At 48.3% G+C, this 72,089-nt stretch overlaps 1 protein-coding gene across 1 annotated transcript; it reads left to right on the plus strand.

The window, feature by feature from the left end:
* Positions 1-11,052: 11,052 nt before the first annotated feature.
* Positions 11,053-59,414, plus strand: LOC147093048 (NACHT, LRR and PYD domains-containing protein 3-like). The gene is made up of 6 exons (XM_085976374.1): positions 11,053-11,116; positions 15,258-15,424; positions 21,691-21,862; positions 21,968-22,033; positions 54,408-54,680; positions 57,937-59,414. The coding sequence occupies exons 1-6, from the start codon at positions 11,053-11,055 to the stop codon at positions 59,412-59,414; spliced, it is 2,220 nt and encodes a 739-aa protein (XP_085832500.1).
* Positions 59,415-72,089: the final 12,675 nt, after the last annotated feature.

Consider the following 72,089-nt stretch of genomic DNA (forward strand, 5'->3'; position numbering starts at 1 on the left):
TGTGGTGTGGGCCTGGTTCAGTGAAGGTTGGGCCTGGATCAGAGGAGTGTGAGGCTTGGTCAGTGGGGTGTGCTGCTGGGTCATTGGGGTATGGGGTTGGGTCAGAGGGGTGTGGAGCTTGGTCAGTGGGGTGTGGGGCTGGGTCAGTGGGGTGTGGGATTGGGTCAGTGGGGTGCAGGGCTGGGTCAGTGTGGTATGGGGCTGGGTCAGTGTGGTGCAGGGCTGGGTCAGTGGAGTGTGGGGCTGGGTCAGTGGGGTGTGGGACTGGGTCAGTGGGGTGTGGGGCTGGGCCAGTGGGGTGTGGGACTGGGTCAGTGGGGTGCGGGGCTGTGTCAGTTTGTTGCGGGCCTGGGCCAGTGGGGTGCGGGACTCGGTTAGTGTGGTGTGGGGCTGGGCCAGTGGGGTGCGGGGCTGGGTCAGTGGGGTGAGGAACTGGGTCAGTTGGGTGCGGGGCTGGGTCAGTGGGGTGCGGATCTGGGTCAGTGTGGGGTGGGGTTGAGTCAGTGGTGTGTGGAGCTGAGTCAGTGGGTTGTGGCGATGGGTCAGTGGGTTGTGAGGCCGGGTCAGTGGGTTGTGCGGCTGGGTCACTGGGGAGTGGAGCTGGGTCAGTGGGGTGCGGGGCTTTGTCAGTGGGTTGCATGGTGTGTCAGTCGAGTATGGGGCTGTGTTAGTGGGGTGCGGAACTGTGTCAAGTGGGGGTGTGAGTCTGGGTCGCTGGCGTGTGTGGCTGGGCTACTGGATTGTGGGGCTGGGTCAGTGAGGTATGGGGCTGTGTCAAGTGGGGTGTGGTGCTGGGTCAGTGGGGTGTGACATAGAACATAGGAGCAGGAGTAGGCCATCCGGCCCATCGAACCTTTTAATGAGATCATGGCTGATCATCCAAATTTGGTACCCGGTTCCTGCTTTCTCCCCATATCCCTTGATCCCTTTAGCCTCAAGAAATATATCTAACTTCTTGTTTAATGTATTTAATGAATTGGCCTCACCTGCCCTCTGTGGTAGAGAATTCCACAGGTTCACCACTGTCTGGGTGAAGAAATTCCTCCTCATTGCTGTCATAAAAGGCCTACCTCTTATCCTTAGACTGGGTCAGTGGGGTTCGGGGTTGTGTCAGTTCGGTGTGGCTGGGTCAGTGGGGTTTGAGACTCGGTCGGTTGGTTGTGGGGCTCGGTCAGTGGGGTGCGGGGCTGGCTCCTTGGAGTGTGGTGCTGTGCCAGTGGGGTATTGTGCCAGGTCAGTGTGGTGCGGGACTGGGTCAGCGGGGTGTGGGGCTTTGTCAGTAGGGTGTGTGAGGCTGGGTCAGTGGGTGCGGGGCTGTGTCAGTGGGGTGTGGGCCTGTGTCAGTAGGGTGTAGGGCTGGGTCAGTGGGTGCGAGGCTGTGTCAGTTCCGTGTGGGGCTGTGTCAGTGGGGTGTGGGGCTGGGTCATTGGCGTGTGGGGCTGGGGCAGTGGGGTGTGTGGCTGGGTCAGTGGCGTGTGGGGCTGGGTCAGTGGCATGTGGGGCTGGGTCAGTGGCGTGTGGGGCTGGGTCAGTGGCGTGTGGGGCTGGGTCTGTGGGTGCGGGGCTGTGTCAGTGGGGTGTGCAGCTGTGTCAGTGGTGTGTGGGGCTGGGTCATTGGCGTGTGCGGCTGCGTCAGTGGGGGTAGTGGGGCTGTGTCAGTGGTTTGTGTGTCTGTGTCCGTGGGGTGTCTGTGTCAGGCTGGACCAACGGGGTGTTTGCTGGGTCAGTGGGGTGCGGGGCTGCGTCTGTGTTCTGTGGGTCTGAGTCAGTGGGGTGTCTGTGTCAGGCTGGGTCAGCGGGGTGTTTGCTGGGTCAGTGGGGTATGGGACTCGGTCAATGGGTTGTGGGGCTCGGTCAGTGGTGTGTGGTGCTGGTTCATTTGGGTGTGGTGCTCTGTCAGTGATGTATTGTGCTGGGTCAGTGTGGTGTGGGGCTGGGTCATTGGCGTGTGGGGCTGGGTCAGTGGGATGTGTGGCTGGGTCAGTGGGGGTGGTGGGGCTGGGTCAGTGGTTTGCGTGTCTGGGTCAGTGGGTGTTGGGGCTGGGTCAGTGGGGTGTGGGGCTGTGTCTGTGGAGTGTGGAAGTCAGTAAGTAATTTGCAGGGCTGGGCCAGTGGTGTGGGTTGTTCTGCTGTGTTAGTTTATTTTGGGACAGTGTCTCTGGGGTGTGGAGATGATTAGTGGAGTGTCTGCGTTGTGCTGAATCAATGGGGTGTGGGGCTGGGTCAGTGGGGTTGGGACAGTGGCGTGCAGGTCTGGGTCAGTGCGGCGTGAGGCTGTGTCAGTGGGGTGTTGGACTCTGTCATTGTAGTGTGGGGCTGTGTCAGTGCGGTGTGGGGCTGTGTCAGTGTGGTGCGGGTCTGGTCAGTGTGGTGCGGGTCTGGGTCAGTGGGGTGTGGGTCTGGGTCAGTGGGGTGCAGGGCTGGGTCAGTGGTTTGCTGGGCTGGGTCAGTAGCTGCTGGGGCTGGGTCAGTGGGGTGTGGGGCTGTGTCAATGGAGTGTGGGTCTCAGTTAGCATTTTGCGGGGATTGGCCGTTTATGTGGGGTGATGTGCTGTGTTAGTTTGTTTTGGGCAGTGTCCCTGGGGTGCAGAGATGATTTAGTGGCGTTCTGTGTTGGGCTGAATCAATGGGGTGTGGATCTGCATCAGTGGTGTGTGGGGCTGGGTGAGTGGGGTGTGGGGCTGGGAGAGTGTGGTGTGGGGCTGGGACAGTGGTGTGTGGGGCTGGGAAAGTGGGGTGAGCGGCTGGGTCAGTGGGTTGCAGGGCTGGGTCAGTGGGTGATGGGGCTGGGTCAGTGGGTGCTGGGCCTGAGTCAGTGGGTTGAGTGGCTGTGTCAGTGGAGTGCGGCACTCGGTCTGTATGTTGCGGGGCTGGGTCAGTGGTGTGGGGTGTTGTGCTTTATTAGTGTGTTTTGGGACAGCGTCTGTAGGGTATGGAGATGAATTAGTGGCGTGTCTGTGATGGTCTGAATCAATGGGGTGTGGGGCTGTGTCAGTGGGGTGTGGGGCTGGGTCAGTGGTGTGTGGGGTTGGGACAGTGAGGTGCGGGGCTGGGTAAGTCCAGCGTGGGGCTGTGTCAGTGGGGTGTTGGGCTTTGTCATTGTAGTGTGGGGCTGGTTCAGTAGTTTGCTGGGCTGGGTCAGTAGGTGTTGGGGCTGGGTCAGTGGGGTGTGGAGCTGGGAGAGTGGGGTGTGGAGCTGGGTCAGTGTGGTGTGGGGCTGGGTCAGTGGGGTGTGTGGCTGGGACAGTGGGTATCGGGGCTGGCTCAGTGGGTTGTGGATCTGTGTCAGTGGGGTGAGGGGCTGGGTCAGTGTGGTTTGGTGCTGTGTCAGTGGGGCATGGTGTTGGGTGAGGGTGATGTGGGGCTATGTCAGTGTGGTGTGGGATGTGCCAGTGGAGTGTGGGGATGTGTCAGTAGGGTGCCGGCCTTGGTCCGTGGGGTTCGGGGCTGTGTCAGTGGGTTGCGGGTCTGGGTCAGTGGGGTGTGCGGCTGTGTCAGTGTAGTGTGGCAATCGGTCAGTATATTGTGGGGCTGGGTCAGTTGTGTGGGGTGTTGTGCTGTGTTAGTGTGTTTTGGGAAAGCGTCTGTGAAATAGAGAATAGATTTGCGTTTCTAATCTAGGCTTTATTAACTTAAAAATCCTGTAGCACATCTTCAACACCCAGTCCCAACTAAAGGCTGGAAAGAACTGAATTTAAGATGGCCACCACAAATCACATGACATCAAGTACCAATGAGATTACAGCATATATCCCAAGGCAGGAAACAAACAACCAATCACAATACTTCTTACTAAACATAAAGAATAATCACCACATTCACCCCTCCTTTTAAAATATACTCCAATCTAAATAACCTTTACAATTTACAATTATTTACAACTAAAACTATGCACAGACAAAATAAAACTATTCAACATGACACAATACTAAGTGAGCAACAACAAATAGTAACATTGCCCAGAAGTAATAAGTATCTCTCAACTAAAACAATATAATATAATATAATATAATTTTAAAACATTACTATCAATTTAAATGTCCATTTTCAATCGGTCGACCGGATATCTTGTTTGTGTCGACCTTCTTAACCTTGGTGAAATTCCTTGCCCTCCCACACCAGGAGACAGAGAAGTATCTTCTGCAGGAAGGCTATCCATATCCCGATTTTCAACGGTTTCCGGATTAGAAATCCCATCAGGAGGTAAACTGGGATGGTCATGAAATTCCATCAAGGGCTGACTAATAGAAGTATAATTATCTGCAGTCGGATTGGAAATATTCGTAGTATCTGTAACAGCATCCACATTACCTGAATCATGACTATTGTTAATATCCTCAGAAGAGGGCAGGCCACCACAAGAAGCCAAGTCTTTAATTGAAACGGTACTTTCTTTCCCATCTTGGAATCGAATATGAGCATATTGGGAATTTGCCTCCAACAGCTCCACCTCCTCCACTAAAGGATCATATTTTGACAATCTAACATGGCGTGGAAGCAGCACAGGTCCCTGCATAGTAAGCCATGAAGGTACCGAATATCCCGTAGTAGATCTCCGTGGATAGTTAAAGAGCCTTTCATGGGGGGTCACATTAGTAGCCGTTGAAAGCAATGATCTAATGGAATGCAGGGCATCAGGCAGTATCATTTCCCACTGTGTATTCTTAAGGTTCCGGGATGTCAAAGCCAACATAACTGCCTTCCAGATCACCCCATTGTATCATTCGCACTGTCCATTACACTGGGGATTATACGGGGTAGTTCTGCTAGCAGAAATTCCCCGACTCTGAAGGTATTCCTTCAACTGGGAAGACATAAAAGAACTTCCCTGATCCGAATGGATATACGCAGGCATCCCAAAGATGACAAAAAGTTGAGTCCGACATTTGATAACTGTAGCAGCTGATACATCTGTGCAAGGAAAAGCAAAAGGGAACCTTGAAAACTCATCCACAACAGTAAGTATATATCGGTTTTGAGTCGTTGAAGGAAGAGGCCCCTTAAAATCGACGCTCAAACGTTCAAAAGGAGAAGTAGCCTTTATAAGATGAGCTCGTTGAGGCTTAAAGAAATTCGGTTTACACCGAGCACAGATAGAACATGATGAAGTCATTCGCTTGACTTCTTCAACTGAAAAGGGCAAATTCTTACTGCGTACGAAGTGTATCTACCTCGTAACCCCAGGATGGCATAAGGCATTGTGAAGATTAATAAGCGTATCTCCGTGAATAACAGAACAATAAGCCCTCGACAGCGCATCAGCAGCAACATTATCCTTCACGGACGATAAACTATATCAAAATGGTAACATGCCAACTCAATCCTCCACCTCATTATTTTATCATTCTTAATCTTTCCAAAATGTTTGACATCAAACATAAAGGACACAGACTTTTGATCAGTTACCAACGTAAAATGTCGCCCCGATAAATAATGTCTCCATTTACGCAGTGCTTCTACTATTGCATATGCCTCTTTCTCTATTGAAGAATGCCTTTTTTCACTATTGTTCAAGGTACGTGAGAAAAAGGCCACAGGTCTTCCATTTTGGTTCAGAGTAGCCCCAATTGCATAATCAGAAGCGTCCGTCTCAATCACAAAAGGAACCTGCTCATCAATAGAATGCACAACTGCTCCAAGGATATCCTTTTTAAAATTATCAAAACACGTTCTGGCCTCCCATGATAGAGGATATGTCGTAACCCAAATAAGAAGCCGGATCTTCTGTGAAAAATTTGCAATCCAATTAGAATAGTAAGAAAACAGTCCAACAACTCGTTGCAAAGCCTTAGAATTAGTAGGACAAGGTAAATCAATCAATGGTCGCAGACGTTCTGGGTCTGGTTTAATCTTGTTTCCCGAGATAATGTACCCCAGTAGATTTACCTCAGTGGTCGAAAAGGTACACTTCTCTTTATTGAAAGTTAAACCAACTTTTTCTGCAGCTTGAAGGAATCATTCTAAATTAGAATCATGCTCCACCCTTGATTTGCCACACACCGTGATGTCATCTAAGTATGAAAAGGTATCAGAGAGAGAGTTATCACTTATAAAAGCATCCATTGCCCGTTGAAAACAAGCAACATCATTAGTAACACCAAATGGTATTCGGCAAAACTGATATAGCTTTCCACCAGCCTCAAAGGCCGTATATGGTTGATCCTTCTTAACAATAGGAATCTGATGATAAGCACTCTTTAGGTCAATAGTGCTATAAACCTTATACTGAGATACTTTATTGATAAGCTCATCAGTCTTAAGCAAATGGTACGCATCTAATTGAGTATACCTGTTAATAGTTTGGGAATAGTCTATCACCATTCGTTTCTTATGTCTCTCATTAGTCGTGACAACTACCTGTGCCCACCAAGGCGAACAACTACGTTCAATGATTCCTTCCAATAAGAGACGTTGAACTTCAGAATTAATAAATTATCTATCCTGACTGCTATACCTTCTTGACTTGGTAGCAATTGGCTTACAATCCGGCATCAAATTGGAAAAAAGTGATAATGGAGAAATGGATAAAGAGGTTAATCCACAGATAGATAAAGGTGGCTTAATCCCTCCAAATGAAAGACTGAGAGACTCGTGTAACTGAAGCACATCATGATCAATCAAAATATCCACACAGAGATTAGGCAAAACAGATAGGCGTATATCAGTATACGTATTACCAAAAGAATCAATTTCACAAGGCAACAACCAGCTACTTGTGAAGTGAGAGTCGTCTGAGCCATACACACCTGATAGGAAACAGGCGAAATTTTCAAATGCTTCTCCTTTGCAAACTGAAGACTTATAAAACTCTGGGTACTGCCCGTATCTATAAGGGCCTTCACTTCCAACCCATTAACTTGGGCTGTAAATATAGCTTTGTTTAGGCCATGAGCAAATGCAGCAGAAATTGATGCAATAAATGCCCTATCTAAAGGCTGAATAGTCACAGAGGAGGTAATTGAACCTGATGATTTACACACACGTGCTTAATGACCTCTCTTGCCGCATTTACTACACACAGCCTCCCGAGCAGGACACTTCAGACGAGGGTGCCGGACGTTCCCACAAAAATAACACTTCTGAATCCTAGAGGCAACAGCCGCTGAAGTAGAAACTATTTCAGAATCTAGTAAACCACTCCTATTAAGCCCACATAATTCCTTTTCATCCAGAACTGCCGAAACCTCAGTCACAGGCCGATTAAAAAGAGCATAAGAATCCGAACTTCTCTGAGCCACATCCAATGTAGAAGCTTGCTCAAAAGCACTCTTAAGATCCAAAGTCTTATTTTCTAACAACCGCTGAGGAATTGATCTAGACAGTAATCTATTAATAAAAGCATCCCGTACCGATTCTTCCTTATATTCTTCAGCCGTCACGGCCTTATAATTACAGTTAACACTAAGGCACCGAAGTGCTTGTAAATAAGTATCCAAAGATTCTCCCACCTGCTGCCTACGGGCAGATAGAAGGTGACGTGCAAATACCTCATTCTTTGGTTTAACAAAAATCTTTTCCAATGTAGAAATAGCCACTTCGTAAGTTTTACAGTCCAAAATATACTTATACACATCCGGAGCAATGTAGTTGATCAGCATATTCAGCTTATTTAGAGACTCCTGATCCAACACGCCCAAAAAGTTTTTAAATGTACAATACCAGTGTTTCCATTTATCATCCACTCCTGCAGAATTAGGGTCAGCATTGAATCGTTCTGGTTGTAGATATCGCTCCATTCTGACATAAAGTTAATAAATTGAAATAAAGAATAGATTTGCCTTTCTAATCTAGGTTTTATTAACTTAAAAATCCTGCAGCACTTCTTCAACACCCAGTCCCAACTAAAGGCTGGAAAGAACTGAATTTAAGATGGCCACCACAAATCACATGACATCAACTACCAATGAGATTACAGCATATATCCCAAGGCAGGAAACAAACAACCAATCACAATACTTCTTACTAAACATAAAGAATAATCACCACAGTCTGTCGGGTGTGGAGATGAATTAGTGGCATGTCTGTGTTGGTCTGAATCAATGGGGTGTGGATCTGCGTCAGTGGGGTGTGGGGCTGGGTCACTGGGGTGTGCGGCTGGGTCAGTAGGATGTGGGGCTGGGACAGTGGGGCGTTGGGGTGGGTCAGTTGAGTGTGGGGCTGGGATAGTGGGATTTGCGACTAGGTCAGTGGGGTGTGGTGCTGGTTTAGAGTGGTGTGGAGATGGCGCAGTGATGTGTGGAGCTGGGTCAATGTTGTGCGGAGCTGGGTCAATGTTGTGCGGTGCTGGTTCAGTGGGGTTCGTGGCTGCGTCATTGTGTTCAGTGCTGGGTCTGTAGGGATCGGGGCTGGGTCAGTGTGGTGTGGGGCTGTGTCAGTGGGGTGTGGGGCTGTGTCAGTGGGGTGTGGGGCTTGGTCAGTGGTGTGTGGGGCTGGGTCAGTGGTGTATGGGGCTGGGTCAGTGAGGTGCGGGGCTGGGTCAGTGGGGTGTGGGGCTGGGTCAGTGGTGTGTGGGGCTGGGTCACTGTGTTGCGGGGCTGGGTCAGTGGGGTGTGGGGCTGGGTCAGTCATGTGTGGAGCTTGGTCTGTGTCAGTGTGTTGCGGGGCTGGGTCAGTGGGCTTCGAGGCTCGGTCAGTGGGGTTCTGGGCTGGGTCTGTGGGGATCAGGGCTGCGACAGTGTGGTGTGGGGCTTGGTCAGTGGGGTGCGGGGCTCTGTCAATGGTTGGGCGCAGCTGGCTCACTGTGGTGTGTTTCTGGGTCAGTTGGGTGAGGGGCTGGGACACTGGGGTGTGTGGCTAGGTCAATGTGGTGCGGGGCTAGTTCAATTTTGTGTGGGGTTTGGTCAGGTGGGTGCGTGGTTGCGTCAGCGAGGTGCGGTTCTGGGTCAGTGTGGTGTGCGGCTGTGTCAGTGGGGTTTTGGGCTGTGTCTGTGTGGTGCGGGGCTGGGTCAGTGGGGTGCGGGGCTGGATCATTGGTGTGCAATGCTGGGTCTGCGGGCTGCAGGACTGGGTCAGTGGGGTGCGGGGCTGTGTCAGAAGGGTGTGTGACTGGGTCAGTGGGTTGTGGGTCTGTGTCATTGGGGTGTGGGCCTGCGTCAGTGGGGTGTTGAGCTGGGTCTGTGTGTTGCCAGGATGGGTCAGTGGGATGTGGGGCTGGGTCACTGGGGTGTGGGACTTGGGCAGCGGTGTGTGGGACTGCATCAGTGTTGTGCGGGGCTGGCTCAGTGGGGATCGGGGCTGGGTCAGTGGGGTTCGGGGCTGGGTCGGTGGGGTTTCGGGGCAGGGTCAGTAGGGTTTCAGGGCTGGGTCTGTGGGGTTCGGTGCTGGGTCAGTGGGGTGTGCGTCTGTGTCAGTTTGGTGTGGGGCTGTGTCAGTGGGGTATGGGGCTGGGTCAGTGGGGTATGGGGCTCGGTCAGTGAGGTGCGGAGTTGGCTCAGTGGTGTTCCTGGCTGGGTCTGTTGTGTGGGTGGCTGCGACTGCGGTGTGAAAAAAAGCATCAAAACTCTGCTCACAGATCCCCCCTGTCCTTGCGAACTTGCAATGGCTCGTGGATCCCCAGCACATGCAAATTAAAACAGACAACATCGTTTAAATTCCGTCATGGTCTTCTCCCTCCCTGTCTCTGTATTCTCCTCCAGCCCTACAATCCAGCACCACCAAGATCGCTCTATTCCTGCGGCTCTGGCCTCTTGTGACATTTCGCCCACTCCTCCCCATGTCTATGGCGGCTGTACCTTCCGTTATCCCAGCTCAATGCTCATCAATTCCCCACGTAGACCTCTCCAGCTCCCTCCTCCTTTAGAACCCCCCGAAACTCACTGCTGTGACCAACATTCTGACCACGCCTCCTTCTACCTCCTTTAGTCTGAGCCCATCTTTTGTCATGCTTGGCTTCTGTGAAGCACCTTGTGATGTGTTTCGATGGAAATGTAAGTTGTTGTTGCTGTGTGTTTATTGTGCCAGTGGCAGCGTGAGTGACACAGCAGATAACTGAATCTTACAAGATCTCAAACTTGGTTATAATTTAATGCGGGAGAATAACTTCAATTACATTTTGGAGGTATTACTGATCCGAGACTGAATCACTTTTACATTTCCCCAGTGGGGAAAGGAAAGGTCACTGATTGAGAATTTGATTGAACGCACGTACGTGGACACACATACAGCGAGACACGCGTACAATTGCAGAATTGTGTTTGTTAAACAGCAGGCAAATCCACCACTTATATATACATGGCCAATTTTGAGATTGCAAGACCCCTAAAGATAATCCACAAATCAATGTTGAGCAGCATCTTAACATTTAAAGTTACATGATGCACTTCATTATACATTGGTGTTAATATTAGTGGAACAGCGGTAAATGCCCTACAGTGATCAATAGTCGGTGCTGACACCATGAGAGATATGCTGAATATATTCAAATAGAAACACCAACCAGGACACGTCTGCATGAAAACACGGACAATGTCACTGCCCATAGAGACCAGAGCGATCACACCCAGCTATATATTGTATATGTGGATAGATGTCATATTCATAAAGCACCAGAATTTAATATCAAAACTCAATCTTGTCATTCAACACAAATCTGTGCTTAAAAATAATCCAATTCCACCAGACTGCGAAAACCTACTGGTGGATTATTCAATTCATCAATGATCGCCCCACTCCATATTTCCCTGCAGAATATTCTCTACCTCAGGAATAAGGCTGGTTTTCGCCTGCACTGTGTGAGTAAATCTCACCAATAGGCGCTCCCAGTGCGGAGTCTTGGCCGATGCGAACCCGTCAGGAACTGGGTTGTGGAGATCAGCGGAACTCACTGGATTTCACTGGGCAGCTGTCTGTGTCACACCTGATGTGGAGAGTTGATCATAACACTCGGGAAATGCTCGATCCCGGAGCTAACAGCTGTTGTACTGATGGGGGAGGAGGGATTGATATCATGTTTAACAAGGCAATATTCTCCATCTCATTTTATTATTTCCATCTATCCCTCCTAATATTACATTTATTACAGGGAATAAGAATCTGGGAACGCCTGTCACCACAATGGCTGAAGGTCCAACCAGGGGAGAAGATCGAATAACTTCAAGAAGAATGAGAATGGACACAGGTTGGTTCACAAAATTCCTTAGAGTTTTATGTTCGTCCTGACAAAAGGTCCAGATCTCCAGCAAGAACCAACAACTCACACCGGGTGAGGGAATAGGACAGGAGCTGAGTAAAAAGAGGGCAGTGACTGATTTTCCACTGGGGCATCACAGTCACAGTTGTAGGGAGCCCCTGAGTACTGGAACTGTCCAATATGTACTTGGTATTGGAGCTTATAAGGTGGATAGAGACAGTGATTCAGAGGAGTGTTTTCCTGAGCAACAGTTTGACACCAGGGAGCAGGAAACCACCCCAAGTTTGGCTGAGGTGAGGGGCAGGTTGCGAACATGTATAGCAGAGCGATAGTGACGGGAGATTTTACAGTCAGGGGGATACACGTACTCTACTGAAGCCCTGACCAGGTCGCGAATGGTAAGTTTCCTCCATGGTGCCAGAGGGAAGAACCTACTGGAACGGGTTTGACCATCTCTGGAAAGGAAAGGAGAGCAGAATTTATCCATGGTAGGAACCGATAACTTAAGTTTATGAAGGGAATTTTAAGACTTCTGCACTAGACTACAAACAAGCTCTCAGTACAAGAACACATTCGTAATCTTGCAGATGGGACAGTTAAGTGGGAAATGAAATTTAAAATAGATAAAACTGTGGTGATGCACTTTGGTAGGAAAAATAGAAACATCACCTACACCTTAGAAAATACAAAGTGAATGAGATAGAATGGAAAGATAACTAGGAATACAGGTAAACAACTCCTTAAAACAGTTTCAGAGGTCAGAAAAACATTTAGATACCCCAACAAACACTGGGTTTATTTCTGGGGGTTTAGCGTTCAATATTAATGAAGTTATTTTAAACTTGTAAAGAAACCTGGTCAGGCAGTACTTCGAGTACAGTGCACAGTGCTGGTATCCAGAATATACAAAATAACATTCAAGCACTGAAGAAAGTGCAGAAAAAATTATAAGGATGGTACTAGAACTGAGGGGTTACAGCTGTCGGGAAATATTGAACAGATCAGGACTTTTCCTTAGAAAAAGATCTTAGATGCGACCTGATAGAGTTCTTCAATATTTTGAATTGTTTGGACAGTGTAGATGTGGAATGAATGTATCCATTTGTGGGAAAATCCAAAACTAGGGTCCATAAGTACAAGACAGTTAATAATAAATCCAATAAGGAACTAAGCAGAACTTTCTTCCCTCAAAGAGTGGTTAAAGTGCGGAATTTGCTATCGCATGAAGTGATTGAAGTAAATAGCTTAGATGCTTTCAAAAGGAAACTAGATGAGTACGTGATAGAAAAAAGAAGATTGTAAAGAGGGGCTGAAAGGCTGAGGTGACGTAGATAGAATTGAAGGGGAATCATGTGGTGTGTAAGCACCAGCACAGACTAAAATAGCCAAATGAGCTGTTTCTATGTTGTACATTCAGTGTAATTCAAGGTGGTGATCTACAGATTGTTTTACACTGTTTCGCTTCAGTAGTGCAACATGGGGCAGTTCAATGTGCGGCGGCAGGGCTGGAGCAGAAGGGAAGTGTTCACGTTCTTGGGACACTAGAGTGAGTTCAGGTAGAATGGAATGGATGGCCATGATCTGAACCGATAGCCAACAATGGTTTTGCATAAAAATGAATGGAGCAGTGAGAAGCTGATAGGAATGGAAGTTGGGAAATTTCAGGATCTGAGACTAGAGAGAGGAATTATTAAAACTGTTAGAGATGGAACACAAGATTATGAAATAGTGAAAAGCCATTACCAGGAAAGAAGGAAAATATTTTCAAGTAGTGAGCGATAAAGTCACTTGCTATTAAATGAAAAATGAAAACGGGTAAATATTCAAAGGAAATGGAATTTGGATTGAGTGCTTTGCCGGTAATATGTGCAAATCACTCCAAACACATATGGATCTTAAGAGGCATGTGAGCTGTGATTTGGTATCTATAAGACAGTTTTTTTTTAAATTCATTGATGGGATTGGGCGTCGCTGGCTAGGCCTGCATTTAGTGCCCATCCCTATTTGCCCTTGAGAAGATGGTGGTGAGCCGTCTTCTTGAACCGCTGCAGTCCATATGGTATAGGTACACCCACAATGCTGTTAGGAAGGGAATTCCAGGATTTTGTCCCAGCGACAGTGAAGGAACGGCGATACAGGTCCAAGTCAGGATGGTGTGTGGCTTGGAGGGGAACTTGTAGGTGGTGATGTTCCCATGCGTCTGCTGCCCTTGTCCTTCTAAGTGGTAGAGGTCGCGGGTTTGGAAGGTGCTGTTGAAGGATCTTTGGCGAGTTGCTGCAGTGCATCTTGTAGATGGTACACACTGCAGCCACAGTGCGTCGGTGGTGGAGGGAGTGAATGTTGAAGGTGGTGGATGGAGTGCCAATGAAGTGGGCTGCTTTATCGTGAATGGTGTCGAGCTTCTTGAGTGTTGTTGGAGCTGCACTCATCCATGCAAGTGGAGAGTATTCCATCACACTCCTGACTTGTGCCTTGTAGATGGTGGAAAGGCTTTTGGGCGTCAGGAGGTGAGGCACTCGCCACAGAATTCCCAGCCTCTGGCCTGCTCTTGTAGCCACAGTATTTATATGGCTCGACCAGTTCAGTTTCTGATCAATGGTAAGACCCAGGATGTTGATAGCGGGGGATTCAGCGATGGTAATGCCATTGAATGTCGAGGGCAGATGGTTTGAGTCTCGCTTGTTGGAGATGGTCATTGCCTGGCACTTGTGTGGTGCGAATGTTACTTGCCACTTGTCAGCCCAAGTCTGAATGTTGTCCAGGTCTTTCTGCATATGGACACGGGCTGCGTCAGTATCTGACGAGTCTCGAATGGTGCTGAACAGTGTGCAATCATCAGCGAACATCCCCACTTCTGATCTTATGATGGAGGGAAGGTCATTGATGAAACAGCTGAAGATGGTTGGGCCTAGGACACTGCCCTGAGGAACTCCTGCAGTGATGCCATGTGATTGAGATGAATGACCTCCAACAACCACAGCCAACTTCCTTTGTGCTAGGTATGATTCCAACCAATGGAGAGTTTCCCCCTTGATTCCCATTGACTTCAGTTTTGCTAGGGCTCCTTGATGCAACACTCGATCAAATGCTGCCATGATGTCAAAGGCAGTCACTCTCACCTCACCTCTTGAGTTCAGCTCTTTTGTCCATGTTTGGACCAAGGCTGTAATGAGGTCAGGAGCTGAGTGGCCCTGGCGGAACACAAACTGGGCGTCAGTTAGCAGGTAATTACTGAGTAAGTGCCGCTTGATAGCACTGTCGACGACACCTCCCATCACTTTGCTGATGATTGAGAGTAGACTGATGGGACGGTAATTGGCCGGGTCGGATTTGTCCTGCTTTTTGTAGACAGGACATACTTGGGCAATTTTCCACATTGCTGTGTAGATGCCAGTGTTGTAGCTGTACTGGAACAGCTTGGCTAGGGGCGCAGCTAGTTCTGGAGCAGAAGTCTTCAGTACTATTGCCGGAATATTGTCAGGGCCCATAGCCTTTGCAGTATCCAGTGTCTTCAGCCATTTCTTGACATCACGTGGAGTGAATTGAATGGGCTGAAGACTGGCATCTGTGAAGCTGGGGACCTCAGGAGGAGGCCGAGATGGATCATCCACTCGGCACTCCTGGCTGAAGATAGTTGCAAATGCTTCAGCCTTGTCTTTTGCATTCATTTGCCTGGATTTTCACAGAATTCTAGAAAAATATTCCGGTCATAATGTTTTGAGAGGAGAAAGAAACAACCGTGGATGCCACTATTAAGAAAGGGTTCCCTGATGGCACCAGAAAAGAAGGGTGTGTCGGGAGTTTTGTTAAGATAAAATCCTTATGTACGGACGTAGTTGAGGAATAGGAAGGGAAATATCACAATTCTCGGTGGGCATTGCTGGCCGTGCAGCAGAGATGAGATAGAGGGGAAGATTCACAGACACTGCAGGGACCCGTACAAGAACAACAGGACTTTAATACTGGCAGTCGCAACTGTCCCAAAATATAACCTGCGGTGTATGTGCGTTATCAGAAGCTGTTTGATAATGTGGCTCACAGGAGCTTTCAATCGTTTGATATTAGAGGGAATATAGCCACCCGGATAGAAAGTGTTAAAGTATTTAGTTTTCTCCATTTGTGTTCACAGATCCGAACACTACAATCACTTGGTTCTTGACGAAGTGTGACGATTACCAGCTGTTCCAGTTGACGAAATTCTACCGGGACAGTCTAGAACAGGCGATCGAAGAAGGTGTGGAGGGACTCGGTCTCTGGTTAACAGGAGAGGACCATTTCAATTCACAAGAATATCACGTAAGTGAGAGAGACGCAGATTGAGTTTAGTTTATTCTATCATCACAGAACTAACAAAATATCAAATTTTAGAATTATAGAATGTTATGGAATTGAAACCGGCAAATGGGGGAATAGAGGATAAAACTGCAAATATTGTGAATCTGAAACCATGATACGAAAAGGTGACAACTGAGTGCAAAAGAGGAAATCCTCTGGCCCTGTGCTCTTGGTGGGGAATGTCAGTCCCCAGAAGGGAATATGAGATTGAGCTCATTCCGTGTGTCATTTCCTGGTCCTGTGCTCTTGGTGGGAATTGGCACTTCCCAGCAGAAAGAGGAGACTGAGCTCATTCAGTCTGTCATTTCCTGGTCCTGTGCTCTTAGTGGGGAATGTAAGTCCCCAGAATGGATATGAGATTGAGCTCATTCAGTCTGTCATTTCCTGGTCCTGTGTTCTTGGTGGGGAATGTCACTCCCCAGGAATAATATGAGATTGAGCTCATTCAGTCTGCCATTTCCTGGTCCTGTGCTCTTGTTGGTCAATGTCACTTCATTGAGTCTGTCCCACACAATTGTGATACCTTGTGTATCACAACATATAGGCCTAGAAATTCAGTGGTGTTAGCGCCCACTTAGCGCCTAAAGAGGTCTTTTGCGCCGGCGCTGTTGGTAGCCTGGAATTCAGTGTAGCGCAAATGGTGGCGTTAGCCGGTAGCGCTGCGCCGGCAGCGATGATGTCATCGGTGTGCGCAATGCCCCAGTTCCAACGCGATGCCGGCCCGACACCCAAATTCAGTTGCCGCCACCTCTCCCGTAGCGGGCGCAAAGAGCGTTTGTAAAACGGGGCCTTGCAGCTCCGAGAGGCCGGGGCATAAAGGTGGAGGTGCGGCCGGCCGCTTTCCCGGCGGCCGCTTGGCCGCACCTTCCTCCCCGGACTCCCACACCAACCCCCCCCGCGGCATTGGTCTCTGACCCCCGCGAGCCCGGCACTTCTCCGTGGTGCCGGGCTCATTTGCCGGGGGAATCCAGCGGCGATCTCACGGCTGCAGGCAGCTCCTCCTTAAGAGAAGGAGGAGGCCTGCAGTACCCCAGCCTGCCGCACCGCATCGGGTGGCGCTGCGGCAGCTGGACGCCTGAAATTGACTTTCGGCGCCCCAAGCGGAGGCGGCCAAACACTGCAATAGCGCCCGCCTCCGTCTTGGGGCGCTGCAACTGAATTTCAGGCGGGCGCTACGGGAATCCGGGCGTGCGCTAACTTTCGGGCGCTAAAGACCTGGCGCGGCGATAGCGAATTTCTAGGCCATACACTCCTCCCCACCCCAACCGAAACCATGTGATCTCCTGGGAGAGGCAAAAATACAGGTAAAATTCCAGGTCAATTTGGGGGAAAAAATCTGGGAACTTCCTTTCCGACCCATCTGGGCGATCGAAAAAAGTCCAGGAGATCACTCTGACCCAGAATTCCCTGCAGTACCTACCTTCTGTAGGAGGTGATCTCCACCCCATCAGAAACAAAAAAAAGGGTATCAGGATGCCAAAAGGAAACAGACACTGTGGATAGAGGATCACTTCCGCAACAACTCGGACACCCGGCGCATGTGGCAAGGCATCCAGTCCATCACTGACTATAAGGGCAAAAACACCAGCCCCCCGGCTAGCGATGCCTCCCTTCCGGAGGAGCTTAACAACTTCTACGCTCGCTTCGACAGGGACAACAGGGAGCCGGCTACCACAGCCTTGCCTCCCCCGGAAGACCAGGTGCTCACTCTGTCGACATCCGACGTAAGGGGTGTTCTATGCGGAGTGAACACACGAAAGGCTGCTGGACCGGATAGCATCCCTGGACGGGTACACAAGGAATGTGCTGATCAGCTGGCTGATGTCTTCACAGCCATCTTCAATCTGTCATTGGCCCAGGCAGTTGTCCCTACATGCTTCAAGACCGCTACCATTATTCCTGTGCCAAAACAAACGGCTGTGACGTGCCTGAACGACTATCGACCTGTCGCACTCACACCCATCATAATGAAGTGTTTCGAGAGACTGGTCTTAGCCCACATCAAAGCCAGTGTTCCTGCCTCTCGTGCAAACAGATCAACGGAGGATGCAATCACAACTGCTCTACACTCGGCACTGAATCACCTAGATGGTAAGGAGACCTACATCAGAATGCTGTTCATAGACTACAGCTCAGCATTCAATACTATCGTCCCCAACAAGCTGGCCAGCAAACTCCAAACTCTTGGCCTGAACACTTCCCTCTGCAACTGGACCCTGGACTTCCTAACAAACAGACCCCAGTCTGTCAAATTAGGTAACCACACCTCCACGCCCTAACCCTGAACACGGGGGCCCCACAAGGATGTGTGCTGAGCCCCCTCCTCTACTCCCTCTGCACCCACGACTGTGTGACTGTTAATGGTTCCAACACCATCAAGTTTGCAGATGACATCACGGTAGTAGGCCAGATCACCAACAACGATGAGTCAGCCTACAGGGAGGAGGTCCAGCATCTCGTGAAGTGGTGCGCCGATAACAACCTGGCCCTTAACATCAAGAAAACCAAAGAAATCATTGTGGACTTCAGGAAGTCCAAAGGCGGAAGTCACACCCCCATCCACATCAATGGGGCTGTGGTGGAAAGGGTGGACAGCTTTAAGTTCCTCGGAGTCCACATCACGGAAGACCTCTCCTGGTCCCTCAATACCTCCTCTCTGGTGAAGAAGGCCCAGCAGCGCCTATATTTCCTAAAGAGGCTGAAGGGATGTAACCTGTCACCCCTGATCCTCTCTAACGTTTATCGCTGCACTATGGAGAGCATCCTGACAAACTGTATCACAGTATGGTATGGCAGCTGTAGCTACTATGATCGGAAGGCCCTGCAGCGGGTAGTCAAAATTGCCCAACGCATTACCGGCACCCGGCTACTGACCATAGAGCACATATACCAGAAACGCTGTCTACGGAGGTCACAGTCCATCATCAAAGACCCTACCCACCCCAGCCACAGTCTGTTCGCCCTCCTGCCATCTGGGAGACGCTACAGATGCATTCGCACCCGTACGACCAGATTTAGGAACAGCTTCTTTCCCAGGGCTGTCATCCTACTGAACTCCACAAATAAACTCTAAAGCCTGCACATCTGCCAATGCACTTTATTATGATTATGTTTATGTTAATATACTACAAGCCAAATGTATGTTGAATGTTTAAATGTCTTAATCCAAATGTACACTCTCGGGAGCCGTAAGCCTACATTTCGTTGTACTGCACTTGTGCACTAACAATGACAATAAAAGTCGATTTGATTTGATTTGAACAGGTCCAGCCTGTTCCAGACATCCACTGTTCTCTGGGAAAGAACTACCTCCTGACATCTAACTTAAATCTAGCCTTATACATCTTAACTTTGTGACCCTAGGGAACAGCAGTAAATTGAGCTCATTCATTCTGTAATTTATTGTCGGTTAACTTTAATTTGGTGGTAGTTTGATTATGGAGATAGTGACTGAGAGATTGGTAGCTAAGTCTTTTTATATTCTTGCACTGGTTAGCATCTGTATATTTCTTTAGATCATGCCGTTTATTTAGTTTGATTGATTTCCAGTTAAATATTGGGAAGACTGAATCATCATCTAATATCAATCCCACAAACTCTGTCTTCTCACCGCTTGATTACATTCCCCTCCCCGGCAACTCTCTGGTGCTAAACCTAAATGTTCACAACCTCGGCATCCTATATTCTCTAGAAATAAGCTTTCGACCCCACATCCTCTCCATCTCAAATACCACATCTTCACCTTCATAACATTGTCCACCTCCACTCCTACCTCAGCCCATCTCCTGCTGATACCTCAGCCGTGCATTTGTCACCTTTATCCTTCATCATAATAATGCTCCCCTGGCCGACCGAACTTCCTGAGCCCTCCGTGAACGTCAGCTCATCCAAATCTTTGCTTGTACCCTGTCCTGCCGCAAACCCCGTTAACCAACGCTCATGTGCTCTTTCCCGGTCCTCGAATGCCTTCTGTCCATCTTCCAATATAAATTCCTTCACCACCTCGCCCTCTCCTATCTCTGTATCCAGCTCCAGTGCAGAAACCTTCTGCAGGCCTAGGATTGCCTGTTCCACGATCTCTGGCCTCTTGTGCACCCCTCGACCTTCTGCTTACCAGTGGTGGTACAGCATGCATTTGCCTTAGGATCTACGCTCTGGAATTCACTCACTAGATCGCTCCACCTTTCCAGCTTCATTTCCTCCTTAAAACTAAACACATACTTTCTGCTTTCTCTCAACCCTACTCGGTAAAATGCTGCATTGATGTCAAGGACAATCACTCTACCTTCACCTCTGGAATTTAACTCTTTTGTTCATGTTTGGACCAAGGCTCTGATGAGGTCTGGATCCAATTGGTCCTGGTAAAAACTAAATTAAGCACCGGTGAGCTGATTAATGGTGAGTAAGTGCTGCTTGACTGTATTTTGATGACTGCATCCCTCAATTTGCTGAAGATTGAGAGTTGTTTGATAGGACATTAATTGGCTGGATTGGATTTGATCTGCCTTTTGTGAACAGGACTTATCTGGGCAATACACTACATATTTTGTTATCAAAAGTTATATTTTATAATCCATAATAATGATGTAGCAATTCACACAAGCCTCAAGCGATACATACAACCTTTATACCAAGGAATCCATGTCAAGGCAGCAGAGTGATCAGCTCCCACCTGGCACTTTAGGTTCTTCGAATGGGAAGCCCTCGTCCACGGCGCAGCCAGTGTCAGAGCAAGGAAGGACATACCGCAACTTCAGGATGTCCAGATTTAGATGCCCATGTGCTAAATCCTGATGTTGTGGTCATTTTCAGTGGTGTAATAATGGCGAACGCTGATAGGGCCGTTGTTTTTGCAGTGAGGAAAGGCTGAACACCTCAGCAGTTTTTGATCATTTGGTACATTTTATAGTTTATTATTCCTGTCCCAATTGCCTCCTTACTTCCTTATCAGTAGTTTTTGCAAACGAGACGCCTGCTACTAAACAGTTATTGAATATTCTTAAAGCCGCTAAAGTGATTTCAGTGACAACACACTGCCATTTTTGCAGTTTAAACTATCAATGCCCAAATGGATTTTCGAGTATTTACTTTACCACCACCTACAAGGCAAAAGTCAGGAGTGTGATGGAATACTCTCCACTTGCCTGGATGAGTGCAACTCCAATAATACTCAAGAAATCTCGACACCATCCAGGACAAAGCAATCCACTTGACCAGTACCACTGGCGGAAGGTGGTTGAAGTGTTTATCAGCTACAAGATGAACTGCAGCAACTTGCCAATCTTCTTCAGCAGCACCTCATGAACTCTTGACCTCTATCACCTAGAAGGACAAAGGCAAAAGGAGCAGGGCAACATCATCATCTGCAAGTTCCCCTCCAAGGAATACACCATCCTGACTGGGACATATATTGTTGTTCCTTCATCATCGCTGGGTTGAAGTCCAGGAACTCCCTCCCTAACATCACCGTGGGAGTACCTTCACCAAATAGACAGCAGCGCCTCAAGGAGGCATCTCACCCCTACAATCTCAAAGGTAACTAGAGATGGGCAATAAATGCTGTCCCCATCAGTGACGCCCACATCCTGTGAATTAAAAAATGGAATTAAAAAAGACGACATATAAATTTAGGCTATTGTCGATGAAAGTGCCCCATTGCTGGACATGTGCTCCTGGTTATCGAGGTTTCATACTGGCAGCGGGTGTGCAAAATAATATTTCAATTACTGAGGGGGAACAAGAGATTAGAGTGAAGGGAATTTTCATTGTTAGAATTACTGGTCGATTCTCCACACCGATAACCACCAATGGTTGTTTTGATCAGTCGGTGTAAATTCTCAGCCAGTTTTCTAGCTGCTTCCCTCACTTAACATTAGACCGAGTGCATCATCTTATCAATCATTAATCTGATGTCATGTTAGAGACGGAAGGGCAGAGAAAATTAATCCCATTGAAACTATTGCAGATTCTCAGTGATTCCTGACTTTCCAGAAATGATATTTCTGATTTTATTTTAGTTTCTTTACATGTATGTCCCGTTAATGAGTGGATCAAGATGTTTACAGAATATTGTCCCCCTGGTCAGAATGGATCAGTACCCGGCCTTGTGATTGTTTTCTTTGATCAAAACAAATTGGAGATCCCATCACTGAGCAGATCATTTCCTTCCCATTCTCACTGTTTGTCTTTCAATGCGGTCCTCAATATATTCATTAATGTTTTAAGAGAAAATAACTGAGCTCGCGGAGAAGGGAAACCGGGAGGACAGTTCCAAACTTCTTCTAAACCTGGTGATGGATAAAGGCTCTCAGGCCCTAAGGGTGATGTGGGAATCATTTGTGAAAATGCGCCACAGGTTACCAAAGCTGAACAAAATACTGATAGAAATACAGGAACATGGTACGGTAAAATCACACACTGAAAGCAAATTCAGATTCAAACACTGCAGACTTTATTATAATGTTACACAGATATGATTCCATGAAGTTTAATTGATTTAAACAGGTTTTGATCCAGTTGATTACATGAACATCGCACGAGATTTATCCGAAATACCCAGTCAACTGAAAGGTAAGTGATGGAATGGAGATTAAAAAACGTTTATTTACCTTCGGAAAATCGGAATGATTGAATGTAGCCATATGTTTAGAGATTGTCAGAATATGGGAATCAGAGGCGCAAAGTCTGGGTAAACAGGATTGAACGTGGTTTGGATTTGTCATCAATTCTGAACTACTCACTGTCAATTCAAGTTACAATTAATATGATTTTTATTGTTTCCTGTAAACGTGCTCTAAATTCAGCTGCTGATCGCTATCACTTGTGAAGTGTTAAGTACAACTGACAAGTACCTGATACACTGTCAAACCCCATACACACATGGCAGGATCCTGATACACTGTGAAACCCCATACGCACCTGGCAGGATCCTGATACATTGTGAAACCCCATACACACCTGGCAGGATCCTGATACACTGTGAAACCCCATACACACCTGGCAGGATCCTGATACAATGTGAAACCCTATACACACCTGGCAGGATCCAAATACACTGTGAAACCCCATTAACACCTGGCAGGATCCTGATACACTGTGAAACCCCATAAACACCTGGCAGGATCCTGATACACTGTGAAACCCCATACACACATGGCAGGATGCTGATACACGGTCAAACCCCATACACACCTGGCAGGATCCTGATACACTGTGAAACCCCATACACACCTGGCAGGATCCTGATACACTGTGAAACCCCATACACACATGGCAGGATCCTGATACACTGTGAAACCCCATACATACCTGGCAAGATCCTGATACACTGTGAAACCCCATACACACCTGGCATGATCCTGATTCACTGTGAAACCCCATACACACATGGCAGGATCCTGATACACTATGTTCCCCATACACACCTGGCAGGATTCAGATACACTATGAAACCCCATACACACCTGGCAGGATCCTGATTCACTGTGAAACCCCATACACACATGGCAGGATCCTGATACACTGTGAAACCCCATACACACCTGGCAGGATCCTGATTCACTGTGACACCACATACACACATGGCAGGATCCTGATACACTATGTTCCCCATACACACCTGGCAGGATTCAGATACACTGTGAAACCCCATACACACCTGGCAGGATCCTGATTCACTGTGAAACCCCATACACACATGGCAGGATCCTGATACACTATGTTCCCCATACACACCTGGCAGGACCATGATTCACTGTGAAATGCCAGACACACCTGGCAGAATCCTGATACACTCTGAAACCCCATAGGGCAGAGATGGGGAAGAATTTCTGAAGAGTGTTCAGGAGAACTTTCTTGATCAGTATGTTTCCAGTCCAATGAGAGAGGAGGCATTGCTGGCTCTGGTTCTGCGGAATGAGGTAGGACAAGAGGAGCAAAGTGAATATTTAGGGATCAATGGTCATAATATCATAAGGTTTAGATTAGATATGGAAAAGGACAGGGAGCAATGTGGAGTTAAAATACTTAATTGGTGGAAGGCAATTTTCCGTGGAATCAAAACAGACCTGGCCCGTGTAAATGCGATCAAAAGAGTGGCAGTCAAACCTGTAATCAAACAATGGGCTGCATTTAAAGAGGAAATAGTTTGGATACTGTCGAGGTACATTCCCACTGGGGCGAAAGGTAGGGCAAATAATGTCAGAGCTCCGTGGATGACGAAAGAGATAGAGTGTAAGAAAAAGCAGAAAAAGAGCACTTATGACAGATTTCAGATCGAGATTACATCTGAGAATCAGGCAAAATATAGAAGCTCAAGCAAGAGCTGCAAAAGAAAATAAGAGGGGAAAAGAGAAGGTATGAAAATAGAATGGCAGTTAACAAAATCATTCTAAAAGTCTTCTATTGGCATATAAATAGTAAGCGGGTAGTAATAGGAGGGGTGGGGCCGAGTAGGGACCAAAAAGGAGACCTACATATGGAGGCAGAGGGCATGGCTAAGGTGCTAAATGAGTACTTGCATCTGACTTCATCAAGGAAGCAGATGCTGCCATAGACATATTGAAGCAGGAGGTATAGGAGATAATGGATGGGGTAAAAATGATAAAGAAGAGGTAATAGAAAGGCTGGCTGAACTTAAAGTAGGTAAGTCACCACGACCTTATGGGATGCATCGTAGGATACTGAGGGAAGTGTAGAAATAAATCACGGAGGGACTGGACATAATTTTGCAATCCTCCTTAGAAACGAGAATGGTGTGAGAGGACTGGAGAATTGAAAATGTGACACCCTTGCTCAAAAAATGATATACAGATAAACCGAGCAACTACAACCACGGAAGTGGGCATTCTTTTAGAAACAATAATCAGGGACAAAATTAAAAGTCACTTGGACAAGTGTGTATTAATTAAGGAAAGCCAGCACGGATTTGTTAAAGGCAAATCATGTTTAAACAAATTGATCGATTTTTTTGATGAGGTAACAGAGAGTGTTGATGAGGGCAATGAAGTTGACATGGTGTACATGAATTTCCTAAAGGCGTTCGACAAAGTGCCACATAAAGGCTTGCCAACAAAGTTGAAGCCCCCGGAATAAAAGCGACAATGGCAGCAGTGATAAGAAATTAGCTAAGTGACAGCAAACAGACAGTAGTGGTGAACGGTTGTTTTTTGGTCTGGAGAAAGGCCATAGAATCATAATGGCGCAGAAGGAGCCCATTTGGCCCATGGAGTCCGCCCCAGCTCCCTGTAGAGCAATCCAGTCAGTCCCATTCCCCCGCACTATCCAAGTAGCACTGCAAGTTTATTTCCATAAAGTGCCTATCCAGTCTCCCCTTGAAAACATTGAGCGTCTCTGCTTCCACCACTTTCGTTCACAGTTAAGCCCAGGTCACCACTCGCTGTGTAAAAAAGCGTTTCCTCACGTCCCCCCTGTATCTCTTGCCCAAAACCTTAAATCTGCAGCCATTAGTCCTTTTACCATCAACTAGTGTCAACATCCTTTCTCCATCTAGTCTATTCAAACCCGTCATAATCTTGTACACCTCTATCAAATCACCCCTCAACCTCCTTTGCTCGAATGAAAGGAAATCCAGCTTCTCCAACCTGTCCTTGTAGCTAAGATTCCTCATCCCCGGAACCATTCTGGTAAATCTCCTCTGCACCCTCTCAAGGACCTTCACATCCTTCCTGAAGTGTGGTGACCAGAATTAGAAGCATTGGTTCAGTTGTAGCCTAACCAGTGCTTTATAAAGGTTCAGCATAAGGTCTCCAATTTTGTGCTCAATACCTATATTTATGAAGCCCAAGATACAATGGCCTAGAAATTCAGTTGGTTGCGCCAGCAGTTAGCGCCTAAAGAAAAGTGAATGTCGGGCGCTGTGCGTGTTGCGCCCGGGCGCAGCGCAGTTTGCGCCTCGCCCCAAATTAAGTTGGCCGTTAGCGCCGGCGCAAAGTTTTGCGCCCGCCCGGATGCGCACGCAGAAAATGACGTCACATCCTCGTGCAACGCCCTTTGGCCGCCCCGATTCCAAACTTCAGTCGGACCGCCCCATTGTGCGGCTGGCGGCCGGAGCATTTGAAAAAGGGAACACAACACAGCCAGCGCGGGCCCCAGGGGGCGCAAATTAAAGGGGACGTACCCTCCAGTATAAAGGCCAGCCATTTTGTAGCAAACACTCTTGTGCAACGCATTTCTGGACACACAACAAGGAGGATAGCTAGCTGGTTTCAAGCAGCAACAGCTCAGGTATTTTTGGACTCAGGCCAGAGCGCTGCAAGTGGCCTTTTGGAAATTTGACTGTTTGCCAGGATTTGATGGGGGTTGCATGGGGTGCCAACGCGGAACTGCAGCGCCATGTCCGTAGGGCTCGCAGACGCATTGTGAGAGGGGCATCCCTGGCTAGAGGCAGAGGGGGCAACAGGCGTCGGCCACGTAGGCTTTACCCAGTCAGGCTATACCGCCAGCAGCGCTCCTACCTCAACATGACTGGCGCGTGATGTGTTAGAAGGCTCCGATTCCGAAAAGAGGTGGTTGCAGAGATCTGCCACCTGCTTCGCAGAGATCTGCGTCCAAAGCTCAGGTGCAGGATGTCTCTGTCGGTGAAAGTGAAGGTGATGGTGGCATTGAACTTCTATGCCACCGGCTCCTTCCAATCCGCTGCTGGGGACATAGCTAACATCTCCCAGTACGGCGTGCATCACTGCATCCACCAGGTGACCGAAGCACTGTTCAGAAGGAGACGCCAATTCATCTCCTTCCCCATGGCCCTGGAGAGCCAGCATCAGCGCGCATTGGGATTTGCAAGACTCGTGGCCTTCCCCTTGGTGCAGGGCGCCATTGACTGTACGTATGTGGCTTTGCGGGCCCCTCTGGAGCATGGCGAGCAGTATCGCAACAGGAAGGGCTACCATTCTCTGAATGTGCAGCTGGTGTGTGACCACAAGCAGCGCATCATGGCTGTCAATGCCAGCTTTCCAGGCAGCAGCCACGATGCGTTTATCCTGCGGCAGAGTACTGTGCATGACATGTTCGAGGCACAGCCTCCCCCAAGAGGATGGCTACTCGGGGACAAAGGCTATCCTTTGTGTACCTGGCTCATGACCCCGCTCCGCGCGCCCAGGACCGCTGCTGAAGAGGCATACAACGACAGCCATCAAACCACCCGCAACATCATCGAGCAAACTATTGGGGTCCTCAAGCAGCAGTTCCACTGCCTTGATCACTCCGGAGGATCTCTGCAGTATTCGAAGGACCGGGTCTCCAAATTTGTGGTAGTTTGCTGCATGCTACACAACCTGGCTATCTGCAGGACTCAGGCACTGCCACCTGATGTTGGACCACCACCTCAGGAGGAGGAGCAGGAGGAGCAGGAGGAGGAGGAGGAGGAGCTGGAGTACATTCCCAGGAGGGAGCGACCAGGGCCAAGGGCCACGCGACGCCACTTTATTACACGTTACTTCTAAGCCCCCTGTCAGGGAATGCCTTGTGGCCATGAGGGAAGATGAATGCAGCCGCTCCGCAAGCCCTCAGCCAACGAAGCCAACAAACACTGACAAGAATAACCATGGAGACTCTATGAATAAAGATAATTATTTATTACACAAAAATGAAAACCCCTTCCCACATGAATCCCCAAAAACAATCAATGGGCCCCACAAAAGCCCAACGAACGACTCACTCCCACAAACTGGGGAGGAGTAACTCCACATTTGTACAAACCTGGCCTCAACCTCGGCCTTAACGCAAAAAATAAGCCCACGAACCAAACAACCATGGGCAAAAATAAGATGGCCACCGCCATATAAAATGAAAGCTGGCCACACCCTCTACTGAGTGGCCCGCGAGGGCGAGACCTTGTCCAGCCTTTTGCCTCCCCTGCCCGGCCTGCTGCTCCTTCGCAAACTCTGCCCAGTGGCTGCTGCGAGGCTGGGGGAAGGTGCCTGAGGCTCAGATGTCCTTCCGCCAGATGCCCTTGGGGGGCGGCATACACGGCCTTTGGGCCTCGAGGGGCCGGCTGCTGAGTGGCGCACCTGAGCCTGGCCACCATCAGCTCCAGCCGCTTGCCCTTGACGCCCCAGTGGGGGAGTGGCAGCGACGGATGGCACAATGTGGGTAAGCTGGCGTCTGGGATGCGCTGGCTGGTGCTGTGGCGCGCTGGCACTCGGCCGGGCCCGCACTGCAGGATCTGCACCAATCAGCCGAGGAGCGGCTCGCTGGGATGCTGCAGTGCGGCGGGTGCCCTGGCGATGCCTGCCTGAGACAGCGCGTGTGGTAGCAGTGAGTGCCCCTGTTGTCCTGGTGTGCGCCCGCATCACACCCGCCAGGGACTTGACGGCATCAGTGAGCATGCGGCCACTCGCGGCAGTTGATGCCCCGAACTCGCGCACACTGTTCGCCAGCGACTCGATGGCCTCAGGCATGCGCCCCACCACACGCATGAGCTCCGTGTGGCGCCGGTCCGAATCCTCTGCCATCTTGTCCAGCTTCCGCGCCTCCTCCGAGGTGAAGGTGTCCGGACTGGAGTTGGGACTCTCTCGCTGGGGAGCAGGGGACCGAACTAGGGGAACCTTACCACGTTGGTGGCAACGAGTGTCCCGATCAACTGCACTCCCCTCTGATCCTTCCCCCCTTTGGGGGAAGGCCGCGGCCCATGCGCAGGGCTCCTGGGTGGCTAGACGCCACTGGTCCCAGCAGCTGCAATCCCCTGCGACAGTTGGTCCAGGCACTCGTGCAGTGAGGACGTGTCAATCATTTTGTCCTCTCCTGCGGGATCTGAGAGTTCCCCTGATGGTCCGGCTTGCTCTTGCTCCTCCTCCTCCTCCTCCTCCTCCTCCTCCTGCTCGGAGGGGCTGTCACTGGCAGCTTCATGGACCTGGTGTCACCAGCTGAAAGCAGGAATGCACATGAGTAGCTTTAGAGTGAGGAGACGGCATCAGCGAGGGAGTCAGGACTGGTGGCATTCAGCGCATTGGTGGGACAGTGGCAAAGGATGTAGCTCGGATGCGCAAGTGCGACGCAAGAGGGCCAAAAGGCGAGGTCCTTACCATTGCCGGGCAGTGGAGGGTCGGCTGCTCCGCACGCTGTGGGCACGATCAGCCGGGCTCCCATGAGCCCACTCACGCGATCCTCCAGGGGAGTGAGCTTCTGCAGCTTGGCGTGGCCTCCCCTGGTCCTGGCACGGGCCTGGCACTTATTGGCAAGTTTAGCCTGCAAGAGAAAGGACGGGCTGTAAGTAAGGAGTGTAGCCCTGATGTAGTGTGCACTGCCTCCCATGGTGGAATAGCTTGGCCAGAGTGTAGCCCTGATGTACTGTGCACTGCCTCCTATGGTGGAATAGCTTGGCCAGAGTGTAGAGTGCAGAATGGGCAATTGATGCTCATGACAGTCCCAAAGCTGCTGGCTGAGGGCTGGCCATTAGGCCTTTCAGCTCCCTTTGCCCATCATGTCAGGTGTACATGCAAGAATGAGAAGGAGACTGGAAAGGGTACTCACCCTGACAATCCTGGTCAGGTCGTTGAATTTTTTCCGACATTGGGTGTGGGTCCTGGGGGCATCGCCGGTGACCGTCACCCTGTTGGCGATCTGCTTCCAGGCTCTGGTGTATTCTTGGTGGGTCGGATTCCTCCCAGTCTCTGGGAACAAGATCCTGCGCCTCTTCTCCAGAGCTGTCACCATTATTCCCAGATCACGCTCTGAGAAACGCAGGGCACGCTCACGGGCCTTCTCTGGCGTTGCCATGACTCCCTGGGGCTGAGCAGCAGTGTTGAGGCCTATTTGCAAAGCTGCAGTGCGCAGGGCGTGGCAGCAGACCAAATCGTCCCTTCCCCCTTTAAGAGCTGGTTGGCGCCACGGGTTTGGCTGTCAATCAAAAAATGACCGCACCCGCGCTGCGCCCCGCCTCGGCGCTATCCCTCTGCACCGCCGACTTAGCGCCTAAAGATGGTAGTGGAACGCCTCTTTTAGCGCTCCAGCAACCTATTTGGGTGAAGCGACTGAATTTCCGGCAAGGTGGTGCCACTTTGGGGCGGGCGCTAACTTCGGGCGGGCGCTAACATTAGCGCCCCAAAACTGGCTATACTGAAATTCTAGGCCAAAATGCTTTGTTAACCACTCTCTGAATATGTCCTGCAACCTTCAAGGACGTATGCACATTAACTCCAAGTCCCTCTGTCCCTACACACACTTTAAAACTGTGCCATTAAGTGTATATTTCCTCTCCCTGTTCCTTCTGCAAAAATGCATCACCTCACACTTCTCTGTATTAAGTAACATCTGGTAAATTTAGATATTCTACACTGTATTCCAATATCCAGAGTCACATATATTATATATATATATATATAAAAAAGCAATGGCCCTAGTATTGGCCCCTTGGGGAACACCAATGTCTACCATCCTCCAGTCTGAAAAACGGCCATTTAAAAAAACTCGCTGTTTTATGTCCTTAAGCCAAATCCTTACCCACGTTGCCACTGCCCCATCTATTGCATGAGCCTCAATTTTGTTAATCAGCCTTCTATGTGGTACTTTGTCAAACGCCTTCGGAAAATCAATGTGGACAACATCTATTGCATTCCCTTCATCAATCCTCTTTGTTGCTTCATTAAAAAATTCAATTAGATTCGTCAAACACGGTCTGCCTTTTACAAATCCGTGTTGGCTCTCCTTAATTAGGGTAATACTCTCCAAGTGGCTGTTAATTTTTTCCTTCATTATTGTTTCTAAAACTTTACCCACCACTGATGTTAAACTGACCGGCCGGTAGTTACTCGGATTGTTCTTGCACCCTTACTTGAATAATGGTGTCACATTTTCCACTTTCCAATCCTTCGGCACCCCACCCGCATCAAGGGAAGATTGGAAAAATTGCAAGCCCACCCGCTATCTCCTCCCACAATTCCCTCACTAACCTGGGATGCAAGCCGTCTGGACCAGGCGACTTCTCCACTCGAAGCATACCCAGCCTTTCTAGTATATACTGTCTATCAATCTTCACCACTCGATTGCTTCTACCTTTTCCACTTCTACTGATATTTTGTCAGCATCCACTTCCTTAGCAAACACTGATAAAAAGTGCACGTTGAGTATTCTAGCCTTGCCCTGCACCTCTAAGCATGTATCTCTCCTTTGTTTCTAATAGGCCCCACCACAACTCTTATTACACGCTATATAATAGCAAAATACTGCAGACACTGGAAATCTGAAATAACAACAGAAAATGCTGGAAATACTCAGCAGGCCAGGAAGCATCCGTGGAGAGAGAAACAGGGTTAACGTTTCAGGTCTGGGACCCTTCATCAGAACTGGAAAAAGCTGGAAATGTAACAGATATTAAGCAGGTGCAGAGACAGGGGGGCGGGGTGAGGGGCTTCGGAGGGGAGGAAGGAATTGAAAGAACATGCTGTGAAAATGTTGCAAATGGGAATGGCAGAATCATACTGCATGAAAAATGGGGGCGGGGATTATAATCTGAAATTGTTGAACACTACGTTGAGTCCGGCAGGCTGCAAAGTGCCTAAACGAAAGATGAGGTGCTGCTGCTCGAGCTTACGTTGAGCTTCATTAGAATGTAAGAGGCCGAGGACAGAGAGATCAGAGTGGGAGTGAAGTGGAGAATTAAAGTGACAGACAACCGAAAGCTCAGGGTCACCCGTATGGACTGAACGGAGGTGTTCTGCAAAGTGATCGCCCAATCTACGTTTGGACTCCCCAATGTAGAGGAGATCGCATCGTGAGCAGCGAATAGAGTATATTAAATTGCAAGATGTGCAAGTAAATCGCTGTTTCACCTGGAAGGGGTGTTTGGGGCCCAGGACAGTGGGAAGGGAGGAGGTAAAAGGGCATGTGTTGCATCTCCTGCATTTTCACGGGAAAGTGCCAGGTGAAGGAGAAGGGCTGTTGGCTGTGATTGAGGAGTGACCAGGGAGTCACGGAGGGAGCGGTCCCTTCGGAATGCTGAAAGGGGAGGTGAGTGGAAGATGTGTTTGTTGGTGGGATCACGTTGGAGGTGGCGGAAATGGCGGAGGATGATCCATTGAATGTGGAGTCTGGTGGGGTGAAAGGTCAGGACAAGGGGAACCCTATCATGGTTCTGGGAGGGAGCGGAAGGGGTGAGAGCAGAAGAGCGGGAAATAGAACAGACACAGTCAAGGGCCATGTCAACCGCAGTAGAGGGGAATCTTCGGTTGAGGAAAGAGGAAGACATGTCGGAAGCACTGGTATGGAAGGTGGCATCGTCAGAACAGATGCGGCAGAGATGGAGAAACTGGGAGAATGGAATAGAGTCCTTACAGGAAGCTGGGTGGGAGGAAGTGTAGTCCAGGCAGCTGTGGGAGTCGGTGGGCTTGTAGTGGATGTTTGTCGAAAGCCGATCGCCAGAAATGGAGATGGAGAAGTCAAGCAAGGGAAGGGAAGAGTCGAAGATGGACCATGTGAAGGTGAGGGAAGGGTGGAAATTGGAAGTAAAGTGAATGAACTTATCTAGTTCAGGGCGAGAGCAGGAAACGGCACCAAAACAGTCATCGATGTACCGGAAAAAGAGGTGAGGGAGGGGACTTGAGTAGGACTGGAACAAAGAATGTTCCACATATCCCATGAACAGGCAGGCATAGCTAGGGCCCATGCGGGTTCCCATAGCAACTCTTTTAATTTGCAGGAAGTGAGTGGAGTCAAAGGAGAAGTTGTTCAATGTGAGACCAAGTGTGAGTTCAACAATTTCAGCTTATAATCCCTGCCCCCATTTTTCATGCAGTATGATTTTGCCATTCCCATTTGCAACATTTTCACAGCATGTTCTTTCAATTCCTTCCTCCCCTCCTAAAGCCCTCCCCCCTCTGTCTCTGCACCTGCTTAATATCTCTTACATTTCCAGCTTTTTCCAGTTCTGATGAAGGGTCCCAGACCTGAAACGTTAACCCTGTTTCTCTCTCCACGGATGCTGCCTGGCCTGCTGAGTATTTCCAGCATTTTCTGTTGTTATTTCTTACTACACGCTTACTGTTTACATGCTGGCAGAAAATGTTTGTGATCCCTTTTATGTTAACCGCAATTCTACTCTCATGTTCTCTCTTTGCCAATAATATTTTCAGCTTCACAGCCCCTCGCAACTTATTGTATTTGGTCTGGTTCTCCCTTGAAGAATTCACATTACATGCATCATATACCCAGTTTTCTTGTTTCATCGTCTTCTCTATCTCCCTCGTCATCCAAAGATCCCTTGCTTCAGTTCCCTTACTATTCCGTCGTGTTGGAATATACCTCGCCTGTACGTGGATCATCTCCTCCCTAATGATCACCCATTGTTCCATTACAGTTCTTCCTGTCTGCCTTTGGTTCCATTTTACCCTTCTAGATCCTTTTGTATCCCATTGAAGTTAGCCCTATTCAAGTTTAGAAGTTCCACTCTAGATTGTTCATTGCTCCTCTCCATTGCTAATCTAAATCTTAATACAGTGATCCCTCGTAGCCAAGTGTTCTCCCACAGACACTTGGTCGTCCTGGTCCACCTCATTCCCCAGCACCAGATCGAGCAATGCCTCCTTCCTAGTTAGGCCAAGAACATACTGGTAAAGGAAATTCTCCTGAACACATTTCTAAAATTCCTCTCCTTCCTTTCCCTTTACCCTAGCATTATCCCAATCGACATTTGGATAATTAAATCCCCCAATATCAGCACTCTATATATTTTGCTTACCTTTGCGATTTATCTGCAGATTTGCTGCTCTACCTACCTCTCACTATTTGGAGGCCTATAGAATAACCCCTATAGCGTGCTCATATGCGTTTTGCTCCTCAACTCTAACCAGACGGATTCTGTCCTTGTACCCTCAAGAACACTCTCTCTTTCCAGCACCACAATTTCTTCCTTAATCAGCACTGCCACCTCACTTCCCTTCTTCCTTACCTCTCTTGTCTGAACACCTTGTACCCTTGTATATTAAGTGCCCAGACCTCTCCGTTTTTAAGCCACGTTTCTGTTATTGCCATAACATCAAATTGTGCTTGTAGCTCACCAACCTTACTCACCACACTTCATGCGTTTAAGTACATGCATTCATAAACCAATTTTTTAATTTTCCATCGTCTTTCTGTTTGCTCCGATCTAATATGGTTCTGCAACCGCCTATAGTACTACTTTCTCTAGCACTATCCAACACACTCAATTGTTAATGCAACTTATTCCTCTTTTCTACTCCTATATGCTGCTGCCCATTCCCCTGCCAAGCTAGCTTAAACCATCCGCAACAGCACTAACAACCTCCCCGCGGGAATATTGGTCCCGGCTCTGTTGAGGTGTAACCCGTCCAGCTTGTGCAGTTCACACCTTCCCCAGTAATGGTCCCAATGCCACAGGAATCTAAAGCTCTCCCTCCTGCACCATGTCTCCAGCTATGCATTGATCTGCTCTATCCTCCTATTCCTCTACTCACTAGCAGGTTGCACCAGGAGTAATCCGGACATTACTAACTTTGAGATCCTGCTTTTTAATCTCTCTCCTAGCTCCCTAAATTCTGCCTGCAGGACCTCATCCCTCTTTCTGCTAATGTTGTTTGTACCAATATGGACAATGACCTCTGGCTGGTCACCCTCCCCGCTCAGAGTGTCCTGCAGCCGTTCAATGACATCCTTAACCCTGGCACGAGGGAGGCAACATAACATCCTGGAGTCACATCTGCGGCCGCAGAAACGCCTGTCTGCTCCGCAAACTATCGAATACCCTAACACTATTGCTCTTCCAGTTGTTTTCCTCACCCACTCTGCAGCTGAGCCTCCCGTGGTGCCCTGTACTTGACCCTGGCTACACTCCACAGAGGAACCATCGCCCTCACTTGTATTCAGAACAAAATACTGGTTGGAGACAGCGATGCACTCCGGGTCCTCCTCTTCTGTCAGGTGATTACCCATTCACTCTCAGCCTGCATACTCTTAAGCTGCGGGGTGACCACCTCTAGAAACGTGCTATCCACGTGACACTGAGCCTTACGGATGCACTGCTGTGACTCCAGCCGCCACTAAAGCTCTGAAACCTGGAGCTCGAGTAAGAGTAGCTAGCAACAACTCCCGCACATTTGGTCGTCCAGACTACTTGAAGTGTCCAGGACTTCCCACATGGCACAAGATGTGCACTCCACTGGACTGAGCTGTCCTGCCTCTATTTAATAGACTTAGAACTAACCCAGCAGAAATAAGCTTATAACATAAAACACACTCCCCAGCTACTTACCATCATCACTTTCCCTCTATTTAATAGGCCATTAACAAACTTAGCAGAAATAAACATATAAACTTAAAAAAATACACTTACCAGCTACTCGCCATTCAGCTCCTTCCCTTGTGTGATGTCACTTTTTCAAAAACTACCTCCGTTGATTTGCTGCCGCTCCTTTTAACTGCTCCACTCTCGCAGTGCTCCCTCCATGTCTGCTTCTTCCGGTATCGGGCTCCTTCCACTCAGGGCTGTTCCTTTTAACTGCTCCACTCTCACGGTGCTCCCACTCTCGTGGTGCTCCCACCAGGACCGCTCCTTCTTGTATCAGTCTCCTCTGCTCGGGACAGCTCCTGTTAACTGCTCCGCTCTCGCAGTGCTCCCTCCAGGTCCGCTCCTTCCGGTCTCAGGCTCCTGCCACTCAGGACAGCTCCTTTTAACTGCTCCGCTCTCGCAGTACTCCCTCCAGGTCCGCTCCTTCTGGTCTCAGGCTCCTGCCACTCAGGGCAGCCCCTTTTAACTGCTCTGCTCTCGCAGTGCTCCCTCCAGGTCCGCTCCTTCCGGTCTTAGGCTCCTGCCACTCAGGGCTGCTCCTTTTAACTGCTCCGCTCTCGCAGTACTCCCTCCAGGTCTGCTCCTTCTGGTCTCAGGCTCCTGCCACTCAGGACAGCTCCTTTTAACTGCTCCGCTCTCGCCGTGCTCCCTCCAGGTCCGCTCCTTCCAGTCTCAGGCTCCTGCCACTCAGGGCTGCTCCTTTTAACTGCTCCGCTCTCGCAGTACTCCCTCCAGGTCTGCTCCTTCTGGTCTCAGGCTCCTGCCACTCAGGACAGCTCCTTTTAACTGCTCCGCTCTCGCAGTACTCCCTCCAGGTCCGCTCCTTCCGGTCTCAGGCTCCTGCCACTCAGGACAGCTCCTTTTAACTGCTCCGCTCTCGCAGTGCTCCCTCCAGGTCCGCTCCTTCCGGTCTCAGGCTCCTGCCACTCAGGACAGCTCCTGTTAACTGCTCCGCCATCGCGGTGCTCCCTCCAGGTCTGCTCCTTCCGGTCTCAGGCTCCTGCCACTCAGGACAGCTCCTTCTAACTGCTCCGCTCTCGCTGTGCTCCCTCCAGGTCTGCTCCTTCCGGTCTCAGGCTCCTTCCACTCGGGACTGCTCCATTTAACTGCTCCACTCTTGCTGTGCTCTCACCAGGACCGCTCCTTCTTGTATTAGCCTCCTGTGCTCGGGATTGCTCCTTTCAACTGCTCCGCTCTCACTGTGCACCCACCAGGTCCGCTCCTTCTGGTGGTGGTCTCCAACAGCGGTCAGTTCTAAGAAACAAATAACTACATATGGGTATGATCTTGTGGCCATTACAGAAACATGGCTGCAGAGTGACAATGCCTGGGAATTAAACATACCAGGTTATTTAACGATCAGGAATGACAGGAAGGAAGGGGAGGTGGCTATGTTAATAAAGGAAGGAATCACTGTAATACAGAGAAATGATATTGGGTCAAAAGATCAGGATAATGAAACAGTTTGGGTGGAGGTAAGGAATAATAAGGGGAAAAAAACACTAGTGGGCGTAGTCTATAGGCCTCCGAACAGTTGCAACTCTATTGGACGGAATATCAATCAGGAAATAGTTGAGGCTTGTAATAAGGGAACATCTATAATTATGGGGGATTTTAACTATCATATTAATTGGACAAATCAAATTGGGCAGGGCTGCCTTGAGGATGAGTTCATTGAGTGTGTTAGGGATGGGTTTCTTGAGCAGTATGTAACTGAACCGACCAGGGGGCAAGCAACCTTATATCTGGTCCTGTGTAACGAGACAGGATTAATTAAAAATGTCCTAGTAAAGGATCCCCTTGGAACGAGTGACCATAACATGGTTGAATTCCATATTCAATTAGAGGGTGAGAAGATTGGATCTCAAACAAGCGTGCTAAGCTTGAATAAAGGAGACTATGAAGGTATGAGAGCGGAATTGAGTAGAGTGGATTGGGAAAATAGATTAAAGGGTAAGACGATACATGTTCAGTGGTGTACATTTAAGGAGTTATTTTACAACTTCCAAAAAATATATATTCCACTGAGAAGAAAAGGGTGTAAAAGAAAAGACAGCCATCCGTGGCTAAGTAAAGAAATTAAGGATAGTATTCGACAAAAAACAAGGGCATATATGGTAGCCAAATCTAGTGGGAGGATAGAGGATTGGGAAAACTTTAAAAGAAAGCAAAAAATAACAAAAAGATTGATTAAGAAAGGGAAGATAGATTATGAAAGTAAATTAGCAAAAAATATAAAAACAGATAGTAAGGGCTGAAAATTCAGTAGGGTTAGCGCCCATTTTGCGGCGCTAGAGGGCCTAGCACCGCAATGATAGCCGTTTCTGAAATTCACTTCGGCGCTGCCATCGGTGTTCGCCGGTTGCGCTGCGCCGGGACCGATGACATCATCGGTGTGTGCAGCGTCCCGGTTGCCGTGGCAACGCGCCCGAACGCCGAAATTCAGTTGCGGCCGCCTCGCCCGTGGCAGCCGCAACTAAGACTCTGGCAACCGAGTCTTACACAAGTTAGCGCCGGCGCATTAAGGTCGGGCGGTGGCCGGCCGCTTTCCCGCCGGCCGCCTGCCCGCACCTCCCTCCACGGAGTCCTCCACCACCCCCCCACGGAACAGATGCGTCTGCCCTGCAAGCCCGGCACTTGTCCGAGGATTCCGGGCTCATTTTTGAAAAAATCAAACGGCCAGCGATCGGGTGAAGGCAGCGCCTCCTTAACGGGAGGAGGAGGCCTGAACTTCCCCAGCCTGCCGCACCACATCGGGTGCCGCAGCGCCGGATTAGCGCCGCAATGCGGCACTCAGCGCCCATTGGGAGACACTCACGCCCGCCAGTAGTGCCGGCAGCCGTCTGGGCGCGGCGCTACTTAATTTTTGGCGCGCGCAAGGGAATTAGCACCAGCGCTAAATTTCCAGCGCTAAAGCCCTGGCGCTGCGTCAACTCAATTTCTATGCCTAAGAGTTTTACAGTTATATGAAAAGAAAAAGGGTGGCTAAAGTAAATGTTGGTCCCTTAGAGGATGAGACCGGGAAATTAATGGTGGGAAATATGGAGATGGCAAAAAAACTGAATAAATTTTTTGTTTTAGTCTTTACAGTAGAGGACACTAAGAATATCCCAACACTGGACAAACAGGGGGCTATAGTGGGGGAGGAGCTAAACATGATCAAAATCACTAAGGAAGTGGTACTCGGTAAAATAATGGGACTCAAGGCGGATAAATCAGCTGGACCTGATGGCTTACATCCTAGGGTCTTGAGGGAAGTTGCGGAAGGGATTTTGAATGCATTGGTAATAATTTTCCAAAACTCCCTGGACTCAGCAAAGGTCCCGGCAGACTGGAAAACTGCTAATGTAACATCCTTATTTAAAAAGGGCAGTAGACTGAAGGCTGGAAACTATAGACTGGTTAGCCTAACATCCGTGTTAGGTAAAATTTTGGAGTCCATTATTAAGGAGACAGTAACAGGACATTTGGATAATCATAATTTAATAGGACAAAGTCAGCATGGTTTTATGAAGGGGAAGTCATGTTTGACAAATTTGCTGGAGTTCTTTGAGGAAGTAACATATAGGGTTGATAAAGGGGAACCAGTGGACGTAGTGTATTTTGACTTCCAAAAGGCATTTGACAAGGTGCCACACAAAAGATTATTGCTTAAGATAAAAAATCACGGGATTGGGGGTAATATTCTGGCATGGATAGAGGATTGGCTATCTAACAGAAGGCAGAGAGTTGGGATAAATGGTTCATTCTCCGACTGGCAATCAGTAACTACTGGTGTTCCGCAGGGGTCAGTGCTGGGTCCCCAACTATTTACAATCTATATTAATGATTTGGAGGAGGGGACCGAGTGTAACATATCAAAGTTTGCCGATGATACTAAGATGGGAGGGAAAGTAGTGAGTGAGGAGGACATAAAAAACCTGCAAGGGGACATAGACAGGCTAAGTAAGTGGGCAGAGATTTGGCAGATGGAATACAATACTGGAAAGTGTGAGGTTATGCTCTTTGGCAGGAAAAATCGTAGAGCAAGTTATTATCTTAATGGCAAGAAACTTTAAAGCACTGAAGTACAAAGGGATCTGGGTTCCCTGATGCACGAAACTCAAAAGGTTAGTATGCAGGTGCAGCAAGTGATTAAGAAGGCCAATGGAATGTTGGCTTTCATTGCTAGGGGGATAGAATATAAAAATAGGGAGGTATTGCTTCAGTTGTACAAGGTATTGGTGAGACCGCACCTGGAATACTGCTTACAGTTTTGGTGTCCATACTTAAGAAAAGACATACTTGCTCTCGAGTCAGTACAAAGAAGGTTCACTCGGTTAATCCCGGGGATGAGGGGATGGACATATGAGGAGAGGTTGAGTAGGTTGGGACTCTAGTCATTGGAGTTCAGAAGAATGAGGGGCGATCTTATTGAAACATATATGATTGTGAAGGGTTTGGATTGGGTGGATGTTCCCGATGATGGGTGAAACTAGAACTAGGGGGCATAGTCTTAGAATAAGGGGCTGCTCTTTCAAAACTGAGATGAGGAGGAACTACTTCACCCAGAGGGTGGTAGGTCCATGGAATATGCTGCCCCAAAAAGCTGTAGAAGCTACATCATTACATAAATTTAAAACAGAAATAGACAGTTTCCTAGAAGTAAAGGGAATTAAGGGTTACGGGGAGTGGGCAGGAATTTGGACATGAGTCTAGGTTTGGATCGGACATGGCCCTGTGGGCAGCAGAGCGGGCCCAGGGGCCGTGTAGCCTGATCCTGCTCCTATTTCATGTGTCTAATTCTGTTAGATTCAGGAGATGGTTCTGTGATAGTGGATTGGCGGTTAGGATCAGATCAGCCATGATCTTATTGAATGGCGGAGCAGGCTCGAGGTGCCGATTGGCCTACTCCTGCTCCTATTTCTTATGTTCTTAAGTTCTTATGGATGTGGGTGTACAGGGCACAATTTCAAAATTTGCAAATGACACAATACTTGGAAGTATAGTGAACAGTGAGATGAATAGTGATAGACTTCAAAAAGACATAGACATGCTGGTGGAATAGACAGAGACATGGCAGATGAATTTTAACACAGAAATGTGCGAAGTGTTACATTTTGGTACACAGAAGGAAGAGAGGATATATAAACTAAAGGGTGCAATCCTAAAGGGTGTGCATTAACAGAGAGACCTAGGGGGATATGTGCACAAATCATTGAAGGAGGCAGGGCAGGTTGACAAAGCAATTTAAACAGCTTACGGGACCCTGGGCTTCCTGAGTAGAAGTATAGAGTTCAAAAGTGTGGAGATTATCATTGAATCATAGAATCATAGAAATTTACAGCACAGAAGGAGGCTATTTCGGACCATCGTATCTGCGCCGGCCAACAAGCAGCTATGCAGCCTAATTACACTTCCCATCTCTTGAGCCGTAGCCCTGCAGGTTACAGCATCTCAAGTGAACATCCAGGAAATTTTAATTTGTGGTTAGTGTTCCTGCCTCTACCAGCCTTTCAGGCAGCGAGTTCCAGACACCCACAGCCCTCTGGGTGAAGAAATTTCCCCTCAAATCTCCTCTAAACCTTCCACCAATTACTTGAAATCTGTGCCCCTTCATTTTTGACCCATCTGCTAAGGGAAATAGGTCCTTTCTATTCATTTTATCTAGGCAGCTCATAACTTTATACACCTCAATAGGGTCTCCCCTCAGCCTCCTCACTTCCAAGGAAAACAAACCCAGCCTATCCAGTCTTTCCTCATATCTAAGATTTTCTACACCCGGCAACATCCTTATAAATCTCCTCTGTACCAACTCTAGTGTAATCACATCTTTCCTGTAATGTGCTTACCAGAACTGCATGCAGTAATCTAGCTGAGGCCAAACTAGTGTTTTATACAGTTGAAGCTTAATCCCCTCCTCTTGTATTCTATGCCACGGCTAATAAGGGCAAGCATTCCGTATGCCTTCTTAACCAACTTATCTATCCGGCCTGCTACCTTCAGTGGTCTGTGGACATGCACTGCAAGGTTCCTTTGTTCTTCTACACTACTCAGTGTCGTACCATTTAACGTGTATTCCCTTTCCTTGTTGGCCCTCCCCAAATACATTACCTCTCCCTTCTCCGGATTGAAATCCATTTGCCACTGTTCTGCCCACCTGTCCAATTTAATGATATCGTCCTGCAGTCTACAGCTTCCTTCTTCAGTATCAACCACACAGCCGATTTTAGTATCATCTGCAAACTTCTTAATCATACCCCTTATATTCAAGTCTGGATCATTGATATATACCACAAAAAGCAAGGGACCTAATACTGAGCCCCGCAGAACCCCACTGGAAACAGACTTCCAGTCAAAAACACCTATCAACCATTATCCTCTGCTTCCTGCCTCCAAGCCAGTTTTGAATCCAACTTGACACTTTGTCCTGGATCACATGGGCTTTTAACTTCGTGACCAGTCTGCCATGTGGAACCTTATCAAAAGCCTTGCTAAAGTCCATATACACTACATCAAATGCACTACGTGCATCTACCCTCCTGATTATCTCCAAAAAAATTCAATCAAGTTTATCAGACACGACCTTCCTTTAACAAATCCATACTGACTATCCTTGATTAATCCGTGTCTTTCTAAGTTAAGATTTATCCTGTTGTTCAGAATTCTTTCCAATAATTTTCCCACCACCGAGGTTAGGCTGACTGGCCTGTAATTAATCAGTTTATCCTTTTCTCCCTTTTTAAACAAGGGCACTACATTAGCAGTCCTCCAGTCTTCCGGCACCACACCGGAAGCCAGAGAGAATTGGAAAATGATGGTCAGAACCTTTGCTATTTCCTCTTTTGCTTCAGTTAACAGCCTGGGCTACATTACATTCGGGCCTGTGGATTGATCCACTTTTAAAGCTGCTAAACCACTTTTTACTTCCTCTCTCACTATGTTAATTTCATCTAATATTTCACACCGCTTCCCCCCTGATAGCAATATCTGCCTCGCCCCTCTCCTTTGTGAAAGCCGATGTAAAGTATTCATTAAGAACGCTGCCGATGTCTCCCGCCTCCACACACAGATTACCCTCTTGATCTCTAATAGGCCCTACCCATTCTTTAATTTCTGTCTTAATCTTAATATATTTATAAAATATCTTTGGGTTTTCCTTGATTTTACTTGCCAAGAATTGTTCCTGCTCTCTCTATGCTTTCCTAATATCCTTTTTAATTGCACCCTACACTTTCTGTTCTCCTCTAAAGATCCTGGAGTAAAAAGCCCTCGTAATCGGTCAAACACCTCCCTTTTTTCTTTATCCTATCCTGTAATCCCACCTTTTTTCTTTCAGGGCACTTATTTGGTCTGAACCATTTGGACCTCCTCCTTGAATGCTTCCCACTGCTCTGACAGTGATTTACATTCAAGTAGCTGTTTCCAGTCCAATATGGCTAAGTCCCCTCTGAGCTTAGCAAAATTTGCTTTTCCCCAATTTAGAAATGTTATTCCTGGTCTATCCTTGCCCTTGTCGAGAACTAGAGGACAAAGATTTAAGGTGATTGGCAGAAGAACCAAAGGCAAAATGAGGAAAATATTTTTTACTCAGCGAGTAGTTCTGATCTGGAATGCACTTCCTGAAAGGGTGCTGGTGGCAGACTCAATCCTGGCTTTCAAATGGGAGTTGGATAAGTACTTGCAGGAAAAAAATTGCAGGGCTATGGGGAAAGAATAGGACAGTGAAGACTGGCTGAATGCCGAGAGCCGGCACGGATTCGCCGGGCCGAATGGCCTTCTTTTGTGCTGTAACCATTCTATGATTCTACAGACCTGGCAAGATCGTGATTTACTATGAAACCCCAAGACAATACTTATGGTGTGTAGGACGTTATTGGCGAGCTTCCTAATGGCAGTGAAAGGGATAATATTAATATTCCTATTGTCAGCATTTTCCTTCATTTCAGATATCATTCTAGACCCAATGGAATATCTAACAGCAGCAAATATTTAATTTCCCAATTCTGCATTATAGAAAACTAAGTCCAAAATTAAACCTATACTTTTGGTAGATCTGAACGAATTCTGCTCTAACATTACATTTAAAAAAAACAAGAAAATGCTGGAAAAACTCAGCAAGTCAAGCAGCATCTGCAGAGTGAGAAACAGAGTTAACGTTTCAGGATGATGACCCTTCGTCAGATAAGAAGTATGGAAGAGCATGCCAGGAACAGCACCAGGCGTAGCTAAAAATGAGGTGCCAACCTGGGGAAGCTACAACACAGGTTTACATGCAAGCAAAAAAGTGGAAGCAGCATGCTTTAGACAGGGCTGAGCGATGCCAGATTCAGCGGAACAGCTCCAAGCTCTGCAGTCCTGCCACATCCAGTTGTGAATGGTGGTGGACCAATAAACAACTGGAGGAGGAGGCTCCCTGAATATCCCCATCTTCAATGTTGGTGGAGCAACAGACAAGGCTCAAGCGTTTGCAACCATCTTCAGCCGGAATTGCGAAGTGGATGATCCATATCGGGCTCCTACTGAGGTCCCCACCATCACAGAAGCCAGTCTTCAGCCAAATCGACTCACTGCACGTGATATCAACAAACGACTGAGCGCACTGGAAACAGCAAAGGCTATGGACCCCAACAACATCCCGGCTATCATGCTGAAGACATGTGCTAGAGAACTAGCCGTCCCTCTAGCCAAGCTGTTCCAGTACAGCTACAATACTGGCATCTCTGCAACAATGTGAAATGCTGCTCATATATGTCCTTTCCACAAAATGCAGGACAAATCCAATCCGGTCAATTACCGCCCCATCAGTCTACTGTCAATCATCAGCAAAGTGCTGGAACGTGTCATTGACAGTGCTATTACATGGCTCTTACTCACCAATAACCACCTCACTGATGCCCAGCTTGGTTTCCCCCAAGGTGTCTCAGCTCCCGACCACATTACAGCCTTCGTCTAAACTTGGACAAAAGAGCTAAATTCCAGAGGTGAGGTGAGAGTGACTGCGCTTGACATCAAGGCAGCATTTCATCGAGTGTGGCACAAGGAGCCTGGGAAAACTGAAGTCAGTATGAATCGGGGATAAATCCCCACTGGCTGGCGTCATACCCAGCACAAAGGAAAATGGTTGTGCTGGTTGATGTTCAATCATCACAGCCCCAGGACATCGCTGCAAGAGTTCCTTGTGGCAGTGTCCTATGCCCAACCATCTTCAGCTGCTTCACCAATGACCTTCCCTCCAACAAGAGGTCAGAAATGGGGATGTTCGCTGATGAGTGCAAAGTGTTCATTGGCATTCATAACTCCTCAGATATTGAAACAGTCCATGCCCCGCATCACAGATGCCAGTCTTCAGCCCATTCAATTCACTCCACGTGATGTCAAGAAATGGCTGAAGACACTGGACACTGCAAAGGCTTTGGGCCCTGAAAACATTCCGGCAATAATATTGAAGACTTGTGCTCCAGAACTAGCTGCGCCCCTAGCCAAGCTGTTCCAGTACAGCTACAAAACTGGCATCTAGCCGGCAATGTGGCAAATTGCCCAAGTATGTCCTGCCTACTAAAAGCAGGACAAATACGACCCAGCCAATTATCGTCCCATCAGTCTACTCTCAATCATCAGCAAAGTGATGGAAGGTGTCGTCGAAAGTGCTTGGACAAAAGAGCTAAATTCCAGAGGTGAGGTGAGAGTGACTGCGCTTGACATCAAGGCAGCATTTCATCGAGTGTGGCACAAGGAGCCTGGGAAAACTGAAGTCAGTATGAATCGGGGATAAATCCACACTGGCTGGCGTCATACCCAGCACAAAGGAAAATGGTTGTGCTGGTTGACGCTCAATCATCACAGCCCCAGGACATCGCTGCAAGAGTTCCTCGTGGCAGTGTCCTATGCCCAACCATCTTCAGCTGCTTCACCAATGACCTTCCCTCCAACAAGAGGTCAGAAATGGGGATGTTCGCTGATGAGTGCAAAGTGTTCATTGGCATTCATAACTCCTCAGACATTGAAAAAGTCCATGCCCCGCATCACAGATGCCAGTCTTCAGCCCATTCAATTCACTCCACGTGATGTCAAGAAATGGCTGAAGACACTGGACACTGCAAAGGCTTTGGGCCCTGAAAACATTCCGGCAATAGTACTGAAGACTTGTGCTCCAGAACTAGCTGCGCCCCTAGCCAAGCTGTTCCAGTACAGCTACAAAACTGGCATCTAGCCGGCAATGTGGCAAATTGCCCAAGTATGTCCTGCCTACAAAAAGCAGGACAAATCCGACCCAGCCAATTATCGTCCCATCAGTCTACTCTCAATCATCAGCAAAGTGATGGAAGGTGTCGTCGACAGTGCTATCAAGCGGCACTTGCTCAGCAATAACCTGCTAACTGACGCCCAGTTTGGGTTCCACCAGGGCCACTCAGCTCCTGACCTCATTACAACCTTGGTCCAAACATGGACAAAAGAGCTGAACTCAAGAGGTGAGGCGAGAGTGACTGCCCTTGACATCAAGGCAGCATTTGATCGAGTGTGGCATCAAGGAGCCCTAGCAAAACTGAAGTCAATGGAAACCAAGGGGAAAACTCTCCATTGGTTGGAATCATACCTAGCACAAAGGAAGTTGGCTGTGGTTGTTGGAGGTCATTCATCTCAATCACATGACATCACTGCAGGAGTTCCTCAGGGCAGTGTCCTAGGCCCAACCATCTTCAGCTGTTTCATCAATGACCTTCCCTCCATCATAAGGTCAGAAGTGGGATGTTCGCTGATGATTGCACACTGTTCAGCACCATTCGAGACTCGTCAGATACTGACGCAGTCCGTGTCCATATGCAGCAAGACCTGGACAACATTCAGACTTGGGCTGACAAGTGGCAAGTAACATTCGCACCACACAAGTGCCAGGCAATGACCATCTCCAACAAGCGAGACTCAAACCATCTCCCCTTGACATTCAATGGCATTACCATCGCTGAACCCCCCACTATCAACATCCTGGGGGTTACCATTGATCAGAAACTGAACTGGACCAGCCATATAAATACTGTGGCTACAAGAGCAGGCCAGAGGCTGGGACTTCTGCGGCGAGTGTCTCACCTCCCGACTCCCCAAAGCCTTTCCACCATCTACAAGGCACAAGTCAGGAGTGTGATGGAATACTCTCCAGTTGCCGGGATGAGTGCAGCTCCAACAACACTCAAGAAGCTCGACACCATTCAGGATAAAGCAGCCCGCTTGATTGGCACTCCATCCACCACCTTCAACATTCACTCCCTCCACCACCGGCGCACTGTGGCTGCAGTGTGTACCATCTACAAGATGCACTGCAGCAACTCGCCAAAGCTCCTTCAACAGCACCTTCCAAACCCGCGACCTCTACCACTTGGAAGGACAAGGGCAGCTGACGCATGGGAAAACAACACCTACAAGTTCACCTCCAAGCCGCACACCATCCTGACTTGGACCTGTATCGCCGTTCCTTCAGTGTCGCTGGGCCAAAATCCTGGAACTCCCTTCCTAACAGCATTGTGGGTGTACCTACACAATATAGACTGCAGCGGTTCAAGAAGGCGGCTCACCACCATCTTCTCAAGGGCAGTTAGGGATGGGCACTAAATGCAGGCCTAGCCAGCGAAGGCCAAATCCCATCAATGAATAAAAAAAATAAAAAAAATAAAAAAATGCCCGCATGCAACAAGACCTGGATAACGTTCATGCTTGGGCTGATAAGTGGCAGGTAACATTTGTGCCAAACAATTACCAGGCAATCACTTTCCCCAACAAGTGAGAGTCTCACCACCTCCTCTTGACATTCAACAGCATTACCATCACTGAGTCCCCCACAATCAACATCCTGGGGGTCACCATTGACTAGAAACTTAACGGGACCAGCCACATAAATACTGTGCCAACAAGAGCAGGTCAGGGCTTGGGTATTCTGCGGTGATTGTCTCACCTCCCGCCTTTTAACCATCCACAAGGCACAAGTAAGGAGTTTGATGGAATACTCTCCACTAGCCTGGATGAGTACAGCTCCAACAGCACTCAGGAAGCTCGATACCATCCAGGACAAAGCAGCCCGCTTGATTGGCATCCCATCCACCACCTTGAACCGTCACCCCCTCCACCACCAGTGTACCGTGGCTGCAGTGTGTACCATCTAAAAGATGCACTGCCGCAACTCGCCAAGGATTTTTCGACAGCACCTCCCAAATCTGCGACCTCTTCCACATAGAAGGACAAGAGCATCAGGTGCATGGGAACACTGCATGTTCACCTCCAAGTCACACACCATCCTGGCTTAGAAAAAATCGCCAATTCTTCATCGTCGCTGGGTCAAAACCCTGGAACTCCCTACCTGTCATCAATGTGCGAGTACTTTCACCACACGGACTGCAACGGTTCAAGCAGGTGGCTCACCACCATCTTCTCGAGGGCAATTAGGGATCGGCAATAGATGCTGGCCTTACCAGCGGCGACAACATCCCAGAAATGAATAAAAAAATCAAAAAACTTTAACTCTGTTTCTCTTTCTACAGATGCTGCCCAACCTTTTGAGTATTTCCAGCATTTTCTGTTTTTAATTCAGATTTCCAGCATCCGCAGTATTTTGCTTCTGTGTTACACTGAGTGAAGTGGGTGACAGTTCTATTTCTAATTCCAATCAGAGATATGACAGGATTGTTATAAAAACAATTGTAATGAATGTATGCATAAATCTGCTGCAAAATATTTCATAATTTATGAAGCAGATGTAATATAGAGTCATAGAGTCGTAGAGTTATACAGCACAGAAAGAGGCCCTTCGGCCCATCGCGTCCGCGCCCGCCATCAAGCCCTATCTAATCTAATCCCATTTTCCAGCATTTGGTCCGTAGCCCTGTATGCTATGGCATTTCAAGTGCTCATCCAAAAATTCTTGAATGTTGTGAGGGTTCCTGCCTCTACCACCCTTTCAGGCAGTGGGTTCCAGATTCCAACCACCCTCTGGGTGAAAAAGTTTTTCCTCAAATCCCCTCTAAACCTCCTGCCCCTTACCTTGAATCTATGCCTCCTTGTTAATGACCCCTCTACTAAGGGGAAAAGTTCCTTTCTATCCACCCTATCTATGCCCCTCATAATTTTATATACCTCAATCAGTTCCCCCCTCAGCCTTCTCTGCTCCAAGGAAAACAACCCAGCCTGTCCAGTCTTTCTTCATAGCTGAAGCGCTCCAGCCCAGGTAACATCCTGGTAAATCTCCTCTGCACCCTCTCCAAAGCAATCACATCCTTCCTATAGTGTGGCGACCAGAACTGCACACAGTACTCCAGCTGTGGCCTTACCAGCGTTTTGTACAGCTCCATCATAACCTCCCTGCTCTTATATTCTATGCTTCGGCTAATGAAGGCAAGCATCCCATAACCCTTTTTAACCACCTTATCCACCTGTTCTGCTACCTTCAGGGATCTATGTACATGCACACCAAGGTCCCTCTGATCCTCTGACTTTCCTAGGGTCTTACCATTCATTGTGTATTCCATTGCCTTGTTAGTCCGTCCAAAATGTATCACCTCACACTTTTCAGGGTTAAATTCCATTTGCCACTGTTTCGCCCATCTGACCAACCCATCTATATCGTCCTGTAGCCTGAGGCTTCCCGCCTCGCTAATTACCACCCCAACAATTTTTGTGTCATCGGCAAACTTACTGATCATACCTTTTACATTCACATCCAAATCATTAATGTAGACAACAAACAGCAAGGGACCCAGCCCCGATCCCTGCGGTACCCCACTGGACACAGGCTTCCAGTCACAAAAACAACCTTCCACCATCACCCTCTGCCTTCTGCCACTAAGCCAGTTTTGGATCCAATCTGCCAAGGCACTCTGGATCCCATGGGCTCTTACCTTCCTGACCAGTCTCCTATGTGGGACTTTATCAAAATCCTTACTGAAATCTATGTAATCCACATCCACTGCACTACCCTCATCCACACATCCAGTCACCCCCTCCAAAAATTCAATCAAATTGGTCAAACATGATCTTCCCTTGACAAAGCCATGCTGGCTATCCCTAATTAATCCCTGCCTCTCCAAGTGGAGACCAATTCTGTCCCTCAGAAGTTTTTGCAATAATTTCCCTACCACTGATGTTAGGCTCACTGGCCTGTAATTCCCTGGTTTATCCCTACTACCCTTCTTGAATAATGGTACTACGTTAGCTGTTCTCCAGTCCTCTGGCACATCCCCTGTGGCCAGAGAGGTTCTGAAAATTTGTGTCAGAGCCCCTGCAATCTCCTCCTTTGCCTCACATAGTAGCCTGGGATACATCTCGTCCGGTCCTGGGGATTTATCCACTTTTAAGCCTGCTAAAACCGCTAGTACCTCCTCCCTCTCGATGCCAATATGTTCAAGTATATCACAGTCCCCCTGCCCGATTTCTATGTCCACATCGTCCTTCTCCATAGTGAACACAGATGCAAAGAATTCATTTAAAACCCCACCTAAATCCTCTGGCTCTACACACAGTTTGCCACTTTTGTCCCTAACGGGCCCTACTTTTTCCCTAGTTATCCTCTTGCCCTTAATATACTTATAAAATACCTTAGGATTTTCCTTTATTTTGCTCGCCAGTGTTATTTCATGGCCCCTCCTAGCTCGCCTAATTTCTTTTGTTAGTATCCCCCTGCACTTTTTATACTCTTCTAGGTCTTCCTCTGTCTTTAGTCCTTTGTATCTGCCAAAAGCTCCCCTTTTTTTCCTAATCCATTCTCGTATATCCCTTGACATCCAAGGTTCCCTGGGCTTGTTGGTCCCACCCTTGACCTTTACATGTTGCCATTGTACTCTCTCAATTTCCTTTCTGAAAGACTCCCATTGCTACGATGTGGATTTTCCTTCAAGTAGCTGATCCCAGTCCACATTGTCAGAGCCTGCCTTATCATATTAAAATCGGCCTTCCCCCAATTTAGAACATTTATTTCTGGTCCATCCTTGTCCTTTTCCATGACTACCTTAAATCTCACCGAATTATGGTCACTGTCACCAATGTGCTCACCTACTAACACTTCTACCACTTGCCCGGCCACATTCCCTAGAATTAGGTCCAGTACCGCCCCCTCTCTTGTAGGACTTTCTACATGCTGGCTCAAAAAACTCTCCTGGATGCACTTTAAGAATTCTGCACCCTCTAAGCCTTTCACACTCTGACTATCCCAGTTAATATTGGGGAAGTTGAAATCCCCCACTATAATTACCCTATTATTTGCACACTTCTCTGAGATTTGCCTGCATATCTGTTCTTCTATCTCCCCCTGGCTGTTTGAGGCCTGCAGTACACTCCCAGCAAAGTGCTAGCCACCTTTTTGTTTTTAAGTTCAACCCATATGGCCTCATTAGAGGAATCTGCTAATATATCATCCCTCCTTACAGCAGTAATTGTTTCCTTAATTAATATTGCGACACCCCCTCCTCTTTCCCCACACCCCCCCATCTCGCCTGAAGATTCTATACCTCGGAATATTGAGCTGCTAGTCTTGCCCCTCCCTCAAACATGTATCCGCGATAGCAACAATATCATACTCCCATGTGTTCATCAACACCTTCAGTTCATCCACCTTATTCGTAAGACTCCTTGCATTAAAAAACATGACATTTAGCCTTGCCCTACTCCCTTGTGCCGTTACATATTTGCTCTGCCTTCCAGTCTGACTTATTTTTTCCTCTATACTTTGCTGTACATCACCCCCTATTATAGCTCCACTCTGTATCCCATCCCCCTGCCAAGTTAGTTTAAACCCCCCCGAACTGTGCTAGCAAACCCATCCGCAAGGATATTTGCCCGCTCTGGTTCAGCTGCAACCCGTTCGACTTGTACAAGTCCCACCTTCCCCAGAAGCAGGCCCAGTGATCCAGGAAACTAAAGCCCTCCCTCCTGCACCAAATCTTTAGCCACGCATTCATCTGCTCTATCCTCCTATTCCTATACTCACTAGCTCGTGGCACTGGGAGTAATCCAGAGATTACAACCTTTGAGGTCCTGCTCTTTAGTCTGCTGCCCAGCTCCCTAAATTCTTGCTGCAGGACCTCATCCCTCTTCCTACCCATGTCATTGGCCCCAGTGTGAACCACGACCTCTGACTGTTCACCATCCCCCTCAACAGTATCCAAATCGGTATACCTGTTTGAGAGCGGGATGTCCACAGGGGACCCCTGTACTACCTGCCTGCTTCTACTGCTCCGCTTGATGGTCACCCATTTCCCTTCTGCCTGTGCAGCCCTTACCTGCGGTGTGACCAACTCACTAAATGTGCTACTCACGACCCTCTCAGCATCGTGAATGCTCCAAAGCTCATCCATCCGCAGCTCCAGCGCCGCAATGCGGTCTACTAGTAGCTGCAGCTGGATACATTTCTGGCACACATGGTCGTCAGGGACACAGGCAGCGTCCCTGAATTCCCACATAGAGCAAGAGGAGCATAACACGGGGCTGGGCTGTCCTGACATGACTTACCATTTAATTAATTTAAATTAATTCAATACCACCAATTAAAGATATACACTAGGGCGCTTGTATGGTTTACCAACAGTCTCCGCTACACCAGAAAGATCTTAGCAACTATAAACCAGAGTTAAAGTTTAAAAAATAGAGAAATACTCACCAACCAATAAATTACCTTCTCCCTGGTGACGTCACACTCTGATTACTTTTTACCTCTCTCCCCGCTGCTGGGTTGGTATGCCTCGCTGCTGCCGCCGCTTTTCTGCTCCGCCTCGGTCACTGCTCTCCCCCAGATCCAGCCGCTTTGGTCGGGCCTCGCTGCTGCTGCTGCTTTTATGCTCCACCTCGGTCACTGCTCTCCCCCAGGTCCAGCCGCTCTGGTCGGGCCTCGCTGCTGCCGCCGCTTTTATGCTCTGCCTCGGTCACTGCTGTCCCCCAGGTCCAGCCACTGTGGTCCGGCCACGCTGCTGCCGCCACTTTTATGCTCCGGCTCGGTCGCTGCTCTCCCCCAGGTCCAGCCGCTGTGGTCGGGCCTCGCTTCTGCCACAGCTTTTATGCTCCGCCTCGGTTGCTGCTCTCCCCCAGGTCCAGCCGCTGTGGTCGGGCCTTGCTGCAGCCACCGCTTTTATGCTCCGCCTCGGTCACTGCTCTCCCCCAGGTCCAGCCACTGTGGACAGGCCTCGCTGCTGCTGCCGCTTTTATGCTCTGCCTCAGTCGCTGCTCTCCCCCAGGTCCAGCTGCTGTGGTCGGGCCTCGCTGCTGCTGCCGCTGTTATGCTGCGCCTCGGTCACTGCTCTCTCCCAGGTCCAGCCGCTGTGGTCGGGCCTCGCTGCTGCCGCCGCTGTTATGCTCTACCTCGGTCACTGCTCTCCCCCAGGTCCAGCAGCTGTGGATGAGTAGGGTCAGGAAAATTACCTTTGGCCAAATGATTCTCTCTCTTTAGCAGAGATGATCCCACCTACCCTTCCTCTTAGTGTATACGCAGACACAGACACATCTTTAATTGTATGTAAACCCCGCTTATATTGCACCTTTAGTGTCCTTCCCCAGTAACTAGTCCCTCACTATATTTAGTCTTTGGGCGAACACATATCACTGATTTCACTTCTTACTTCTGACATTCAATTTTCTCCATTATTAATTGTTTGGTAATTGTGAAACTGTTTCCTGCACTAATGTTGTGAATTCCATTTAAATACCTGAGTCTCATGTCCAAACACAATACATCTTAACACCCTCATCCTAAACTCTTGTTAACGTAAATCAACTATCTGATTCCCCTCATTCATAATAGTAGTAAACTTTGCCTGTGATCGGGTAACGATAGCAGTGCAGGTAATACCCCAGTTAACCTGCATGATCCCTGAAACACAAACAATCTGCCCTTCTCTCTGCACACAATAAAGCAGAGCATCTGCCCGAGTCCTGATACAATAACACTGGAGCTTATATTAAGAGAAGGAACAGTTAAGGAGGTAATGGGGAACTCAGGGCCGAGGAATCTGACGGCACGGCCGCCAATGTTGGATGGATGGCAATTTGGGGTGCACAAGAGCCCAGAACAGGAGGTGCACAGAGATCTCTGTTGGTTGTAATGCTGGAGAAGGTTACAGAGATATGGTGCTGACAATACCATTGAGTGATTTGAAAACAAGAATGAGAATATTTAAATCGAAGAGTTTCTGAACTGTGAGGCAACGTAGTTCAGTGAGCACGGGGGTGATGGGTGAACGAGGTTGGTGCGAGTGTGGATACGAGCAGCAGGATTTTAGATGAGCTCAAGTTTATAGAGTTTGCAACATTGTAGGACTAAAATAGAGCCTTGGAATAGACCAGACAGGAGGTAACAAACGCTGTAGGATTACAATAGAGCCTTGGAATAGACCAGACTGGAGGTAACAATGCTTTGTTTAAGGTTTGAGCAGCAGATGAGCTGGGGCATACAGAGGCGATATTATGAAGGTGATCTTCGTGGTGGAGGGGATATGGGCTGGGAAGCTCAGATTAGGGTCAAAAAGGACACAGAGTGGAACTTCTGTCCATTCACAGTCTGCTCCTCTTTCACTGAACAAAGTACCACAGATAATCTGTGTAAGATCTGATAAAATTACAGTGGATCTCTGATATATTTGCAATCTGCTCCTCTCCCATTGAACAGAATACACCAACTCATAGAATGATACAACAAATAAGAGGACCATTTGCTCCATCTTGCCTGTGCCGACTCTCTGGTAAAGCTATTCAATTAGGCCCACTTCCCTGCCCTTTCCCCATAGACCTGCAATTATTTTCCCTTCAAGTATTTATCCAATTCACTTTTAAAAGTAATTATTAAATCTGCTTCCACCACTGTTTCAGGAAATTAATTCCAGATCACCAAAAATCGCTGCGTCAGCAAATTAGTCACCTCGCCTTTGGTTCTTTTGCCAATCACCTTAAATGTGTGTCCTCTAGTTACCGACCCGTCTGCCACTGGAAACAGTTTCACTTATGTACTCGATGAAAACAGTTCCAAGGAACATATGAACAATGGCGGACAGGTAAAGACCCTTTGGTCCACCACGCCTGAGCCACAGAATTGTGATACTTTGTGTAAATTATATACACTCTCCACCTATTAGACACAGTGATCTCCAGGGAGAAGCAGAAAACCAGGTAAAAACCTAAACTAATTGGGGGTGGGGGATATCTGGGAATTTCTTCTCCTAGGCGTTTGGACATGTTCCAGCAGATCACTGTGGCATTACATTCCCCGCAGTATCTATCTTTTGTAAGAGGTGATGTCCAGCTCAGCGAGAGAGCTGTCCAGATCTAGGTTGAAGGAATTCAGCGAATCAGCATCCACTGTTCGAGATGCCAGCGTTCCACTATTCTATGCACTATTCATACATTTAGCATTAGAACCACCACTGTTTTCTAACCAGAATCATGATTGATTTTTAATGAGATGTTCATAGCGCTGGTAGGGCTGATAATATTAACCATCATAGGGAAACTAGCACCTTCAGGGAAATGTCCAAATTGCATAAATAGTAAAATCAAGTGAGCATCTGAAACATTTCTGAGCCAACATTGTCTTTCAACCACATTTCTCACTCACTTGATTTCATATTCTCTCCACGCCTCCAATGAAGCTGTGAAATAAATCGTTTGTAAGCTTACTGAATTGCAAAGTGCTATTTCCAATTTGTGTTGATATTGAGAAGAAATTTCTGTCTGTTCTAATTAAAGATGTTCAACAGAAACATAAGGAAATACTCCGGGTACAAATTGAAACTCTGAGAGTGAACATTATCCTAATAAAGGAGAAGGTTAAGAGTTTCCAGCTGGCTGATCGATACACTGAGCTAATGGTCATTTCTACTATTCGAGATAGGAAACTTGTAGAACATGAACTGCTGGCAAGAGGCCAAGATCATGAAGAGTGGAGAGAGAAACACCTACGGAGAGAGCTTGAAAAAATCCGAACTGACCAATTGTTCAAGAGCAGTTTCTCCCGGAGATGCCGATTGCTCCAGAAAATACATAGATACATAGATACATAGAAGATAGGAGCAGGAGTAGGCCATTCGGCCCTTCGTGCCTGCTCCGCCATTCGATGAGATCATGGCTGATCCTTTAATTCAGTATCCCGTCCCCGCCTTCTCTCCGTAACCCTTAACCCCTTTTGCCCGTAGAAATATATCTAATTCCCTCTTAAATATATTTAATGAGCTGGCGTACACTGCCCTCTGTGGCAATGAGTTCCACAGGTTCACCACTCTCTGAGTGAAGAAATTCCCCCTCATCTCTGTCCTAAATGGTTTAGCCCTTATCCTTAAATTATGTCCTCTAGTTCTGTTCTCACCCGCCAAGGGAAACATTCCTTCTGCATCCAGTCTGTCTAGACCTGTCAGAATTTTATACACTTCTATGAGGTCCCCTCTCAATCTTCTAAACTCCAGTGTGTACATCCCTAAACTACATAGTCTCTCCTCATAGGTCATTCCCGCCATTCCTGGTATCAGCCTGGTGAATCGCCGCTGCACCCCCTCCATGGCAAGAACATCCTTCCTCAGATGAGGCGACCAAAACTGTACACAGTACTCGAGGTGTGGTCTCACCAGTGCCCTGTACAGCTGCAGCAAGGTATCCCTGTTCCTGTATTCTAACCCTTTTGCTATGAAGGCCAGCATACCGTTTGCCTTCTTGACCGCCTGTTGCACCTGCATGCTCGCCTTCAGTGACTGGTGTACAAGAACACCCAGGTCTCTCTGTACTTCCCCCTCTCCCAATCTATTGCCATTTAAATAATAATTTGCCCTCCCGTTCCTGCACCCAAGGTGGATAACTTCGCACTTGTCCACATTATAGTGCATCTGCCATTTATCCGCCCAATCGCCCAGTCTGTCCAAATCGCTCTGGAGCTTCCTGGTCTCTTCCTCTGAGCCCACCCCCCCTCCTAGTTTAGTGTCGTCTGCAAATTTGGAAATGCTGCATCCGACTCCCTGATCCAGGTCATTAATGTAAATTGTGAACAGCTGGGGGCCCAGGACAGATCCCTGTGGTACCCCACTTGTTACTGCCTGCCATTCAGAAAATGAGCCGTTTATTCCATCTCTCTGTTTTCTATCTGACAGCCAGTTCCCTATCCACGCCAAAACTTTCCCCTTTATCCCATGAGCCTCAATTTTCCATGCTAATCTTTTATGTGGGACCTTATCGAAGGCCTTTTGGAAGTCCAGGTACACCACATCTACTGGCTCTCCCCCATCTATTCTACCAGTTACTCCCTCAAAAAATTCCAATAGATTAGTCAAGCACGATTTACCCTTTGTAAATCCATGTTGACTCTGTCCTATCCTGTCCCCATTTGCTAATTGCTCCGCTATTTCATCCTTAATGATGGACTCCAGCATTTTGCCCACAACTGATGTAAGGCTTACAGGTCTGTAATTACCTGCTTTTTCCCTACCCCCCTTTTTGAATAGTGGGGTAACGTTAGCTACCCTCCAATCCATCGGCACTGTTCCCGAGTCTAATGAATTCTGAAAAATCATCCTTAGTGCATCCGCTATCTCTAGGGCCACCTCCTTCAGTACCCTAGGATGCATGTCATCAGGCCCTGGGGATTTGTCCACCTTCAATCCCTTTAGCTTCCTTAACACCATATCCTTAGAGATATTGATTTGCGTCAGTTCCTCCTTTGCCAATGTCCCTATTTTTCCCGATATCCCAGGGAGGTTTTTTGTGTCTTCCTTCGTAAAGACTGACCCAAAGTATGCATTTAGTTGATCTGCCATTTCCTTATTTCCCATTATATATTCCCCCGTATCTGACTGCAATGGACCAACTTTGGTTTTCACCAGTCTTTTCCTTTTGATATACTTATAAAAGCTTTTGGAGTTAGTTTTTATATTTTCCGCCAGCTTGTTTTCGTAAGCTATTTTGCCCCTCTTGATTATGCCCTTTGCCCTCCTTTGCTCTATCTTAAACTGTTCCCAATCTTCCGCTCTGGCGCTTTTTTTGGCTATTTTATACGCCCTATCTTTGGATTTTATGCTGTCTCTAATTTCCCCTGTTATCCACGGTTGAGTCACCTTTTTAGATTTCCTTTTATGCCAGATTGGTATAAACAATTTTTGCAATTTTGTCATTCTATCTTTAAATGTTTGCCATTGTTTATCTACCTCCAGTCCTCCCAGGAACGTTGTCCAATCAGACCTACTCAGTTCCCGTCTCATGGCATCATAATTCCCCTTGTTTAAATTCAGGACCTTAGTCTCTGAGTCAATTTCTTCGCTCTCCATTTCGAGTGAGAAATCGATCATGTTATGATCGCTCTGACCCAAGGGTCCCCGTACAACAAGATTACTGATTAGTCCCTTCTCATTGCACAGTACCCAGTCCAATATAGCCTGTTCCCGAGTTGGGTCCTCGACATATTGATCCAGATAACCATCCCTCAAACACTCAAGGAATTCCTCCTCCTCATTATTTTTACTGATTAGGCTAGTCCAATCTATATGTAAGTTAAAGTCACCTATGATGACAGCTGTGCTCTTATTGCACGCTTCTCTAATTTCCCTCGTGATGCCCTCCCTAACCTCTATTTTACTATTTGGAGGCCTATATACCACTCCTATTAATGTTTTTCGCCCCTCGCTATTTCTTAGCTCCACCCATATAGATTCTGTATTAACTGAGTTAATATCCTTCCTTTCAATTGCATTTATCCCCTCTTTTACTAGCAATGCTACCCCTCCTCCCTTTCTTTTTTGTCGATCCTTCCTAAATACTGAATACCCCTGTATGTTAAGCTCCCAGCCCTGCTCACCCTGCAACCATGTTTCCGTAATCCCAATTAGGTCATAATTATTAACCTCTATTTCCACAGCTAATTCATCTACCTTGTTCCTGATGCTTCTCGCATTAAGGTATAAAACCCTCAGGCTTTTTTTATGCTCACATTTTTTATGAATTAGTTTGGCCCTTTGTTTTTTGTTCCTCACCCTTTTATCATTTATTTCTGTCTGCCTTTCACTTTCCTCTATTTCACTACATAGGTTTCTAGCCCCCTGCCATACTAGTTTAAATGCTCCCGAACTGCTTTATCAAAAATTACCCCGAGAACATCAGTTCCATCTCTGCACAGGTGTAGACCGTCCCTTTTGTATAGGTCACACCTACCACAAAACTGGTTCCAATGCCTCAAAAATTTAAAACCCTCCCTCTTACACCACTGCTCAAGCCACGTATTTAGCCAAATCTTGGAGCTCAGCAGCAGTGAGTGAAGTGCAGGGGAGTTCAGCAGCAGTGAGCGGAGTCCCAGGGATTGGAAAAGCAACAATGGTACAAAAGATTGTTCATGACTGGGCCACTGGGAAAATATACCCGCACTTTCAATTTGTTTTCAGTTTCAAATTACGGGATTTGAATGCTGTTAACTGTAGAATAAACCTGAGGAATCTGATACTGGATCTGTATCCTTACTTTGGGAATATTCTTAGGGAGCTCTGGAAGAACCCAGAGGGATTGCTGTTTATATTCGATGGTTTGGATGAATTCAAGGACGGGATCGATTTTGCTGACAATCGGAGGAATACAGAACCTCAGCACATGTGCACAGATCCCGAAGACTGGTGTGAAGTGTCTGACATTGTGTACAGTTTAATACAGCACAAGCTGCTCCCGGGATGTTCAGTGCTAGTGACCAGCCGCCCCACTGCATTACATTTATTGGAAAATGTTGAGCTCAGTGTCTGGGCTGAAATCATGGGATTTGTTGGTGAAGAACGGAAGGATTATTTCAACAAGTTTTTTGAAGATCAGACGGTGGCAGCAGCTGTTTTCAAACACGTGGAGGAGAACGAGATCCTGTACACCATGTGCTACAACCCTTCCTACTGCTGGATCCTTGGCCTGTCACTGGGCCCCTTCTTTACACAAAGAGACAGGAAAAAGCAGCGAGTTCCCAAGACCATCACCCAACTATATTCCTACTATATTTACAACATTCTGAAAAACCACGGCCGAGAAATTGAAAGCCCCCGTGATGTGTTACTGAAGCTTGGTGAGATGGCCTTCACAGGAGTCTCCGAGAAGAAGGTTGTGTTTAGAAATGATGATTTGATCAAGTACAATCTGCAACCTTCCCAGTTCCTGTCTGGGTTTATGATGGAACTTTTGGAGAGAGATGATTCTGTCCAGAGCGTGGTGTACACACTCCCGCACCTCACCATCCAAGAGTTTGTAGCCGCACTCGCACAATTCCTGACTCCAGATCCTGGGGACATCCAGAAAATCCTCAGCGAAGCCCACAGCAAAGAAGATGGGCGATTTGAGATATTTCTCCGTTTTGTTGCTGGTCTCTCCTCCTTAAAGTCAGATCGGCCACTGGAGGAGTTTCTGGGTCCATTTCTTCATCAAACCACCTGCCGAGTGATTGACTGGGTAAAGGAGAAATTTGAAGGAAAGATTGGAAATACAGCGAGAGCAACTGGTAAAAGGGACTTCCTGAAAACGTTGCACTATCTGTTTGAGTCTCAGAATACAGCGCTAAATCGGGCCACAGTGGGAACTGTGGAAAGACTTACATTTAATGGCTTGCGACTGACCCCAATTGACTGTGAGGTCCTGTCTCATGTCATTGGACTCTGTGATACATTAAAACACCTCAATCTAGTGAACTGCTACATTCAGTGTGAAGGCCTCCAGCGGCTCGGACACGTACTGCACAAATGCCGAGAGTTGAGGTAACTGTTTATTTGTCTTGAACTGTTGGGTGAATTGTAGAATAGTCACGGATGGTGTTGTTTCTCCGTAATTAAGGGTAACAAACAGTTCAGATAAACCAGATTCAACAAAATATGACCAATAATAAGAGGATCGGTTGGTAATTCCCTGAGGGCGGGAAAATATAGAACTGATCCTCATGGAAAGCTAGGGATTTTAAAGTCATTTCAGATGAGCAAATACAAGTCACTGAAATGGTCTAATAATTGAATTACAATGGCCCGGATTTTCTGATCGCAGGCCTCCCGCATGCGGAGGCCTGCGATCTGGAAAAATCTGCACTCTTACCTGAGGGTTCTCGGGACGCACACACTTCCGATCCTGGGCCTATCCAAACTCCAAGTGCGCAGGGCTCATGTATCCCAGAGACGCAGGCATTTCGCAGCATCCCTGGGATCACGTGGGCCATGGGGAGCCAATCAAAGAAGGGAATCTCCTTTCATACACTTGAAAGGAAGAACTGTCAAATATATGAATGGAGATCACCTCAAAACATAGTAAAATTTATACACTTTTAAAAAAAAATCACATTTTTAAAATGACTTGAAATTACAATAAGTTAAATATTTTAAACAAAAAATTAATTAAAGATTTTAACGGGGCTAAAAATAAACTTACCTTTTTTTAAAAAGTATTTTTAAATGATAAATCAGTGAAAACATTAAAAAAAAAACTTTTTCCACTATTATCCTGGTAAAAGCAGGCCTTACGCTTTTACCAGGCGTAAGAATTGTAATGATTTTCTGCGGGCGGAGGGTCTCCAAAAAACGGATCTATGTGCCCACAGAGGCACTTCTCCAGGGCAGGCAAAGGATCTGTCAGGAGAATTCTTGACAGATCAGAAATGCTGGTATTCAGCGCATGTGCTGTGCATGCCTGAAACCGGCATTTCCGAGGACACTACGGGTGGGTACACAGCATGTACCCACCTGTAGGGATCGGAATATCTTCGCCATCAAATCATATTTAATACGCCTGGAAAGCAGAAAGTAAACAAAATACAATCCAGCAGTAAATATAAAATTAATTTAAAATGTTTTCCACATCCACCATTTCAACTAGAAACAGGAGAGAAACCCGAGTATAAATCACTAACAGTTCGATTTTTAACCCAATACCATGGAGGCTGTGTCTTCTCGAGTGAGAAGTTTCCAGGATTGGGAGTTTTGGGGTATTGAGAATTATTTCAAGACCTTAAATCTGCCCGTAAAAACGTTCCAATCTAACGTGTTGTGGGGTATTAGACCCGGCCAGTGGTGGGGCTATGCACACAGTGGGCAGTTCCTGGATAAACCGGGGGCAGTGAACCAGGGGAATTTCCCATATTCCCACCCTTGTGTGTGAGGCCCTGCTCGGGAAGGGAACTCCGAAAATTCCCCAAAAACTGTCGGGACAGTTACACCTGAAATAAATGAAGGGCCTGTTTAATGGGGAACAAGTGAGAGACTCCCCTGCCCTATAAACTAGGAGTACAGGGACATTTAAAATTGTAATGGGACAGAATCAAATCTCCTTGATATATAAAATCCGGGGGGCGGATTTTACAGCAGCAGTTGGCGCCGTTTCACAATATAACTCACCCCAAGATATTATACAGATTCATATAATGCACAAAGTACAGGGAATCAATGCTTTATCATTTGATTACTGGTAATTCGTCCCGTTCCCAAAAAATACTGAACTTAAGGAGCAGCTGAAATGAGACATGTTTCCCCAAACATGACGGGGCCGGTCACTGAGCTCCATGAGGGTAATTTTCATCATCAGGGAATGTGACCGGACTGAGGGACATTTAAAGGCTTCACACAGACCGCACTTTATTTAATAAACACATTTACTGACCGCCCCTGAATATATGGGGAGCTGGACAGAGTGAGATACATTCACAGTGAGGAGGACATTTTGAGAGAGTTCAGCGCACACGATCAGTGGCGGGTGGGTTGGGAACATGGACTTTTCCCTGGCGGGTCTGGACCCCGCTGTCAACCCTCTACCACGAGCATTACCCAAATATCCGGTCTGTCAGTGCTGAGCATACACGATATGCAGCAGCGGGGGAGGCAATTCACTTCCTTATGACCATGTTAACAAAGGATTAACAACTATTTTCAGCACGCCTCCAGAGTTTACCAGGTCTCCTACGTGTTGCACAATACTCCGCGATCACGTAGGTGAAGCATTGTAGGAGTTGAATGGCCATGGAATCATCTCATTACTTGACAGCTTAAAATGTGCTATAAATGCTCCCATCTCACAGCTTGTCACTTTCCAAGCTCACAAGTTAGTACTTACTGCATTTGGAAGACAGATTGATCTTTATGCAGGTTGCAAGTGTTTGGATAACACACTCTAACCAGTGTCCCCTCATTGGAACAACCTCTCTCAACCTCTCTCACCATTAACAGATTTCTTCTGTCATCTCAAATTCACCTGCCATTTATTATGTCAGAATGGGTACAGTTTATACTTTCTCACCTTGGGCCTCAGAATCTGACCAGGATCAGCACCAACACCTGCAACTCCAGGCACAGCAGCAGCACAAACATCAACACCAAGCTTCTCCACAATCACCTGATGCCGTACAGGACAGAGGACATCAGCACCTGACAATATTACTTCCCGGGAGACCAGGAATGGTCACCATGGCTAGATTTACTTCACTTGACGCTGCACAACCTGACTGCCACATGATGTACCAGGTTGGCACCACCCCACACCAATAAAATAAAGTATCCCTACAATGCCCAAACCATTCCTTTCACACTTAGCAGTATTGCGGGTGTACCGTTATGTCACACCATTCACTGCATCTGATTAAGCCGCATCAAAATGCAGTAAAATCAGTCTAAGAATGGAATGTATTGAAAATAAATATTTACATTTTTGATAAAACATTAACAGAAACTTCTCATGAATATTGGCTAAAACACATATTTGTATGTTGTTACTTGGTATGATTGGACTAGGATGAAGCATTACAGGAAGGTATTAACGTGGGAAATGATAAACTGACCATAACAGGAAGGAATAGAGAGGATAAATCTAAGAGTAAATCAACAGATAAGGCTAGAGGTTACAAAAATAATAAATGGACAAAACTAAAGGCTTGCGCGTCTGAATGCATAGCATTCAAAACAAAAAAGATGAACTGATAGCGCAAATAGAAATAATTAAATTTGTTCTGATAGCCATTACAGAATCCTGGTTGCAGGATGATATAGATTGGGACCGGAATATTGAAGGGTACATGACATTTAGGAAGGGCAGGAAGGTGGGAAAAGGTGGCGGCGTGGCTCTGTTAATTAATCATGGTATTAGCACAATAGAGAGGGATGACCTAAGTTCAGGAATCCAGGATGTAGAAGCGGTTTTGGTACAATTGAGAAATAATAAAGGCAAGAAGTCACTTGTAGGAGTGGTGTACAGGCCCCCTAACAGTAACCACATGGTAGGATGGAGTATAAAGGAAGAAATAATGGGAGCTTGTCAGAAGGGTACAGCAATAATCATGGGGGATTTTAATATGCATATAGACTGGGAAAATCAGATGGGCAAAGGTAGCCTAGATGAGGAGCTCATGGAATGTTTTCGGGATAGTTTCTTAAACCAGCTCGTTCTGGAGCCAACCAGAGAGCAGGCTATACTAGATCTGGCATTGTGCAACGAGATAGGATGAATTAATGACCTCCTAGTGAAGGCGCCCCTAGGTCGCAGCGATCATAAATGATTGAACTTTACATTCAGTCTGAGAGTTAGAATTGGGTCCAAAACTAATATTTTAAACCTAAATAAGTACAATTGTGAGGGCATGAAATCAGAGCTAGCTAAAGTGAACTGGCAAATTAGGTTAAGGGATAGGTCAATAGAGTTGCAGTGGCAGACATTTAAGGGGTTATTTCAAAATACACAGAATATATACATTCCAACAAGAAAGAAAATTTCCTAGGGGAGGACCCACCATCCATGGTTAACTAAAAAAGTTAAAGATAGTATTGTAGGCATAAGTGTATTCCTAACCAAATCAGTGAAGTCGACTCGGGAGAAACAATCCAGCAGGTTTTTAATGAAAGATTTGACGAAGTACAGAAAACAACCAAGATCAATGCAGGGGAGCCTTGGAACAGGTCTTACCTGAACGGGGACATCACGAGGACTGACTAGGCAGTCCGGAGGTTTGCGCGGTGACGTCATCGCGTTTGCATCATGACGTCATCGCTTTGCTCGCGTTTCCCGCGCTTAGGGCATCACGTGACTTGCGATGTGACGTCATCGCGTTTACCCGGCACTGGAGCTGGCCGGTGCGGCCGAAGTCGCGGGAGCAGGAGGCTGAGCTGGGCCGGCGATTGCCGTGGGAGCGGGAGGCCGAGCCAGTCCGGCAATTGCCGCGGGAGCGGGAGGCTGAGCTGGGCCGGCTCGCGTTTAGGTGAACCATGTGATGCGCGACGTGACGTCATTGTGTTAGGTCGCGTTCTTAAAGGGGCAACGGCCCGAACAGGTAAACTACATATATACATAGGTAAGTTAAAGTGAATTATTATCTATCTATCTATATATATATGTATATATATATATATATATAAAAAAGAGTTTGTCTGTTTATCTGTCTGTCTGTCTGACTGTCCGGCTATACAATCAAAAGTTATAGAGCGTACCTACACGCATGTTATATCAAAAGAAAGCTTATCATTAGGGCAGTCTCGTAGGTGTATTTACTTTTTGGTCAGACAAAAATTGTTCGGACAGTACACAAAAAACTTTCAAAAATCCTCAAAACTCCGCTCATTAGCAGTTGACCAATCCTACCACTCATTAGCATTGAGTGACGTGCTGGTTGACCAATCCTACAGTTCAGTGAACTGATGGTTGACCAATCGGAGTGTCATGGGCGGGGCCTAATCCTCCAGTCTCCCGAAACTTTGCCGCCATTTTTTTCATCCCCACAGCGACAGCACCAGCACAACAAACCCCCACATTGCGGCTCCGGGAGCGGCAGGTGAGTTTACACACAGCAGGTGGGGGAGTGGCAGCGGCTGGCCGTCGACCATGCCATCTGCGGGGTAGCTCAGCTGGGGTCCGTCTCGGCCAGAGAACCCGGTCGTGCCTGAAGCGCTAGGCCCCACACGGCCGGTATCACAACGGCACCGGGCCTCAGGCGCTAGGCAGGGAGAGGGGAGGGATGGAGGGCAGGGAGGGAGAGGAGAGGGGGAGAGGAGGAGACAGAGAGAGGGGACAGACAGGGGCAGGGAGACCACGTGGCCCAAAATTGCCCTGGCAACGCCAGGCACCCCCAGCTAGTGTATAATAAGTAAGGGACACTCAGTGGTACCACTACATGCACTTCCCCAGAATTCGCTTTAATGAACGACAAAAGGTCAGGTAGTCTGACGAGCCTGTCCGAACGCCTCCTGTGGTGTCGAGACAGAGACTGTTGGGTGGTTGGTCATCAGGCGGACGATCGTAACAGATGTGCTGTAAGGAAGATGGGTGGTCGGTGATCACGGCAGTCGTGCTGTCTGCACTTGGCGGGCGAGGTCAAAAGGTGCTGGACATGAGAGGATCCTTGCGTGCATCGTGGTGAATAAAATGCATCCAGCCATGCGAAGGACTGTGGCGTCATGGCAAATAAATGTATTTCGCCATGCAAAGGACCGTGGAGATGCGGCCCGTGGGTCGAAGCGGGCACCGGGGCGAAAGAGCAGGCTGCATCATAGTGACGGGCAGGTTGGGCAGACGCGGACCATGGTTCTGATGATGTTGGAAAAGGTCCCCAGGCTGACAAAATCTGCAGGAACGCCGAACGGGTGATCCAGGAGGACTTGGCGGGCGAGTTTCGTGAACTCGCCAACAGGTGAGCGAACTCTTCGGCAGTCTGGAACGCATGGAACTGTGTGTGCCGTAGTGCTAAGATGGTAACACAAAAGAGCGTGAACCATTGCTGCGTTGATCAGTGATCGGTGATGACAGCAACTTTCGCGTAACCGAGCGCGGCCGCCGGATGCCCGTTGGACCTGTCGTCGGTGTTTGCAGCGACAGTAGATGTTTGCGTTTGTTGAGGGGAACACTGTAGAGAGGGTGGCAACGCTTCGAGTTGTTGTTGATTTAGGGGGAAACCTGCCGGGAGGCCGGCAACGCTTCGCTTTTGCACCAAAAAGCTTGGTAGAAAACACAACCAGCAGGCTGACGGGCTGGTGCGTCGTCGGCGGGGAATGAGTCTTCTTGTTTCACGAGGGATGGATCCTCGTGGTTTGCGAGGGATGGGTCCTCATGGTTCATAAGGGATGGGTCCTCGTGGTTCACGAGGGATGGTTCCTCGTGGTTGGCGAGGAATGGGTCCTCGTGGTTCACGAGTAGTGCGTCCTTGTGGTTCATGAGGGATGGGTCCTCGTGGTTCGCGAGGGATGGGTCCACGTGGGTCTTGAGGAGCGAGTTCTCGTGGCATCTCCGCGAGGGCACGCTCCAATCTTGTGGGCCCGCAAACCTGCGGAACCCGCGCTTGGAGGGATTCATACTTGCTGTAGCGTTGCGAGATGTCGTGGAGGCGGACGATTCGTAAGGCGGTAGAGCTGATGAATAAGGAGACCTCGTTGGTCTGCACTGCATTGAGGTTCTTGGCGAACGGGGCTTCTACCTGAATAAATCACGAGGGCAGTTGCTGCTCCCTGAATTGTGGTAGCGACAGCGAAACGGCTGATGCTTCCATGGCGTGCTTCTTTTGTGAAAATCGTTCACAAAAATCGGGGTCTGGTTGAGTTTCGTTCGTGAAAAAAGGGATCACCTCCAGGTTGCGCTTCCTTTGTGAATACATTCGCCAATGTAGGAATAGGTGTTCATCGGTTGTTGCTTGTCGGATGTTGTTCGTCGGGCTCTTCTTTTGTGAAAGCGTTCACACGAATTCGGCTGTGCACGTCGGTCATCTTCTGTGAAGGCGAGGTTCAGGCTGTGCGCTTCTGCCATGAAACACGTTCATGGAGGCGGAGTCACCAATGTAGCTGTTGGACGAATTCAGCTGTGCACGTCGGTCATCTTCTGTGAAGGCGAGGTTCAGGCTGTGCGCTTCTTCCGTGAAAAGCCTTCGTGGAGGCGGGGTCACCAATGTAGGAATAAGTGTATTCTTAACGAAATCACTGAGGTCGACTCAGGAGAAAGAATCCAATAGGTCTTTAATGAAAGATTTGATGAAATACAGAAAACAACCAAGATCAATGCAGGAAAGCCTTGGAACAGGTCTTACCCGAACGGGGATGCCAAGAGGACTGACTCGGCAGTCTGGAGGTTTGCTCGATGACGTCATCGCGTTTGCATCGTGAGGTCATCGCGTTGCTCGCGTTTCCCGCTTTTGGGGCGTCATGTGAATTGCGATGTGACGTCATCGCGTTTAACCGGCACCCGGTATTGGAGCTGGCCATTGCGGCCGAAGTCATGGGAGCGGGAGGCCGAGCTGGGCTGGTAATTGCCGCGGGAGCAGGAGGCCGAACTGGGCCGGTGATTGCCGCGGGAGGCCGAGCTGGGCCGGCTCGCATTTAGGTGAGTCAAGTGATGCGCGACGTGACGTCATTGCATTAGGTCACGTTCTTAAAGGGGCAACGGCCCGAACAGGTAAACTATATATATATACATAGGTAAGTTAAAGGGAATTATGTATAATAAGTAAGGGACACTCGGTGGTACAGCTACAGTATTAAACTTTAAGAAAAAGCATATAATTGCGCAAAGATCTGTGGTAAGCCAATAGATTGGACAGAATATCAAGAAACAGAAAAGAATGACTAAATGATTAATAAGGAGAGAAAAAGTAGAGTCTGACAGAAAGCTAGCTAGTAATATAAAAACAGATAGTAAGAGATTCTATAGATATTTTAAAAAGAAAAGATTTAACAAAGTGAGCGTTGGTCCTATAAAAAGTGAGTCTGCGGAATTAATAATGGAAAATAAGGAGACGGCAGTTGAATTGAACAGGAATTTTGCATCGGTCTTCACGATAGAGGATACAAGTAACATCCCAGAAATAGCTATAAATCTGGAAATAGAAGGGAGGGAGGAACTCAAGAAAATTATAATAGCCAGGGAACTGGTACTGAGCAAATTGTTGGAGCTGCGGGCTGACAAGTCCCCGGGTGCTGATGGACTTCATCCTAGGGTCTTCAAATAAGTGGCTAGCAAGATAGTTGATGCGTCAGTTTTAATTTTACAAAATTCCCCAGATTCGGGGAAGATTCCATTAGTTTGGAAAATAGTGAATGTAACTTCTTTATTCAAAAAGGGAGGGAGAGAGAAAGCAGGAAACTACAGGCCAGATACCTTAACATCTGTCCGAGGGAAGATGTTACAAGCTATTACTAAAGAGCAGGGCACTTAGAAAAGTTCAAAGTAATCAGGCAGAGTCAACATGGCTTGTGAAAGGGACATCGGCCTAGAAATTGAGTGGGCTTTGCGCCCATTTTGCGGCGCTAGAGGTCATTGCGCTGGACTTACAGCCGGTTCAGAAATTCCCTGGGGCCCTACCATCGGCGGTAGACCGGTTGCGCTGCGCCGGCACCGATGACGTCATCGGTGTGCGCAGCGTCCCGGTTGCCGTGGTGACGGGCCCCAGCGCCGAAATTGAGTTGCGGCCGCCTCGCCGGTGGCAGTCACAACTAAGACTCTGGCAACCGAGTCTTACAGGAGTTTGCGCCGCCGCATTAAGGTCGCGCGGCGGCCGGCCGCTTTCCCGCCGGTCGCCTGCCCGCACCTTCCTCCCTGGACTCCTCCACCACCCCCCCGCCGAACAGATGCTTCTGGGCTGCGAGCCCGGCACTTCCCCGAGGTGCCGGGCTCATTTTTGTGAAGATTTCACCGGCCAGCGGGCGGGTGCAGGCAGCTCCTCCTTAACTGAAGGAGGAGGCCTGCACTTCCCGAGCCTGCCGCACCGCATTGGGCGCCGCAGCGCCGGAATAGCGCCGCAATGCGGCAGGTAGCGCCCATTTTCAGGCGCAAACACCTTTCAGTAGCGCCGGCAGCCATTTGGGCGCGGCGCAACTGAATTTTTGGTGCGCGCAGGGGGACTTAGCGCCGGCGCTAACTTTCCGGCGCTAAAGCACTGGCGCGGCGCCAACTGAATTTCTAGGCCATCATGTTTAACCAATTTATTGGTGTTTTTTGAGGAAGTAACGTGCTGTGGAGAAAGGGGAACCGGTGGATGCACTGTACTTAGAATTCCAGAACGCATTTGATAAGCTGCCACATCACAGGTTATTGTGGAAATGAAAGCTATGTAGGGGGTAACATATTGGCGTGGATAGAAGATTGGCTAGCTAACATGAAACAGAGAGTAGGCCTGAATTGGTCGTTATCGGTTTGGCCAGATGTAACGGGTGGTGCGCCACAGGCATCAGTGCTGGGGCCTCAACATTTTACAATTTACATAAATGACTTTGATGAAGGACTGAAGGTATGGTTGCTAAATTTGCTGAGGACACAAAGATAGGTAGGAGAGTAAATTGTGAGGAGGACATAAGGAGGCTAAAAAGGGATATAGATAGGTTACGTGAGTGGGCAAACATCTGGCAAATGGAGTATAATGTGGGAAAATGTGAAGTTGTCCAATTTGGCAGGAAGAATAAAAAAGAAGCATATTACCTGATGTGCCTCAATAATTCCGAGACTCGAAGGGAGCAGAACAAAACAAGGCTTTTATTAACTTAGAACGAAACACGTAAGCGAGAGAGATGTCGTCCTTCTGGAGATTGGGGCTACACTGAAGCTGGCTTACAAACGGGGCCAGGTATGGGCGGAGCCCTACACACAGCACATTCCAGCACATTCCAGTATACAATACAGCACATTCCACTACACAATACAATGAGGTCTGGGGGAAGGGAAATGACACTGAAACCGATCTCAGTCACAGGCAGTGATGAATGGAAATATTTCATCACGTTCACCCCTTCTATAGATTTAGGGCTAGATTTTCAGTATAGGCAGTTTTGGGGCGCTAACCTTAGCGCCCGCCCGAAGTTAGCGCCCGCCCCAAAGTAGCGCCCCGTTGCCGGGAATTCAGTGGCTTCGCCCTAAGAGGTTGGTGGAGCGCTAAAAGAGGCGTTCCACTACTCTCTTTAGGCGCTAAGCCGGCGGTCCAGAGGGATAGCGCCCAGGCGGGGCGCAGCACGGGTGCGGTCATTTTTGCACTGACAGCAGACCCCGTGGTGCCGACCAGCTCTTAAAGGGGGAAGGGACGAATTGGTCTGCTGCCACGCCCTGCACACTGCAGCCTTGCAAAGAGGCCTCAACACTACTGCTCAGCCCCAGGGAGTCATGGCAACGCCAGAGAAGGCCCGTCAGCGTGCCCTGCGCTTCTCAGAGGGTGATCTGGACATAATGGTCACAGCTCTGGAGGTGAGGCGCAAGATCTTGTTTCCAGAGAGTGGAAGGAATCCAACCCACCACGACTACACCAAAGCCTGGAAGCAGATCGCCCAGAGGGTGACGTTCACCGGCGAGGCCCCCAGGACCCACAAACAATGCCGTAAGAAATACAACGATCTGACCAGGATTGTGAGGGTGAGTAGCCTTTCCAGTCTCCTCCTCATTCTTGCATGTACACCTGACATGATGGGCAAAGGGACCTGAAAGTCCTTTTGGCCAGCCCTCAGCCAGCAGCATTGGGACAGTCATGAGCATCAAATGGCCATTCGGCACTCTACACTTTGGCCAAGCTATTCCACCATGGGAGGCAGTGGACAGTACATCAGGGCTTCACTCTGTCCAAGCTATTCCACCATGGGAGGCAGTGCACACTACATCAGGGCTTCACTCTGTCCAAGCTATTCCACCATGGGAGGCAGTGCACACTACATCAGGGCTTCACTCTGTCCAAGCTATTCCACCATGGGAGGCAGTGCACACTACATCAGGGCTTCACTGCGCACTTACAGCCCGTCCTTTCTCTTGCAGGCTAAAGTAGCGTTTAATCGCCAGGCCCGTGCCAGGGGTGGCCGCGCCAAGCTGCAGAAGCTCACTCGGCTGGAGGAGCGCGTGTGTGTGCTCATGGGAGCACGTGTGATTGTCCCCACAGCGTGCGGTGTATCCGACCCTCCACTGCCCGGCAATGGTAAGGACCTCGCCTTTTGGCCCTCTCGCGTCGCACTGGCCCATCCGAGCTACCTCCTTTGCCACTGTCCCACCAATGCGCTGAATCCCACCAGTCCTAACTCCCTCGCTGACGCCGTCTCCTCACTCTGAAGCTACTCTTGTGCATTCCTGCTTTCAGCTGGTGACGACCAGGACCCTGAGGCTGCCAGTGACAGCACCTCCAACCAGGAGGAGGAGGAGGAGCAAGCCGGACCTTCGGGGGAACAGTCACGTCCCGCAGGAGAGGAGGAAATGCTCGACACCTCCTCACTGGACGAGTCCCTGGAGGAACTGTCGCAGGGCAATGCAGCTTCTGGGACCAGTGGCGTCCAGCCACCCAGCAGCCGTGCGCGTGGCCCGCGGCCTTCCCCCCAAAGGGGGGAAGGATCAGAGGGGAGTGCTGCTGCTCGGCACACTCGCCGTCACCAACGCGGCAAGGGTCCCCTAGTTCGGCCCCCTCCTCCCCAGCGGGAGAGTCGCGACTCCAGTCCGGACACCTTCACTTCGGAGGAGGTGCGGAAGCTCGATCAGATGGCCGACGACTCGGACCGGCGCCACACGGAGCTCATGAGCGTGGTGGGGCGCATGCCTGAGGCCATCGAGTCGCTGGCGACCAGTGTGCGCGAGTTCGAGGCAGCAACTGCCGCGACTGGCCGCATGCTAACTGATGCCATCAAGATCCTGGCGGATGTGATGCGCGCGCACACCAGGACCACAGGGCCACTCACTGCTGCCACATGCGCTGTCTCAGGCAGGCATCGCCAGGTCAGGCGCCGCGCTGGACCATCCCAGCAAGCCGGCCGTCGGCTGATTGCTGCGGATCCTGCAGTGCGGGCCCGGCCGAGTGCCACCGCGCCACAGCACCAGCCAGCGCATCCCAGACGCCAGCTGGCCCACATTGCGCCATCCGTCGCCGCCATTCCCCCTCTGGGGCGTCAAGGGCAAGCGGCTGCAGCTGATGGTGGCCAGGCTCAGGTGCGCCACTCAGGAGACGGCCCCTCGAGGCCCAAACGCCGTGTAGGCCGCCCCCCAGTGGCATCTGGCGGAAGGGCATCTGAGCCTCAGGCGCCTTCCCCCAGCCTCGCAGCAGCCACTGGGCAGAGCTTGCGAAGGAGCAGCAGGCAGGGCAGGGGAGGCAAAATGCTGGCCAAGGTCTCGCCCTCGCGGGCCACTCAGTAGAGGGTGTGGCCAGCTTTCCTTTAATATGGCGGTGGCCATCTTTATTTTGCCCATGGTTGTGCTTTTGGAGGGCTTTTTTTTTGCGTTAGGCCGACGTTGAGGCCCGGTTTCAATAAAGGTGGAGTGGCTCCTCCCCAGTTTGTGGGAGTGAGTCGTTTGTTGGGCTTTTTGTGGGGCCCGTTTATTGTTTTTGGGGATTCATGTGGGAAGGGCTTTTCATTTTTGTGTAATAAAAAATTATCTTTATTCATGCAGTCTCCATGGTTGTTCTTCTTAGTGTTTGTTGGCTTCGCCGGCTGAGGGCTTGCGGAGCGGCTGCATTCATCTTCCCTCATGGCCCCTGGCCATTCCCTG

Source organism: Somniosus microcephalus, unplaced genomic scaffold (genome assembly GCF_052327205.1).
Source record: "Somniosus microcephalus isolate GS21.2 unplaced genomic scaffold, FLI_Smic_1.0 unresolved_chr2, whole genome shotgun sequence".
NCBI classification, from domain to species: domain Eukaryota; kingdom Metazoa; phylum Chordata; class Chondrichthyes; order Squaliformes; family Somniosidae; genus Somniosus; species Somniosus microcephalus.

Bases quoted from the DNA above. Each gene is read 5' to 3' on its own strand.
- LOC147093048 (XM_085976374.1), top strand. From the start codon at position 11,053: ATGGCTGAAGGTCCAACCAGGGGAGAAGATCGAATAACTTCAAGAAGA. The intron at 11,117-15,257 runs GTTGGTTCACAA...TTGTGTTCACAG, and splicing joins AAGAATGAGAATGGACACAG to ATCCGAACACTACAATCACT. The intron at 54,681-57,936 runs GCCGATTGCTCC...CTTGGAGCTCAG, and splicing joins GAGCAGTTTCTCCCGGAGAT to CAGCAGTGAGTGAAGTGCAG.